Source organism: Phodopus roborovskii, unplaced genomic scaffold (assembly GCF_943737965.1).
Source record: "Phodopus roborovskii unplaced genomic scaffold, PHOROB, whole genome shotgun sequence".
NCBI classification, from domain to species: Eukaryota; Metazoa; Chordata; class Mammalia; order Rodentia; family Cricetidae; genus Phodopus; species Phodopus roborovskii.
Window position 1 is genome coordinate 23794892 of NW_026126416.1, and position 72089 is coordinate 23866980.

Here is a 72089-nt window from a genome sequence, read left to right on the forward strand (position 1 = left end):
CTCATTATCTGGGAATGACATTTAATGTAGCCTCTCCACTATTGCTTAGATTCTTAGTTGGGGGTTATCCTTGTAGATCTCTGGACATTTTCCTAGTGCCAGATTTTTCTTTAAACATGTAATGGCTCCCTCTATTAAGGTATCTCTTTTCTTGATCTTCTTCTCTATTCTTCCCCCAACTCAATCTTCCTGATCCCTCATGTTCTCCTCTCTCCCTCTTCCCTTCTCTTTATCCTCCCTCCCTCCCCACTCCCCTCCTACTCCTAGTTTTCTTAGGTAGACCAGTGGAATTTAATTGAAGACCCTGAAATTAATCCACACATCTATGAACACCTTATTTTTGACGAAAAAAGCTAAAATTACACAATGGGAAAAAGAAAACATCTTTAACAAATGGTGCTGGCATAACTGGATGATGACATGTAGAAGACTGCAGATAGATCCATATCTATCGTTATGCACAAATCTTAAGTCCAAATGGAACAAAGACCTTGACATAAATTCCCCTACACTGAACCTCTTAGAAGAGAAAGTGGGAAATACCCTTGAGCGGATTGGTATAGGAGACCACTTCCTGAACATTAACACCAGTAGCATAGACACTGAGATTGACAATAAATGGGATCTCCTGAAACTGAGAAGCTTCTCTAAGGCAAAGGATAGTCAACAAGACAAAATATGACAGCCCACAGAATGGGAAAAGATTTTTCACTAGCCCTACATCTGACTGAGGGCTGATCTCCAAGATACACAAAGAACTCAAGAAGCTAGTCACCCAAAATATCAAATAATCCAATCAAAAAGTGGGGTGCAGAATTCTCAATAGAGGAATTTAAAAAGGCTGAAAGACAAGAAATTGCTCAACCTCTTTAGCCATCAGGGAAATGCAAATAAAAACCAAACCAAACCAAACCAACCAACCAAACAAAAAACCCCAAAACCCCTGAGACACCATCTTACTCCTGTCAGAATGGCTAAAATCAGAAACACCAATGACAGTTTAAGCTGGAGAGGATGTGGAGAAAGGGGAACACTTCTCTATTGCTGGTGGGAGTGCAAACTTGTACAGCCACTTTGGAAATCAGTATGGCCATTTCTCAGGAAAATGAGAATCAGTTTACCTCAAGATCCAACAATTTCACGCTTGGGCATATACCCAAAGGATACCCAAATGTCATACAACAAGGACATTTGTTCAACTATGTTCATAGCAGCACTATTTGTAATAGCCAGAACCTGGAAACAACCTAGATGCCCCTCAACCGAAGAATGACAAAGAAATGTGGTACATTTACACAATGCAATACTACTCAGTGGAAAAGAAAAAAACCAATGAAATCTTGAAATTCGCAGGCAAATGGATAGAACTAGAAGAAACCATCCTGAGTGAGGTAACCCAGACACAGAAAGGCAAATATGGTATGTGCTTACTCATAAGTGGATATTAGACATAGAGCAAACCATTACCAGCCTACAATCCACAACTGCAGAGAAGCTGAGAAACAATGGAGGACCCTAAGAGAGACAAATATGGTCCCCTGGAGAAGGGTACAGTCATTCCTTTTGAGTCTAGTATTAGCTACATGTCAAATTCTTCAGGGTCATTGTAGTCTAGCTCTCCCTCTGCTGGCTATCATCCATATGACAGTGGGCTGTCCCCACTCCTTGTCATCCTTGTCCCTGGATACATTTTCTTGATGAATTGCTCTGTTTGTTGATAATGTAGTGACTTTCTTCATCTTTTGACTAATTTTGTTTTAAATATACTTTATCAGATCAGAATAGCTATACCAGCTTGTTCTTTTTTTGTTTCTATTTGCTTGATAGATTGTTTTACATGCTTTGACTCTTAGCCCCTGGGTATCTACGCCAGTAAGGTGTGTTTCTTGGTGAAAACAGAAAGTTGGATCCAGTTTTCTTTTTCAATCTGTTAAGGCAATCTGTGCCTCTTTATTAATGAGCTGAGGCATTTATATTTAAGAATGTTATTGAGAAAAATTTACTAATTCCTGTTATTTTATCTCATTTTTCTCTCTTTTGTTCTCTCTCTCTCTCTCTCTCTCTCTCTCTCTCTCTCTCTCTCTGTGTGTGTGTGTGTGTGTGTGTGTGTGTGTGTGCATGAATGTAAGAAGACCTCAAGAGCATTATGTTGAAGGCTGCAGGGCTGGAAGGGTGGAGCCATCTAGGCCTTCTGACAACAAATCCTATAGAGCTATAGGATTTGGAGTTGCTCTTCAGGGTTTTGGTCTTGCTTTGTTTCAGTGTTTTCTCACTGTGCCCTTAATGCTCCCTTTTGGAACAGTAATTTATGTTCTGAGCCATTGTGTGTTGGAAGTATGCAATTTACAGAGTGTTACAGTTCAGAGTTTGCCTTGAGTCTCAGAAGAGATTTTGAACTTTAGATTTTTAATCAGTGTTGAGGCTGAAAGACTATGGGGAGTTTTGGAGTTGAACTGAATGCATTTTGCATTATTATATGACCACAAGCCTAAGGGGCCCAGGGAGTGGAATGTGGTGGTTTAAATAAGAATGGCTCCCATAGGTTCATATGTTTAAATATTTGGTCCCCAGTCGGGGGAACTGTTAGGGAAGGATTAGGAGGTGCGGTTTTGTTGGAGGAGGTATGTCATTGGAGGTTGGTGTTTGAGGTTTCAAAAGACCGACTCATTCCCAGTGTGCCTCTCTGGCTCCTGCTTGGGGATCAAGATGTCAGCTCTTAGTTGTTCTTGCCACCATGCCTTTTCTTTGCCATCATGGACTCTGTCTTAGTTAGGCCTTTATTGCTATGAAGAGACACCATAACCACAGCAACTCTCATAAAGGAAAACATTTAATTGTGGCTAGCCTATAGTTCAGAAGTTTAGTCCATTATCATCATGACAGGAACATTGTGGCATGCAGGCAGGCATGGTGCTGGAGAGGTAACTGAAGGTCTACATCTGGATAGGCAGGCAGCAGGTGAGACAGTGAGCAGTTAGGCCTGGCTTGAGCTTCTGAGATCTCAAAACACACTCACTCCCAGTGACACACTTCCTCCAGCAGAACCACACCTATTTCAAGAAGGCCACACCTCCTAATAGTGCCACGCCCTAGGGACCTGTGAGGGCCATTTCAAGCCACCACAGACTCCGAAACTTTAAGCCCAATGCTTTCTTTTACAAGTTGTCTTAGTCATGGTGTTTGTCACAGCAATAAAAAAAGTAACAAGACCTCATCCAATTCCTTCCATGCCCCCCACTCCCTCTGAAATTCATGACCTCTTTTTCTGTAAATATTATTGTTACACACACACACACACACACACACACACACACACACACACACACACACAAGCCACCGAGTCTCTTTAGTGTTGCTTACATGTACATGTGCTTAGAGCTGACCACCTGGTATAGGATAACCTATCTTGGGGGGCTAATCCCTGAAGATTAATCCCCTCTTTGCAATTATTGATTTCCTGTAGTTACTTATCTGGGGGGAGGGCCTTGGGAAATTGACTGATGTTGTCATTATGCAGGTCTTCTTTGGGTGGTCGTGTTGTGGAGATTTCATGAAGTCAGCATTTCCACCCTGTCTAGACGACATCACTTAGCAGCAGGCACTCTGGTCTTCTGGTTCTTACAGTCTTTCTGTCCCGTCTTATACACTGTCCCCCGAGCCTTAGGTGTAGGGGTTGTATTGCAGAGTCCCAGTTGGAGCTGGGTACCCAGTTGTGGATCTTTGTAATGATCTCTGCTTCAAAAAGGAGGTTCTGATGCCTGATCTGGTTTCTGATTTTAGGGTTACTCCTAAGATGGGGGGGGATGTTAAAGAAACAGTAAAAGCCCATTAAGGAAAAAAAGAACTCTGGTCAAGGGAATAGACTCTTTATCCTGGATGGAAACCTAATGTTGCACTGAGGCCAGATCAGTCAAGAGATCACTCCTGGAAAGCTGGGCTCACCTTAAGCTAAAGGGATAGGGGGAGTAATGTTCCTCTAATGAGGTCATGTGTCTTTCCTAAATTCCCACCCGCTAGCAGTCTTAGAGAGCTCAGCCATGCTGCTCTGTGAGTCTGCCAACTTGCCTGAATTACTCAGAAAAGTGTAACCTTTCCCTTTCCGTTTCCACATGCCTTCTGCTTTCCCTAACCCTTGGGCTTCCCTAACATTTCAGACTTCCTTACTCCTTTTCTAAGGCTCCCTTTCCCACCATATGACTGCTGGGCTGCCATGTGTCTGACTTCTACGCTGGCTCAAATGGTATGGCCTTTTCCCTTATCTGAGAGAGGTAGCTTGCCTTGTTTGTTTCATTTAAGGTCCAACAAAATGTCCTCAAGCGTAAGAAAAAACAAAAACAAAAACAACAACAAAAAAAAAGAAAACAGAAAAAAAAAAGAGAGGCTTCTTTGATAAGAGGTGACAGCTACATTTATCTGTGAGTATATTTAGAATATAGTTAGAAACTACATTTGTTTAGAAAAATGACAGTAGCAGGTTCTGTTCTAGGGTCTGTGACTTTTCTAGCCACGGTTAGTTGGCTAGGTTTACAGTGCCAGGCATGAATTCCCTCCTGTTGAGTGGGCGTCTAGTCCTATTAGACATCTGTTGTATAACCTGAGATACTATCACGCTACCGGGGATCTCTTTCCTGGCTGGTCATTATTGTGGGTCACAGGCTTTGCAGCTGGATAGGAGTAAAGAAGTCTTTAATGTTAGGGAATTTAGGAGAGCTACACATTGTGTTCGCATACCCAATAGAGAGCCATGTGTTGTTTCTCTTTGAACTTATTCCGGTGATGGTCCATCCTCAAACTCGGCAAGTTTCCCTTAACACTTGACATAACCATCAAATGTTCACAATCCTCAATTCATTCACTCACAGTTTTATGCTACAACAGTACATAGTCCAAATTCCCACCTTTCACAGCGTGTTATCACAGTTGTTAGGAAAATGGACTACCATGATCAGAGATGTAACAGTTCTGACAGGGCAAGGATCGAGGAGCCGTTTTTAAGGAAACAGTTCTACTAGATATAACTGAAAATATTCCAGACACAAACGCACGACCAGACTCCAAAGTATCATTCTGTATGCTTTGTGTTGTAGGATATACAACTAGTCCCCTCTACGGAATGTTATGGTGACCCCCAGGACAGTATCCAAAAAATAAACAACCAGCAAATGATTTAACCTCTTCAAAATCTTAAAAAATAGAATGAGGTGGGATTTCCTCCCACCTTTTAAAAATGTTTCTGGAGCTACTAAAACTCTCACATTTACAAGACAGTTGATAAGGATATGCCTGTGGATGGAGGTGAGGACCACTGCCGTTAGTCGGACTTGGCTTCCTCTTCTGCTTCCCTGCCTCCCCATTTCCTACAGGCAGATCGGTAGTTTGCTGGTCAGCCACTTCAGCCTGTTCACCCTGCCCTTCTCTCCCCTCTGCCCTTTTGTTTGCACTTTTTTGTCTGATGATTTATCTCCACCCCCTCCCCCCTCCCCACCCCCCCATCCCCACCCCCCCGCCTTTTTCCGATTCGCAGCCACCTTGGCACAGACGGGCTTGACTGACAGCCTCGTGGAGCACTGTGTGGGCTCACCTTTACCGCTCCACCCACACTAACCTTCCTCTTGGGCATCGTGGTGGCGCTGGGTGGGAGGCACGTGCGGGAGATGCCAAACCTGTCACAGAGCTGCACTGCTTAGCTGCCACTGCATGAACTGACGTCCGACTTTTTAAGCCCTACTGTTTTTAGGGTTTCCACTGAAAAAATTGCTTTTATTTTCACGGGCCTGCCAACGTACATGACTCAACCCCTCACCCATCATTTTAATACATTTCCCTCTCTCTTTCTCTCTCTCTCACTGTAATATTGGGGGGGGGGTTCCTTTTCTACCTCTATTTGGTTTTCTTGTGCCCAGATGAACATTTCTTTTCACATATTTGGGGAAGTTTCTTCTATGATTTTATTGAAATTACTTTTATTGACTTTCCCATAGACTTTTCCTCCTCTGCCTATAATTTGCAGATATGACCTTTAAATGCTGTGGCAAAGATCTTGTATATTCCATTCATACCTTGAAATATTTGTCATTGACTGTGCGATCTAACTCATGTAAGCCGTCTCTGGGCCTTGATATTGTGCCCCAAGCCTCTCCAACTAGCCGCTTATTTGACTTCCAGAATCTCCAGTTCCATTTGAGCTTGGTTTTTCTTCAGTATTTCTGTCTCTGTTGAGTTCTATTTTCACATACCGAATTGATTCCCTTATTTAATTCAGCTGTCTGTGTTCCCTGGATCCCCTTCAGGAGATTATTCATATCATTTTCAAATCATCCACAAGTTTGTTCCTGTCCTTTTTGAATTCTTTGAATATGTCTGTATTAGTTCTTTGTCTGGAATTTCATCAAAGTCACTCTATTGGGCAGCGCTACTATGGGGTTAGGGGAAAAAAAAAAAAACTGTTTTCAGGGGACATCTTTAAAAAAGTTTTTATTTAAATTAAAAACAATCTTATTTTACATACCAATCCCAGTTCCCTCTCCTTCCCGTTCTCCTATTCCCCCACCATCTCCCCATCCACTCCTTGGAGAGGGTGAGGCCTCCCACGGAGGATCATCAAGGCTTCAGAGGGCATCTTACCTTGGCTTTTCATGTGGCCTGTGGTGTGCACCGAGCCTTGCCTGTCTCAGTGCGTTCGTTTGTTCACCAGGGCTCTCTGGCACACCTATGTTGAATGAGAGTTTGGCTTGGCACTTGGTATTTCCCTGCCTTTGTAGAGTCTGGTTCAGTTCCTGTTGCTTGAAGTTCAAAGCGGGTAGCTGAGGCGACCATGGCCACCCCAGGCAAGGGTGGAAGAGCCACCACTGACCTTTCTGCGTGTTGGAAGGAGGTGTTCCATACAATCCCCGATCTCGCAAGCCAGAGTGCACTCAGGATGGTGGTGGTGGTGGGGCTGTGTGCGTGCGTGCACACGTGCGTGAGTGTGTGCGTGTGTGTGCATATGGTGGGATGATGTCACAGATCCTCTGAGTTCATGAGTCTGGTGTACGTGGAGCACAGTGAATGTGCACTGGAGACAGGCAAGTTGTATGTCCTCTGACGTGCCCCATTGGGGTGTGGTAGGAGCAGAGGGAACCTCACGTTCTCAAACCTCACCAGCCTAGATGCACCCGGTGCTGTACTAGTGTGCACCAGGGTAAAGGGGTCTCACCCTTCTTACCTCAACACTGGGGCATGAGGGGTGCATACTGTAGGGACAGTGAGTTCTGAGACCTCTAACCTCAGCAGCCAGTCTGAACAGTGGGGCAGAACTGTATACTAGGTGCAGTGAAGGGGCCACATCCTCTGGCTTCCCCCGCTGGAATTTCCACAGGGTGACAGAGTGTTGCTTCAAAGAGTGCCAAGTCCTCTAGCCTCTCCTGCAGGGGCGAATGTGGGGTGATGAAAGTGTGTGTGGTGGGGGACAGGGACCTGGGGTCCTTTAATTCTTCAGCTGAGATAGACTCAGACTGGGGAAGGGGCAAGGCTTCTCTGCATGCTATTCATCTTTTTAATTAATAATTACAGTTGCTTTCATGTCTTATGTCTGTAGCCTTAAATACACTTTTTCTCACCAGTGGTCTAAGAGCAGTAAGCAACCACCTTTCACAGCCTGGATGAAGTTCTGCCATGCCTTACTGCCTTTGAATTTATCCTCACCCAAATTTTCTGGACATGGACAAAACGCAGCCAGATCCTTTGGGAGAGTGCAGCATGGATGGTCACTAGCCAGCTCCCAAGAGCGTCCTGGCTCTCCTCTGAAATGTCATTAACTAGACCCCTGCTGACTACACTTACTTGTAGCACTGAACTTCCACTAAATATCAGTTACTGTTCTCGTTGTGCTAACAAAAGCACTCCAAGAAGGACAAGTTTATTTTTGCTGTGCTTTGAGGGTACAGTCTATCAGGCCTGGGAAGGGGAGCAAAGGCGGTAAGGGCAGCTCTGCCTGTGACAGCAGGGCTGTGGGACAGCTGGCCCTGTATGTCCATCATGAGGAAGTAGAGTGGTGTGTGGTGTGCTCTGTGAGACTCCTTTTCTTTGGTCTGGGACCCCAGCCCATGGCACGGTGTTGTCCACACTCAGGGTGAGTCTGGACCCTTCAGCTAAACCTCTCTAGAAAGACTTTCATAGTCATGCTTCAGCTAAACCTCTCTAGAGGTTTCACAGACTTTCACAGACATGTTCCGAGGTGTGGTGTGTCTCCTAGGTGGTCCTAGGTCTGTCAAGTTGCAGAGACACGTAACCACCACATGCCCTTCCCGACTACTCCCCAGCAGTCATCAGGATTTGGGTTTGTGATCTAAGTACTTACAGCATCATCTATTTCCTACATCTCTCCCACCACCCTCAGGGCAGCTTCCCAATCAGCATGACCTCCAGCGAGCTTGTAGAAGGCAGGAAGCTTTGCTGCCCAAGCCTCAGACTCTGACCAGAAGCAGGGACTCACTAACCACTTATGATTCACTGAAATCTTGAACTGGTAACTTTATGGCCTGATGATACCAGAAGGTCACATCATGCATGCTAGAGTGTGCAGTTGTCACATTAAAAAAAAAAAAAAATCCAAATCCTTCTTTAGAGTTAAACCCTGGGCCCCACAGAATTCAAGCTGAAGCATGGGCCATCAGATTTATTTACAGATTTGTGTGATTCTCAAATAGACCACTAGGAGGTGTCCTGCTCCTATTTCTAAGGACTATAAAATATTGGAAAGAATGTACTCCTACATCCACTGGGAGGAGTGGGGAAATGTAATCATCTGCTTTGAAACAGTAGCAAATCCTCTTATATTTCTACATAGTTAAGCTGCTTTAATGTTGCTAACATGTTTGCATGGAATACTTTAATGTGTCTGCATGTGTTCAAATATTGAAATTTCATTAGAAAGGAAGATAATCGATTATAGATTAGCTATAAATGACCCAAACCAGGAGGTTGTTCTTCAGTGACAGGGTTACGAGAGAGAGGATCAGGAGATAGAAGATAAAGAAGATAGAAGATAGCGAAGATAAAACGTTTGGGACCAGGAGGTCTTGCATAAGCTATGGTTTATGCCAAGCAAGAGTATTAAGAAGTATAGCCTCTTGTATATTATTTTCAGGGGGGAAATGGGACAGAGACAGCACGAAGCTAATCAGACAGGGCTGCACATGGGAGCACAGGGCATCTCAAGAACATTGCAGATCGGACATGGTGGCTTGGGACTGATAACCATAGCCCTGTACGGAGGGGGTGGGAAAGAACAGAGAGGATTAAGAAAGCAGTGCTTGTCCTGGGGGAGGCCTCTTTAAGGGGACAGTTCCTCTTATGCAAGTTTGAAGCTTCCTTCTGCCCCACGCAGGGTCAGGGAATAGAGACTTGCCTGGTGGGGAATTTGGAAAGATTCTATTTTCTTTTGGTGCTCATGGCTTCTCTGGTGTTGGGGCATGGAGTTATGGTGGCTAGTGGTTACCTTTCTTTGCTATAGTGATAGAAACTGTGTGTATTAATTTAGTGAAAGTCCATCTAGCTAATGGCCACACTTCCTGTTGACCTGGTAGTTAACTGTGACCATGTTACTAAGTTCCAGCCAGTGGGATGTGAACAGACATACAAATGCATAATTTTAAATGTCAACTGTCATACTCTTTTTTTTTTTTTTATTTTATGTGTATGGATGTTTTGTTTCGTGTCTGTCCATGAACCACATGCGTGCCTGGTGTCTGTGGAGGCCAGAAGAGGACACGGGACCCCCTGGAGCTGGAGTTGCAGATGGTTTTGAGCTGTCATGTAGTGGCCTGAAATCAAACCCAGGTAGAAGAACAGCAATTAGTCCATCTCTCCAGCCCTCTTTTGTCCCTAAAATTGTTCAGAACCCAAGTAGGGCAAGAAGTTTATTAGATTCATTTCTCAAGATGCCTGTGCCTGAGTTGGATGGACACCTAGCATACATGTTTTTAAATGCTACATCTTAAGAATCTCCTTGAGGTGGGAAGTCCAAGGGAAATCATGGTGGTGCTGGATTTGATGTCTCTGACCCCTATACAGTACAGGGGCTGCCTTAAAGTGGGAAAATTGGAAAGCACAGATCACCTGGCACTTGAGGAATCAATCTAGACAAGCCTTCTATTAGTGGGAGGTAATGAAAATCTCTGGAGTTTTCTACCAGAGGCCTGAGCAGTTGTCTGTCCTACTTCAACCTTCAGTGGGGCTGAGGCGCAGTCCCTGAGGCAGAATGAACATCCCTGTCCCTAACTCAAGGCTAAGGCAGGCCCTAGGAGTCACTGGCAGAGAAAGAGACTGGGTTGTGAAGTTTGCAAATAGAGACTCAAACCTGCCCTCCACAGCTGGGGACCTGCTCTGCAGCTGTGGCCAGGGCTCTGCTGTCCTCACCCACCAGAGGCGTGGCCAGGTGGGAGTTCTGGGGAAAGTGTGGCATGGGGAGCAAGCATGGACACGGATTCTGTTGCTGGCCTTTCCCATGAGAACTGGGGTGTGGACACAGCTTGCCCAGCGGAGAGAGGGCCATGTGGCTGAGCATAGCCTGCTTGTTGATGCTTACTCACTGGTGGGGTAAAGGGATGTGACCCTCTTGGGACAGTGGACCTAGGCTGAAGCCATCAGAAGAGTGTTTCTGTACTCTTGTAGGGAAGTCAGAGACAGAAGGTGCACTCCCTGGACCAGAGCCACACTGCCTGTTATGGAGCATGCTGTAGATAAAACCTACACTTCAACACCAGCTCACAAACGAGCGTCATGGCTGCCTGGCATCAACGCCAGTGAAAGTGGACTTTTGTCATTTTTCTTGTAACTTCCTGCCTGCTATAACTCTGCAGGATCAAACAACAGGAAGGAAATGGGGGAAGGCGAGGATGGCCTTTCCTTCACATGCACAGGGGAAGCTCGAGCTCAGAGTAAAAGGGAGCGAGCTTTGAACTGGATGTGAAGTGGCAATGTCTGTCTAGAATGGACTGGTTCTTGAAGTTTGGAAAAATAAAACAGAATGGCCTGAATGGGGTTAGCCAGAACAATGATTGGAAAACAATGGGGTCTGCTTGAGGTTATTTTTGTTGTTTGAGATAGGGTTTCACTATATAGCCCAGGCTGGCCTTGAACTCATGACCCCCCTGTCACAACTTCCCAAGAGCTGGGAATGCAGGTATGTGCTTAGTTGCTGGGGGTTATTTCAATGGGCAAGTGCTGAGGAGTCATCTGAGTTTGTATAAGGGTTTGTCTAAGTCAGTCATCCGCGTGCTGGCGACACGGATTCCTGACTGCAGGCTAGCCCAGGGGAGTGCTACAGTTTTGATGCAGTTTGAGTTTTTACTGAAGGCTTAGGTACCAGAATCCGAGTCCTCAGTGTGGCTGTTAGGAGGTAATGGAGAGCTTTGGGAAGGAGCTACTGGGCAGCCATTAGGAGTGCTGCTTTCAGGAGGGATAGCCAGCTCTTATGAGACTCTGAGTTATGAGATGAATTGTTACAATGCCACTCTCTGACTTCCCTTCTTACTTATGTGACTTTTTCTTCTTGTATATATGTCTGCCATCTGCCATCAGATGCTACTACTCTGCTGTTTGGACTTTTAGCCCTCCGAACTGTGAGCAGAATAACCCTCTTATTTGGATGTTGTCCAGCCTCAGGCATTTTTGTTAAAGCAACAGGAAATGGACTAACACAGCAGGGAAGAGCCCAGTGTGAGCAGAGCCTGATCTGCCTTAAGTTTCCTGAGAATACTTACTTTGAAGTCCCTTCTCTCCCTGATGCATGTACAAAGGTCCTAAAGCACACACAGTGGTTAGAGCCTGCCATGAACAAGCAGCTTCCTTCCAAGGCAACCTCCTCAATTTGGACATGCTTGCAGTGTTTCTCTGACTTTTTTTTTTTTTTTTTTTTTTTTGCCCTTGAAACCACACAAAACAAACACACTCCCTATAGACACTGATACGCAGGGCCACCTTGTTCGGCCCTTCCCCTGGATGAGGTGACCCTGGCCCCTCTCCCTCCTTCACCACCAGAGGCAAAGAAGTCTGATGAAATTGGCATTTTTATGTGATTGCACTGGTTTAATGTTTCTTTTGATTGTAAGGATGGAATCAGTGTTGTATGATTGCACTGGTTTAACATTTATTTTGACTTTAAGGATGTGAGTGTTGTACTTTGTAACTAACTACTCCGTGCCCTCCATGGAGGCTGAGGGAAGAACAGATACCCCAAACGCAGGCTGGGGACCAGCAAACAGTCCAGGCTGGCTTCTTCCCAATATGCGTTGAGTTCCCAGGGTAGGTGCTGTTCCGTCTGCAGCGTTGATGGGCGTGAGAGATCAGCAGGGTCAAGGGCATCTCCAAGGGAAGCAATGAGGAAATGTGCAAACATGATCAAGTCCTAGGCCAGGGTGGACCCGCCTAGCTTGAGGTGAAGGGGGTTGGGTAGCGGCTTGCTAGAAGTCCATGTCTGGCAGCCATGGGGACTCAGAAGGCTTCTCAAACTGGACAGCATAGGCAGCAGTTTCGCTCTCCAGGAGAGCCCGGTTTCCTCTGTGTTACCCAAGTTTCCGGGAGTGCCGCTGAGTCCTTTACTCAGCCACCTCAATGGACAGCATGGCCTTGATTGCAGGGAATTTGTTGCAGGAAAAGTCGGCAACTAGTTGCTTGATACCACTCCGGGTGGGAAGAATCTCAAATCGGATCCGGGACTTCTCCTTGGGGCGCAGGGCTGGCACGCTAATGGGGAAGGACACAGGTTAGTGTTGGTGTGGCATCCAGAGGGCCCAGGCTACACGGGCCATATAGGACTCAAGTTCTGTTCCAGTGGTGTCAGGCAAAGCCACAACTTCACCTCCCTCTGGCTGCCTCTCTGATGACCTGGGTCCCTTCAGTTCTGTGACATCCAGTTGGGGAGGAGTTAGAGAATCTTACCATCTCCTAATTATGCCAAGCTCTAAAGATCAGATTGTAGCCCTGGCAGTTAGGACTTCAAGCTTGATGAACTCCAAACTAAATTGCAAATGCAGATCCTTGGGTACCAACCCCCAAAAGGATGAAGACTTGAGGTCAGAGGGTGCTCTGCCTGTCCTATCTAAAGGCTCAGGGCAGGCCCTCCTGCCCCACTTTTGGCCATCCCCACAAAGCTGCTTAGGCTTGGTACTCACTCGATTTTGAGATTGCCACGTAGCAGGCCACTGCCCTCCACCATCAGCACACAGTCCCTCACTGGCTCATCCAGGGGGTTGGAGAAAAGCATCTGCACAATCACAGGCTTCTGCACCTGAGCCTGCTCCAGCACCTGTAGGGAGGGTCCATGAGTCAGGATGTTAGCTAGCTGTGTGGCCCCTGCCTACTTCCTTGTGAGAGCTGAGCATGGTGATGGGGCGAGAGAAATGTTGCCCAGGATGTGAGAGGGAAGGGCAACTCATTCAGCCCTAAGTGTCAGGTGGTCTCCTAACCAAGGCATCACTGTTAACCCTGCACTGTATGTGGGAAACAGATTCAGCGGGAGTCCTGCACTGTCCTCTGTGTCTGGAGGCATAACGAGACATGCTCATAGCTCCAGCTTGGTTCATCCAGGATGGGCAGTGCCTGCTTCTAATGACAGCCCACTGCTAGCTGCTTTTCTTGAACCTCCTGCTTATTGGTTTTTGTTCCTTAAGAAAAATTGTATGTGTGTGTGTGTGCTCACATGTGTATGCTCATGTGTGTGTGTGCTCGTGTGTGTGTGTGTGTGTGTGTGTGTGTGTGTGTTAGTGACCTCCCAGGGGGCTACAAAAGGACCTCAGATCCATAGATCTGCAGTTAAAGGCCACTCTGACTGACATGGTGCTGGGAACCAAACACGGAGAAGAGCATATGCTTTTAACTGCTGTCTCTTCAGCCCCTTTATTGGTTGTTTCTCACCCCCCCCCCAAGCCATTCCTGAGAGATGCCACCGGAGCTGAGGATAGACTGAAGACTCCTGAGGTGGCTCGAGATACAGGCTGACCGCCACGGTCCCTTCTGTGCTTAATCACAAGGAATGGGGCAAACAGGCCATCTTTTCCTGTGGTAATACCTACGCTGCATTTCCTTCTCAGCTTTGGGAGCCCAGACAATTCCTGTGTGTCCTCCTGTGACCAGGACAGAGTCCCAGGGGATGATGGCATGATTTGGGGCCATACAAGCAACACAAACTACTTATTCACCCCAAAAGGTGGAGGTGTCATTTATCTGATAAGCATTAGCCTCAAACCTGGGCAGACACAGCTGTCAAAGAGGGATAATTACTTATCTCTCCCCTTCTAGCTAGGAACAAAATGACATCATGGAAAAAGGAAGGGAGGGTTTTGGAAATAGATGTTGAAGTTCTGTGACTGGCAGATGTCTCTCTTTTCTTCCTTTTAGAGCCACTGGAGATTGCTGGGTTTGTGAGTTTGTTGTTTTGTTTGTTTTTCTTGTCATCTGTGCTCATGGCTGCCATTGTATAGTGTCAGAGGCCAAGTTCAGACTGATTTGACAGCATGGGAAACTCACAAACTCACACACTGGGAAAAAGAAGGGCTTTCCCCTCACCCCAGACACTGCAACATGTAACAGTACATTGTGAGTAAGTGAAACATATTAAACACTATGATTACTGTAATTTCTTTCTTGGAACTCAAAGTATATGACAATAATTTTAAGAGAAAAGCATAGTTTTATGCTTTAGTATATGGCAATACATAAATTGTACCATATTCTTCTTGTTGACATTAAATTTACACATCTGTATATTGTTGTTTATTAACCAAGTCTATAAACATACTCATTTATATTTTCAAGTACCTGTTTCTTTATCTTTATGGTTCTACATTAACCCAGGTCTATAAATGCATCCGGCAGTCTGGATATGGAACACTAGCCATGAATTTGAAGGTTCTCATCCCTTTGGGAAAATATTCAGATTTTACTTCTGATCCCATGGTCTAAGGTCCGCATGTTAACCCATGTTAATTACTAATCAGTGTTAGATAAGACAACAGAATTTTACCCAGAACATTATCTTTTTTATAGATTTCTTTTATGAGTTTAAAACTCTGACACTGTTCTGCTTGAGTCACACATTGACTTGTTTAGTGGACAAAAAAGCCCCTGTTTTCTAGACACTCAACAGAGGGAAGGGCGTGTCTGAGAGAAGGAAAATTGGCTGTTTCTTATAAAGAGACCCAAGGAAATTCAGAGTGGCCTACTTCTTACTGCATGCGATGATAAAGATGTTATAGTGTCTTTAAAGATAAATTAGACATCACAGGGAAGTCTAAAAAATGTCCAGAAAATTGGAATATGATGTGTGAATAAAAGATGACTATAAGGATGTTTGAGGATTGGGGAGTAAAATGAGGAGAACTAACTTAATTTAACTGCTCATTGTTTAGGGGCAAAATGTGTTTATAGCTGAGCTGGTTGGTGACTTTCCAGCATTGTTTCTCAGCTTAGGGAGTTAGAGACAACACTGTCCATTGGATCAGCAGATGGACAGGGAGAGCTTCTTGGAAATGCCTTGCGAAGCAAGAGAGACTGCACCACGCAGGGGCCATGCAGGGGCTGGCAACAGCCTCTCTCTAGGAAGGGAGGAGCGGCAGGCCACTAGCTCTGCTGCAGGAGAGACCCATGGAAGATACTGCTTCTGTCTTATGAAGTTTATATGGTAAGGTGACCCCAAGAGCAGTAACACCTGCTCCACTGGCATTGACAATCAGAGAGGGAACAAATTATTACAGAAAGGTACGCTTTTAGCTGGGACAAATGTTTGGAATGTTCTGAGGCTGTGTTACTGGTGACGAGGCCTGACTGTAAAGACCTGTCAAAAGAGGTTACCCTGAGGAAGTGACACCCTGCTAGAGCTGTGTCTTCTCCCCCATCTGACAGAGTTGGAGCAGCAGACTTAGCTAAAGACTTTCTCATTTTCCATACTGGAGAGATCTAAGGCCAAATCTCTTTTGGTGCAAGGCCCAAGGTTGGAAATGCTGCCCCACAATGACTGGGGCCCTGAAGTGGGAACACCTCTGTTCTGAAGCACAGCTGGACCAAACAGGACAGCAGAAGTTAGCTGCCCAGGGAAATAGTGGCCAGCACCAATGTGGAAACCCTGGGTCTCCTGTCTTGACACCAGGAACCCTAGGAGCTATGGGCAGCTTAGAAAAGGTGGGACTGGGGCTGACACAGTTACCTGGATCCTATACAATGGGCATTTGGGAAGCCCACAGTGGGATTGTACAGGAACAGATAAACTCTATACAGAGATACAGGAGGTAAAGGGTTACTGACCCACAAGAGGCTCTTGTGTCCACCCCTAGAGAAACCCAGCCTTTTCTGTTCACTTCCTAGGGACTAGTGGTGTTCCTAGGACAGAGTTGTCTGGAGGGGGGGCACCCCTCCCTATCTCTTACCTCCAGGGTCAGGGTGGGGTTGTCTAGGATGACATCCCTCTCCACCAATACCTCAGCCTCATCTGTCACCTTGCATATGGCTGTGGTCCGGATCATGTTGTCTGCCTTCAGGTATCTATCGTACCGAGAGTATGGAATCTTCACAGGGTGCTGTATTTCTGAAAGGAGAATCGGGGAGCGGGTGGACCGAGGGTGAAGAGAAGCTCTAAGGTTGTCCTCAGAACTGAGTTGTGGTGGCCTGAGCTGCAGGAGGGTCTGAATGTGGTCAGTTTGCTTTCAAAGTCTTGCTCAGTTCTTGTGGGGTTTGTGTTTGTTTTTGTTGGTTTGGGTTTAGATTTTTAATAGTGTGTGTGTGTGTGTGTGTGTGTGTGTGTGTTCCAGAACAGGGCTCAAGGAGGTGCCAGAGTGCATGCCAACAGAAGACTCCAAAATGAGGGCTTGAAGGACTGGAGTACAGCTGCCCCTCCCAGACCTGGGAAATTCAAAGTGTGTTTCCTTCTAAGGGACGGAGGAAGAACAAGGATGCTAACCTATTGCCTAATGGCAGCAGCAATAAGGATGACACACAGTAATGACTAGGAAGGGAGGCCAACATGTTGGCCAAATAAATGCTTCAGCTCTCCCAGTCATCTAACAAGCTGCGATTTGGGTATGACAGTGTCTTTAGCTTCTCCCCTCTCTCTGGGCTCTCCCTTTTCAAAGCCGTCCATACACTAGGAATGCAGAGCTGTAAAGACTGCACTTGGTGTCTTCTAAAGCATGTCACTCCTCCACAACAAAAACCTCCCACGGTTTCTTGCTGCCTTAGGGATGAAGTTCAGGGCCTCAACTTGTCCCTGTCCCAACTGTGCAAATGGCACCTCTTCCTTTAAAAAACAAAACAACACCCCACGCTTTCTTATCATCCTATATATTAATCAGGCATGTCTCCACCACACTCTGACCTGTGGACTTTTCCCGCAACGGAACTTCCTCCTCTCTCTGGGCCTCAGAGACTCTTGTGGTCCTATTTTCTCACAATTGCAGATCATGGGGATTTCTCCATCAGGTGGTCTGGGCACTGCTCTCTTCCCACAGTTGCTCTTTTGGCCTTGGGGTGAGGTAGCTAACCAGGAGAAAGCTCCTTATGCTTTTACTCCGAAGGAACTGGCTACAGCTAGAGAAGGTATCCTTGGACCAGCTGATCCAACCTCAGTGGAACAACTCTAGAACTCAGAAAGGGGAGGAGACTTAGCTAGGTTTATCCAGAAAGTACTTGAGTATCAGGATCCCAGGACCACTTTACCTGCCTCCTCTCTGCTTTCCCTTCCTCTCTGCTGTCTTTTACAGAGGATTAAAATATTTTTTTCTTTCCTATGGAATATTTATGGCTTACCAAAACAGGTCTTCCTGGGCTAGAAGTGTAGAGTTCTTGCCCAGCGTTCAGGAGACCCTGAGTTCCATTTCTAGGTCTCCCCCCAAACAAAACAAAAAGGCTCCCTTGTTAAGTGTCAGAGGTAATAATAACAACAGTTACTTCTGATATTGAAATTTCTGCTGGAAGACAAACTGTGAAGGGATGTTGCCTTCCACCAGAGGTAACATAGCTCAATCTTTCTTGGAATTCTTTCAAGACGGGCTGTATAATTAATCAGTTTCTGTTAATTCTTGTTGTGAAGCAAATGGCCACCCCACCCTTGTTAATCTGCTTTGTCAGCCCAGACTTTTCACAACAGCTCAAGGATTTTGCCAATGTGGGCACACCTGCATCCCTAATCCCACAGCATCAACCTCCCTCTGTTCCACCTCGTGCCCGTCCCATCTCGGCTGCCCTAGAGCAACTTCCATCCTCCCAGTTTAGTTCTCCTAGAAAACCTGTTACTGTCATCAGGAGTCAAGAAGCTGCTCTCAGACTTGAACGCTTTGGGCAACACGGGTCAAGGGTTTAAGACCCTGGGACCTATCACAGGCCACCCAAGGCCAAACCTACAATAGACCTGGGGAGTGGGGATGTGAGCAGGGTGGCAACAACAAAACCTAGCAAACAGGAGATGACGCTGGGTTTAACATCAGGAAACCAAGGACCAAGACCTTAGCATTGGCCCATAATCACTATGGCACAAGCAAGCCACAAGTCTCTGAAGCCTTATGCCTGCCTCTGTAACAGAAACCCACAAGATTTGTAAGGTCAGATGAGGTTACATTCACTCTGAAAATCATGCAAGGTTGTGCAGACTTGTTCTGGACATTGTGCTGTGGCTATGAACTACCAAAGCCTCCCTTCTTCCCTTGCTAGGGTGTAATAAATATGCAATTAGCACCATAATGGCTAGCCTTGCTCTTAGGATGGCAACTTCTAGAGCATCAGAACTAAGGCTTACCCACAGAGGCCATTTCCTACTCTTCCCATAGTCATCTGGCTCACCCAAAAGTCAGCAGGAACCCTTCAGTGATCAGCTCCTTATGTTTACTGAGTCCCACAAACCACAGGATGAGTTACCTTCCTCGGGGTCCAAGGTTATTGTGGCGGAGTCCTTCCATACTTCGTGGACAAGGGTGCCATTGTAGACGATGGTCCAGGCTGTCATGTTCACTGTCACTGTCTTCCTATCACTAGTCAGGTTTTTGAGGATCAGGGCCAGACTGACTTCTTTGCCCACTGCCAGAACACCAGTGACCTTGAACCTCCCAGAAATGCTGGGCGCTCCCTCCTCCCCTGCCAAATCTCTCACAGATGTTGGACCAAAAGTTGCATTAGGCTTAAGTTTGCTCAAAGCCTTTTGGTGCACTTGTCTTTCCTCACTGGAACCTGTGTGTTGGTAAAAGAAACAAAAATGAAACAATAATACTTCAGGGATGTAATTGCAGTTCAGACAATGAACAGCATGACACTCCTGGAAAGTGATCTAGAACTAACACTGATACCACGTCTATGTGTCCAAGTTGCTCCCAGCAAATGTCTGATCTTGTAAGGTCTCCATCAGTTCTTAGTATAAGGCTTCTAGACCAGCCAGTCTCTGGGCCTTTTCCAATCAAGTCTACACTGTCAGGAAGCTACAGGGAAAGCTGGGTCAGGTTCTGCAAACGGGTACAATGGGGTTTCGTTGTTTCTTTAAGTTTGAGTTATTTCATTTTCTCTCTCCCTCCTCCTTCCCTCTCTCGCTACCTCCCTCCCTCCCTTCCTCTCCTCCTCCTTCCTTCCATCTCCTTCTCACTTCTCTTTCTTTGGATGAAAGGTCTTTTGTGAGACTTGAAGACCAAACCCATCATTTATAAACAAATGGTAAAACAGAGACGAAGAGATTTAGAATGGATCCATAAGCAGAACCAAAGTTACGAGAAAGAACTTCAAAACATTTCCCATGCTCCCCTGTCTAAAGGCACTTTGGGAGTCAGGAGGTGACATTTTTGTCTGTGCAAGTCAACAAGAACTTCCTATGGTTGATAAGGTTCCACGTCATGACTAGTAAGAGTTGCAAAGAAATGTGGCATCTCCAAACGGCCAGGGCTAATATAAGAGGGTGCATCTCCTGACTGGGACCCAGGCTGTAGGCACTGCTGACTGTGACAGTAGGGGCAGTGCAGGGGGAGCACCGGTGACACCCTAAAGGCTTGTGGCACACCGAGAACAGAACAAACAACCTCAAGCCCAGGTTGACTAAGCAGTTCACCTCTGGCTCCCCGCCTTGACCTGCAGACACACAGCAGAAGGTCCAGGCTTCCCAAGAAGACGAAAGAGTTGTGGGCCGTGTTGGTGGCCCCTAGGCTTTCCCCCAACCAACTCGTGAAAATTTCAAGGTAAACCAGAAATCTTAAGATGGGTGCTCTCCAAGTTATTGCGTCCTTTCCATGAGTTATGTAAATTTCCTGGCAGGGACATCAGAGGCTCATGCATCTAAGAGAAGCTACTGGCCTGGATTACTCTGGGAGTTCGGATGAAGAAAGGGAGGGACTTACTTCCAGGGATCTGGAGCCTGGTCTAAGGATCCTCCCCTGTGCCCTGCTGCAAGAAGGTAGCTGGATTACCAGGCTTGAGAGATTTTGGAGGGTCAGGTTTCTCTGGATGCCCTTCCATTCTCTAGCTGAGTTGTCAGTCCACACCCACGGCTGAAAGCTGTGCGGAGCTTCTGAGCCTCTGTACCTGAGACCTGGAAGCAGGCGTTTGCACAGGGAGGTTCCAGAGCCTATATAGGTCACTGGCTGGGCTTACTCAAGACTATGCTTCCTGCTGCTGTTTTCCCACCAGGTATTGTGTAAATGCTTAGCAACCCATTTTATGAGCTTTTCCTGCCTGGGGCCTCTGAGACCAACTGGCATCATTAGGCAAGAAGATCTATCTGGGTAGCATCAGACAACTGCTCCATCCTGCTCTCATGCACCAGCCAAGGTACTTCCAGGAGTTCCATAGGGAGCTTCCAGCAGGCTCCTCTCCGCTGCTTAGCAGGTTGCTAGAACTCCAGAGAAGCAGCATCAGAGTGTGCGAGTAATAGGGAATCTCCTAGCAGGCTCATACAGTCAGGTAAACAGCACCTGAACAGAATAGTCTGTGGGAAGGCATTATTCCAGGGAGAGTACAGACATCCAAATGATCGAAGATTCCCCATCCTAGTCATTAAATCCTCACTATGTGCCCAACACTGTACTTTCCACTTGGTGTGCATTTTTTTGGCACTGAAATCCAACCCAAGAGAGGCACTGCTGTTCTCATTTTACAGGCAAAGGGATGAGAGAATCAGAGATCCTACAAAGCTTGTTCTAAGTGGCAGGTAGGACAGAGAGTCACCTTCTGTCCTGGCTTATTTGTTTGCCGTTCTCTATTCTTGTTTTACACCATGACATAGAAAATACCGGTCTGGTACCTTCCTCTCCAGTGACACCATCTGCTGTGTTGTATCTACAGGGTACCTGGAGTAGGCATTCCGAAATTTGTGAGAATCAAAATAGAGTCACTTGTGTAGATAGTAACAAAAGTAAATGGATACATGCAGCTGGGGGTTACAAAGGAAGAGTCCTTTTGCTTAATTGCCTGATGGTTGCTTTGGCAAAAGACTGTCAGAGCCCTGAGCTTCTACAGAGGCCACAAATGCGACCCATCACAAAAAGAACCCCAAGGACATCTTCCCAGAGACTGTCTGCTCAAACTTGCAGCCCAAAAGTACCGTCTCAAAACATCTGATGTCATCTTCTTCCCTTCTGCCTCCGAAAGCATCTGCTTTATGTCAACCCCTCTGACTAGACTGATGGTTTTCCACGGCGGGTGTGTCTTCCCGGTGTTCTACCATTCTCAAGGAAGTGTGTTTCCTTTGTAGAAAATCTCACTGATGTTTTTGTTTGTTTGTTTGTTTGATATTGACAGACTCAGCAGTGTTTATTGACTGAGGACAAGCTGTAAAATGTCCACCCTCCAGTATGTGTCTGTACATGTGAATGTGGACGGATGCCCCTGGCCTTGGAGCCAGACTCCACCTCCTGGAGTTAGTTCTCTCCTTCTGTGAACTCTGGCCAACACCCACAGCTACTAGGTGTCAGAGAGTTGGTCTTATCTTAGGAGCACTGTGGCACATTTAGAAGGGCACTTTTTGGTCACCACCCCCCCATCCCCAGCCTTGACTGTGAGGATCAACTGACTCAACTATTTCCAAGTATTTTGGAAAGAGTGAAGTATCGACTGGAGTGCCTGTGGCCTGCTAGAGCAACTGCTAAATTAGTTTGAATTAGTCTCCGAAGTTGAACCACACCTTCAGATGGAAAGTCTTAGTTGTCATTGAGAACTACTACGCTCCTGGTTCCCAAAGCAACTTCTGAGAAACAAATCTGGTAGAGATGAAGCAGCCTCATACATGGCCATCCAAGGCGACAGTAGGAGACCCAGTAGTACAGATGGTATAGATTTCAGGGACCATGGCATCAGCCTCCTCCTCATGTAATCATACCTCTGGGCTTCTCAGGGGATGGGGAGTGTGAATGCATATGACACAAGCCTGCATTCCTGAGTTGCTTTGTCTATTTCTTTGTTGAAATGGCATTTTCTGTCTAGGTTCTGGGCGATGAGGGAAAGAGACCGATAGATAGAGAAATGTGTCTCAGAGCCCTGAGAACCATGCCTCTCCCTGTGATGTTCAATCATAGTGACATCAGCTCAGTTGTGCAATTGAGAGAGGAACACATCTGGAGGTGGGCTGGGCTCACAGCTAGCTGTCTGTGCTCTGAAGCTAACTGTCCTTGTATTTTAGCTACCCTTGGTGTTTCTGTCCCCACTGAAAAAAGTAGGTGAGTACTCAATGATAGAGAGATGCCCTACCATTTGTGCAGAACTAACTGAGATACAGGAGTGCTGTTTTTTTTTTTTTTTTTTCTTCACTTTCAAAGCTGTCCACCCATCACTGAGATCCATGTGACGTCACTCCACCTATCACATGCACCCCAATCCTACCTTCTGGATACTTATACTTGTCTGTGACATCCAAGCGAGAGTTGCTGCCCACGGCCTTGGTACTGATGTATTTGCCAATGGAGTAAGTGTCCAAAGAATTCTGCTTCTGGCTGCCGTTCCTACTATTATAGATCCAAGTGATCCGATCGGCATTAACCTCCGCAAAGATGAAGATCATGTCAAAATTCTTGTCCACATCACCCTCCCGGATTGCGTTAACTGAAGCAGGACCACATTGGAACACACCTGGTAGCCAAAATACAGAGTTTGGTTGTGTGCAAACCACGGTTAAGCCATCCATGCCAGCCTGCCTAGGAACAGACTCTGAGGGCCTTCTGCCAACATGTTAGTCTCTGCCTTTACTCCATTCAAGCCTCAGCCCTGACTGTGACCCATCAGTCTGGCATAGAGCTACCCATCACCATCATTATGTTCCAAGCTCCTGGGCCAACTCCACTTAACACAGGCTGAACTGTATATCCTGCACGTGTGTCACCTGGCTGACCCTGAAGTCAGCCTGATTTTGCTGTGAAGTGCTGCCTCTCTGCCCCGGGAATCACTCCAGCCCAGAGGAGCACAGACCTTCTGTTTCCAGAAGTCTTTCCTGAACATCTGTCTAGTGCATGGGATCCCTGGCTCCTCTGAGTCCTAACCCAACCCTCACTTCTCCCCTCCAGAATTCAGCACAGGTAGATTATTTGACTAGACAAAGATAGACATATATAGAAACACACACTCACACACACACCATATGCATATATAAATATATATGTATATCCACATGTTTATAAAACTAATAAAAAGGCGCACATATAACTTTTTATACACAGGGAAGAGAGTGACCCAGATTCTTTTTAAAACCATAAATCACAGAAAGTAAATTTGATATCTTGGCATACTTGAGACATTTAATGGGTTGATATTTATTTTACTGATATTTTACTTTATTCTCCTTTCTATTCTGTTTTATTTTCACATCTTGGTATGGTCACAATTCATTAAGTTGATTGTATAACCACTCATGAGTTGTACTGAAAAGTTTACAAAACAGTGGCTAGAAAATATCCAAAAGTGAAATTTCCCTCCAGCCCCAAATTTACAATACACCATGTTTCTGTTAGAAAGGTCAGGTGTTACAGGGTAAGGTAGGGACATTAGAGTAACAGTAAGACTTAATTTTTATTCTAAGTCTTTTGATAACTCTCTGAGTTACTCTTATACTTTCAATTATATATGTGTGTATTATTTATATAAGCAGTGTGTGTGTGTGTGTGTGTGTGTGTGTGTGTGTGTGTGTGTGTGTGTTTGAAAGAAACAACTCAAAATAAAGGTAACAGACAAGACAGGCTTCTCTAGAGATTAGAGGCAGAAGAAAAACCCCAGAGAGCCTGAGATCCATCTTTGATGGAAGAGGAAGTAAGAGCCAGAAGAGAGGGCAAAACCCCAGAAGAGCCTGAAGAAGAGTAAGGCAGGCAGTCCAAAGGGGAGCGTAGCCTGCCCAAAGGCATACAGGAGTGGATGCAGCAGCAGCCATTGCCTTGGGCCTGTCACAGAAAGAATAAGAGGACTGAATCCACAGGGCTTCTACCCTGGGAGGGCCGTGCTGCATAGACAGTGGTAGGAAGTAATTATTGACAAGAGAGGGCATCTTTTCCTTGTTGCCTGACAGATGCTAGCACTCTTCATGGGGTAGCAGCAGCCAGAGGGGCTGCACGAGGTAGTATCCCTTTAAACAGCAGCATGAACACACAAAAAAGGAGAACTGTATTAATAAAAAAAATCTTATCCCACTGTGCATTGTGGAGCTAGAGAGGCTTTGGGTTACTTCCTCCTGCAAATAACAGAGCCAAGCTCCAGCAGCTCCAGCAAGATTACCTTGGCTTCTCTCCTGGGGAGTGGCATCCAGCACCTGCCATCCATTGTATGAGGGTCCTAGGTCAGTGCGCACGAACCAGCCTTCATTCCAGACATGGAAATTCCTGCAGACAGAAAGCCACATAACAAGTGAGTGGCAATGCCACGTCTCCAACCAAGCAATGCAGCTCCCAGGTCCTCCCTGGAGGTGTGCATCCTGATAGACATGGTGGCATCATATCCCTGAAATCCTCCAGGAGAAGCTTCCAGACACAGGAACCAGAGTGTGGATCAACCAAGGAGCATGAGGGGTCTGCTCTGAAAAGTAAGAATCGAGGGAAAGGAACCCATTTCATCTATAAACTGCTCACATGTCTGAACCATCATGCTTGAGGCAGACCAAGTAGCCCGGCAAGAGTGATGGAACTGAACTGAGGCAGTTTGCAGTCTGGGTCTTCCGGGGGTTTGCTAGTAGGCAGTAAGAGGATAAAGCTATCTATCACACCTAGGGTAAAACCAAAGTAACACAACATTCAAAGGGCTGGCAATTACATTAGTTTAGCCTCAAGAGAAAAGACAATCACATGTTGGAGTTGTCAGGCAAGGGCTTCAAAGCAGCTACTGAAACCAGAATCAATGACATAAAGGGAAATAGATTCACACAGAACAAAAAGACAGGGACTTCTGACAGATAAATAAGAATATTTTAGAAGAACCAAATGGAACATTTTAACTGCAACCTCCCTGATATCTGAAACCAAACAATTCAATGGGTGAGCTTATTAGGAGAATAGCCATAACAGAGGAAGGATAAATATACTTGAAGAGAGTTCTGCAGATCACTTGGATTATCTAGTTTGGAAATGGGAGAGGAAAAAAGATGACAAAACAAAACAAAACAATAAAGTAGAAAAATAGGTACAACAGAGACTTACCATATTAATGTTATAAAATAGTTATACATTAATAAAAACAAAAATAGAAGAAAAACATGAGTGATGAACAGATAGTTTTTATAAGCAGTGTAAACGATGACTGGACTTATGATAATTGTTTTAACCGCCATATTATTGAAAGAAGATTAAAATGACAAACAGAAATTGTGACAGCCAGGAAGATTCAGCCTGGTAGCCTAGCAGAGATTAAAATCCAAGCTGGAGCCCTGTTCACTTTCAGTTAAGAAAACAAGTGTCACCACATACTACTGGTGGGTATTTAAGTCGGTATGACCTGACCTTTGCAGAGGGCAATTTGGCAAGGAGTATAAAAGTTTCTAAAATTTTGCATACTCACTAAGCCAGTATTTCCACCATGAGGGATTTCTCCAGTGGGAAAACTTTTATGAATATGCACAGTCGTCCAAGCTAAGGTACCCACTCCAGCAAGAATGCTGGAGGAAAAATTTGCCAATAAAAGAATAACCAGATAAACGGTTGCACAGCTTAATAGAATATTACACAGCAGTCAAATAAGTGACAAGCAAAATGAAGCTAGTATTACCAAGGAGAGGTTGCCTAAAGTACAGCATAAAGGAAGAAAATCATGTGAAAGCTTTGTGTGTGGTACCCAGAGATGCCAAAGCAAGAGACCTAGAACTCCAGGCCAGACTGGGCTATATAGGGATACACATCTCAAAACCAAAACAAACCCCAAACAAACAAACAAACAAACAAACAAACAAAACAAACAACCTGCACCCCCCAAACCAGACTAAACCAAACCAACCAACCAAACAAACAAAAGTCCAAACTAATCAACTGGGAATTAGATTTTCCAAAATAAAACAAAAGCAGAAAAATTCATTACAAAATCAAGTCAGAAAATTGTGCACATTTACAAATGTATGTGCATGTATGAATGGGGCTGGCCAGATATCTCAGTGGGCAAAGGTAGTTGCCAGGCAACCCCGTGGACCCAAGCTGGAGCTTTGGAGGAGTGTAAAAGTAATGGAGAAAGACAGAGTCAGCTCTACAAGGTACTTCACTGACCTGCACATGTGCTCAAAGCTACACCCCCCTCCAAACGCATAGAGTAATAATAAAATTACTAAAATAGTTATAGAGGAGGTAAAGACTTAGCTCAGAGTAGAGCCCTTGCCTAACAAGTTTGAGGTCTAGGTTTGGTCCCCATCATTGGGAAAAATTGAATCTAGTTAGTTGCTAATGTTTATATTGTGTTTATGATATATACAATGCATATAAAACAAATTTGACATAATTTTTGTAGTGTTTCATTTTTTAATTAGGAAAACTTCATTATTTGCATGATTGGAAAATAAATGAATATTTAAAAGGTTATATATACTATAAAAACAGGCAAGATGGCCTTAGGGCTGGAAAGATGGCTCAGTGGGTGAAGGTAATTGCTGTCAAGCCTGATGACTCGGGTTCCATCCTTGGAAGCCACATAGTGAAAGATCAGATTCCCACAGGTTGTCCTGTGACTTTCACATGTTCACTGTGGCATACATATACATACACAGACACATGCTGTTTAGACAAATAATAAATGTAAAAATATTTAAAGAGCCTAGGTTCAGTCTCCATCCTATGATTGAAACAATGAAGTGATTGACTTCTAACTATGAGAAATAATAGAAGGCATCTATCACATGTTCTATCTTGTTCTTGAACTTTGCAAAATGTATCACCTTAATTCTATAATCAATAAAAAGGCACTAAGGGATGGATAGGAAACTATCAATGTTAAAATGTATGAACAATATAGTCATAGAAGAGTTTTGCTTCTCTTAGATTTTGAAAATTCCAATAACGAGAGAAATAAGTTATAAAAATTATCTCCAGAAAGTCAGCCAGGCGGTGGTGGCACACACCTTTAATCTCAGCACTTGGGAGGCAGAGGCAGGTGGATTTCTGAGTTTGAGGCCAGTCTGGTCTGCGGAACTAGTTCCAGGACAGGCTGTAATAGCGACATAGAGAAATTCAGTCTCAACAAACAAAACAGTACAAAACAAACACACAGAAACCCAAGAAAGATCCAGAAAGTCCATTTTCAAATGGGGCCATGAGACTGACTAGTATTCATCAAGAAGGAGGCACAGGAAGTGTGTGACAATGAACATACATGAACACAAGAAGCACAGGAGGGATGTGGAGGTGGCGAGGATGGCAAGCCTGACATCGTTTTTGGTTTTGGCAAACCCTAGGGGAAGGAGAAGCTGGCTTAAAAATGATACCTATACAGTAGCTGTTTTTAGTACTTATCTGTAAGGTGGGAATTTCAAAGACAGCAGATAACAAATGCATCCTGATTCCTCCCTCTGGCAAAACCATCTACTTTAGTCACATGCTGGGGATGTTCATCATCAAGGAAGTTCTTGTTTTGTGTGATTGTGGGTACTCTCTCCTTACTACCCGATTTTCCATTCTGTTTCTATCATGAAGGTTTCAGGACTGAGCTCTGGAAAGACAGGCTTCCTGCCTCAAAGCTACTGCAGTGCTGGCTAACAGTTTCACAGAAGTCTGCTCCTCCATTAGGTGTGATGCAGACTTGAAGTTCACAGGCCACTGGTCTGGAGGTCACCTCGAATTCTGCTCACTTTGTCTGCAGGAAAACTCTCTGAGACATCTTGGCAGATCTCGGGAGTGTGCTGAGCAGAGTTCAGTGCTACCTGTGAGTCTTGTGCATCAGCCAGGAGTCCATTTTTACCCCACAATCACTGCTCTTTGTGTGCGGTTATAACTGCTCTAGTACAGTACCTGCTTTTGACCTCTTGGCACCCAGTGTCCCAGTGCAAGTGCTGAGTCAAGCTTGATGATTTGAACTGCTTCAGGGACAAGGCCACTCTACCAGCCTTGGTGACCTCTTTGCAGTCAAGTGGTTAAGGGCTATTAGGGCGGGAATCCAAAGGCAGAGCTCTGTGTGGGAAGATGGGATGGGCCACTGCAAATAGTGACCCACAGCACTTCTTTGAACACTCCACTCCCTAGGCAAGGCAAGGCAGAGCAGAGCAGAGCAGAGCAGTCCCCACCCACCTCCTACCTTGGAGCGCTGCAAAATCTACAGGTAGGGGGCCTTGTCTGTGGCTACAGAGGGAGAGTGAATAGAGGAAGGAGCTAGAAGTCTCCAGAGCCCTCCCCTTCACAAAACAAACAATTCACCAACGTTACTTCCCCTGAAAGCATCCTGCCCCTGAAGAAAGCAAAGGCTCTGGAGAGACAAGAAAGCTTATCTCTCTTAGGCCAAACCTTCAACATCAGTGGAATGGCCTGGGGAAAGGGTGTACTCCATGGGAGGTTGTGAGGATGATTAAAAGGAAGCCCTGGAAGAAATTGCAGAGGATTCCTAACCCAGCCCTTCAATTTATAGGTGGGAAATTAAGCACAAATAAATAAATAAATAAAAGCCCAAGACAATAAAAACAACAAAAAGTAATTAAGCAACTTGTGGTCAGTGAGAATGTCTGTCTCTATCTGCTCATCTTTAGGTAAGTTACAGGCCACAAGGGGCTGGTTCCCCTTGGGTACCAAACTCTGCAGTGCTCAAATCCCTTACATAAAGAGATAGGATATTTTAATAAATAGATGTATCATTATATTCTTTATATCATCTCTAGGTGACTTGTAATGCCTATTACAATGCAAATGTAATATACAGCTATATGATATCATTTAGAGAATAATGAAAAGAAAAGGTCTATCATGTTCAGACAAACAGAATCATGGTAGGCCTAACTACACTTCCAGTTCAGTCGTTGAGCCTGTGAATGTTGGACTCATTAACACAGAAGGCTGTAATCTTGGTGGGAATCTCTTCTCCCCTCTGTAAGATGGAGAATGCTCCCTTAGATTCTAGTACTAATGTTCTTTGAGTTAATAGAAATCTATTCCAACTTTAACTTAGTCACAAATTTACAGTGTGACTTTGGGCAAGTCATTTTTCTTTGTGGCATCCCTGAGACGTGTTTGGTCTTATTAGGAAGTGTCATTTACTGGCTAATGTGAGCCAAGGAACCCAACTTTTCCATCCAAGTGGGTCAGGCAACACCCAACCTAAGCAGACCCCACTCCCCACACCACGATGTCCTGCCAACCTCCTTTGGAAAATACCCAGATAGGAGTGCTGGATTTTGCAAACTTAAGTCAGGGATAATAACAATAACATTTGTAGTTTTCAAATCTGCCTGAGTTCAAATCCCACCTCTACTTCCTAGTTATGTCTTTTGGGAAAATTATTTAACCCCTCTGTACCTCAACCCCTCAACTGTAAGTTGGGCCTGAAAATAATAAAATAATAGCACCTATCTCATGATTTGTAAAGTATAAATGTCAGCAACGAAAGCACTAGTTGGCACACCGCCATGAGTCAGCTGTCGTTACTGTTGCTAAGCAACTCAAATTGATCCTGGTCTTCTGCAACTTTATGCTCATATGGATAGGTGTTGAAATTTAAAGTTTCCAACATCCATGACACAAAGATTCAGACCCAAGACTTTTTGCCTAAAATTAAGAGGTGCTTATTATAACAGGAAAGTCACTCTGCTCTCCTTGGTATGCTTGATGTGTAGGTCTCTGGAGGGAGCAGCTAGATCTCATAGCAAACACATGATCTGACAATAAGAACTGGGTTGAGACCTAGAAGAGCTGGCAAGAGATTTGGATGATAATCAAGTCCTAGATCAACTCTTATGCTTCACTGGTGGAGAAACTTGGGGAACGAAGGGCAAGGGGGCTTGCACACATTCATGCAGGTGGGTAGCAGAGCTGCAAGCAGGGTTTGGGACTCCCTGTTCTAGTACCATCAAGGCCCAGTTCTCCACACAGGGAGTGATATAGGTGGGAAGTGGTTGTCATTCCCATTGGCTCCTGAGAGGGGGTCCATGAAAGGAGTGGGAGAGTGTGGGTGACAGGAGCCATCTAATTCTAGATCCGGAGCCCCCCCCTTACAGCAAACAGGATGACAGTGGAGCCCCCAGGTATGTCTCCATCAGACAATAAATGCGATTTAAAAGCCCCACCTTTCTGTTTTGTTGAAGGCTTCACTTTAGGATTCCTTCCCTGGGCTCTCACAGGGCTTACTCTTAATCACTGGCTTGGACGTCTTAGGCCATGCTGTGTTGCTAAGCAACCACACCTAATGCCCCAGTCCCTCCTGTCTCCAACCCTGCTGTGAATGCAATAGAGGAACCCAGTACTAAGCTCTCTGGCTTCTTTGCAGTTGCTGGTGTGCAGGGCCATCGTTAAAACAAAAGGGAACTTCCCCCAAAATAAGTCAGGCTGCCTTTGTTTAGCAAGTTGTCTTCCTCCTGTAGTGGAGTGATGTTCCCCCAATAATTAGAACCGACTGTGAGAAGATTTCAGACACAATAACAAAACAAAATTTGGGGAAGAAGAAAAGCTATTGTTTTGTGGGAAGCTGGAAAGCAGAACTCTTGTCATAAGTATTGATATCTCTAGAGAGAATGCTGTATATCTGCAAAACAAGGAAAAAACATCCTAAAACAGGCCCATGGGAAACATCCTCAAGTCATGTGACTATGGGTGAACTATTTGAGCTCACCCTCCTGTAGAGGGGAGGGGATATTTTTATTAGTTCAGTTGATGATACGGGATTGTTTATTTGTGTTAACAACTTTCTCCACTTTTTTCTATATTTATTTCATTTTATTCTATCATACTAAACACAGTTTGGAAAAGCTGAACCTTCTTATTCTGGGAATAATAAATAATATGTTACATAAACAATCTCAAAGCTGAGCAAAATGATATCAGCTATAAAGTTCATCTAGTCATGTAGATACTTATGATCAATTATGCATGTGTGTCCTTTGAAACTGATTTAAGTCATGGATTCATGACTATGTGTGTGGTATCTTATATAGGGAGACTCACAGATATCTGTGCATATACACCATTTTCAGTTGATAATAACCCATCATATGGTATATCCTTAAATGGTTGTAGTAATATGCATATATTATACACACACTGCTATAAGTAGTTATACATTTTAAGTTTTACATTACCTATTTCTAGCCAGCATCTTTATAAATTATATATCTTATGTGCATATGGCTGCATGTGACAATGGCATATTTATGATTAGAAATATAAGATGTCTGAACATATAAGTTTTCTTATATTCACCTGCAACCCAGAATAAATGTTTTCATTCCATCATCTAAAATGCATAATTAATGAATATAATCTATGAGAAAATGTATTGCCTTGTTTTCTTTTTTGGCCATCCATGTTTAAGAAAATAAGCTGGGCATGGTGTGCACATCTGTAACCTCAGCACTCAGAAGCTAAGGCAGGAAGGTCTTGAGTTGAGGTTATCCTGGTCTACAGAGTGATTCCTTGTCTCAAAAAAAAAAAAAAAAAAAAAAAAAAAGAAAAAAGGAAAAAATTATAATGAACAAATAGCACTAACAGCAACAAAACAAAGAAACCCTTGAGAAGGGAAAAAATTCTCAAGTCATATATGGGTTGCTAGAATTGAGATAATTTTTTTTTTTTAAATCAGTAGCTACAAGTTTTAAACTCCTCTAGTGGGATCAGGAGGGACAGATGCTATTAAGCCAGGATGATCTCCTGGAATTTCTGGCTCCCTTCTTTGCTGGCATCAGACCCTTCCAAGGGCTGCCATGCAGGTCCTCAAGGTACATGATCAGCATCAACAGCTTTTCTGCTCTCACCCGTGCCCTGGCTCACATGTCACCTTCCCTCCATCTCCAGCGTGGAGCTGAGTTCCAGGGGAAGGTGGGAGAGATGCTCTACTGTGGTGCTCTATGCCCAGGGAAATGGTTGATTACTCACCACACGCTGTCACTGCCTTTCTCCAGCGGATTTCCCATGGGGTCGTAGTACACATCTACACTGAGGTTTCGGTCTGTGTCGTGAGCTGAGTTGAAGTTGGTGATCACCCGAGAGGGAACCCCCAAGCACCGCAGCACTACAAACCAAGGTCAGTATGAGGATGCTGGTTGTGGTGAAGGTGGTACATTAACACACCCCGTTAGTATACATAAAGGAACGCCACACGCATATACCTGTGTTGAGGGTCCCAGCAAAGACCCAGCACTGGCCGTATCGGACTGGCTTGAAGCCAGATTTTTTCCAGTTCTTGAGGATCTCCACACTGCCATTCCAGGTCCTTGGGTCCAGGCCGCCAGTATAATTGCCGCTCCAGTTCCCAGAAAGAACACCGCTGTCATCATTGCCATTGATCTGTGCAGAAACAGCCCCCACATCCAAATGAATCAATACCATGTCTTTCCTACAAGAATGACTTACAGGGTTCAGAACACTTGGTGGAAGATGCGGAAGCCATGGAGCACTTTTCTGCCATGTAAACTGTGACAAATCTCTTATGGGGAGTGGGGTTTGTGAGTTGTGAGCTGTACTTTGTTTAGTGGGTCATGGGTGATTGCTCTTGGATGCCATTAGTTCTATACTGCAAGGTGACACAGAAGTCAGAGACTCCATAGTTTATCAGCAGAAAGACTGGGCCCAGTGATGGGAAATGTCATTCTGTAAATATGTTTCTCTTACTGGTTAATGAATAAAGCACTGTTGGTCAATAGGAAAGCAAGATAGGTGGGACTAGAAGACAAGGAGGATCCGAGGAGGAGTCAACATGGAGAGACAGGAGAGAGCAAATGCCAGCCCATTCTCTGGTAAGATGAGACCACATGGAAACACTTAGATTAATAGAAATTGGTTAATATTTAAGACAGAGCTAACCAGTAAGAAACTAGTAACTGGCAACAGCATTATATCTAATACAGAGTTTCTGTATGTTATTTGGGGCTGGAGTGGCAGTGGGTCCAGGCCGGCAGGGAAACCTTACTCCTTATAGCCCAGAAGTCCTGTCTGCGGAAGACAATGGCTGTCTGCTTGGGATATGGGTGGTGTTTATGGTTTGAAGTGTGTGTGTGTGTGTGTGTGTGTGTGTGTGTGTGTGTGTGTATGAACCTGTCTTCTAAAAATTACTTTAGAATTACTTTAGAATTTTAACATATAACTTCTTAGAAGAAATAAAGACAGAGAATATTGTCATTCCTTTCTTCTTCATTCATTCATTGATTTGTCCATTTATCCATTCAACTTAAGCATGGTTCTAGTATAAGGAACACGAATGTGATACGGCATTAAAAGAACAATGGATGAGGACTCAGAGGGCCTGAGTTCTCTTTTTCCATTTCTTTTAGAGACACACACAAAGTACTTATAGATGAAATGATATCAAAGGATGCAACGCTGGGATTCATCAAGTCATCTGTGGAGAAGGGGTCTGAGACGAAGTGAGACCAGCCTTCAGCTGTTGAAACTGATGACAGATGTGTTTGGACTTGTATATTCCTCTCTACTTTTGTATAGGCCTCTTCAAAATAAAAGTTATAAAACAGAGCTGGGGATGTAGCTCAGTAGTAGAGTACTTGCCTAGTACGTGTGCAGCTGTGGGTTCAATCCCCAGCACTGCACATTCTCACATGCACCTTAATACACTGCCAGGTGAGAGAGGAGAACGAGCTCATGAGCACTACCTGTCACTTGGGTCCTGGGTGATCTGGGAGTCGGTTTGTCTCCCTGACTATTAGGCCTTCCCATTCCAATACAGGGAAAGTGAAAACTAGATTCCCCAGAGGTACCTCTCCATCTGTTCAGTTTTCAGAGTCCATTAAAGTTTGCCATTTATCTCAACTACACAGAGCGAAGCTAGACTGAGACCTTACAGATTACTGAACCCATCAGATCTGTGCCTCCTCTTTGGACCATATGAGTATGCCAAGGCTTATGAAAGTGGACAGTGGACACAGAAGATCCAAGACAGCCACCATCCTTCCAAGAGGTGAGCTGTCTCACTTCTAGTGGTACCATACGAGCTAGGGTGTCCTTGGCTGTGGAAGCTGGGCAGCTCACCAGCTCCTGGGTCACAGGTACTTTGGGGTAAGGTCACTGCTGGCTCAAAGCCAAGGACTTCAAAGCTCTGCATAAGCCATAATTAGCTCCTGGCCTGACCCAGCCCAACAGGAGGGTCTGGAGAGAGAGCATTGGGGAGGCATGTCTGAGGAAATGGGCTCTGAGATAGAGTGGCTTGGCCCCAGGCTGAAAGTGAGTCAGCAGCTGCAGGAGCCAGCTGCTTTCAAGGCTGGACTCACGTACTCTATTTGCTGGCAGGAAATCTGGCTTCTTAAGTGGCCCTGAACTCCAGTTTACTTGGCCTCCGCCTCCATCGACTACCCCTTTATCCAAGCTACTTGCTTTGCAAGGTTCAGCCCAGTGAGCCTTTACTCCATTCTCTGTCTTTGCTATTCTAGGCCTTGTGGATCTGATTCTAAGCATCTCTGGGTCCATCTCACGTCTTTCCTGCAAGTCTTTGCTTTAGGTCCCATTCTTTTTAGAAGTTCTTCCTAATTAGGCTAAGGCATTAGCATGCTGCCCAAAGCCTGTTCAGATTCTAACAAAGTAACTGGGCAGCTTGGAAATAGTCCAAGATTTGCCTAAACCATGAGCCAACAACAACAACAACAACAAGACACTAAGCACATTTCTGGATGATTATTTAGTTCAAGAAAGTTAGAATGAAAGAACTCACTTTGACTGTCAGCCTTTTTTTGGAGACAGGGGCCCACTGTGAAGCTCCAGCTGACTGGGAACTTGTGATCCTCTGGCCTCCTCAGGCTCCCAAGTGCCACCACATCTGGTGACCTTTACATTTTTAAGCATGTAGAACCTCTGTCTTGTGTGTGTGTGTGTGTGTGTGTGTGTGTGTGTGTGTGTGTGTGTGTAGGTGTGTGCTGTGGAGGGATAGTATTCTCATGTGCAGGTCCATAAGAATGGAAAGAGGCCCTGAGCAGACAGCTCAAACCCATGATTGACTCACAAGGGCACACTGCGAACAGGTCCCATTGACCCCTTGAGCCTCTCTCTGTCTAGACAATCCTCTTGTGAACACTTGAGGGTTCCATGCTGCCAAGGAGGTGCACATTCTAGTCTCACTGGGCACATACTTCCCTTCTTAGGAGGCCTCATGATGGAGCAGGGGCCTAACTTTTCATCACAGTCTGGTGAACACCTAATAGGTGTGTTCCCATCCCATCTAAAATAGACCTTGCCATATGGCAGAAAGAGCTTTGGAGCTAGCCAGGCTTGGGTCTGGTTCTGTCTTTGCTTCTCAGTCAGTACATGTCAGGCAAGCTCTTTAACTTGCAGGAGTTCCATGGTCTCTATTAGCAAAACAGGCAAGGTCATAGCTACCAATCACCTTTGGCAAGGTTCACACGAAACATGGAGTTCAAGGGTCTGATATGCAGTTAAATGGCAGCATGGTAGAGGTACTTACTGTCATTTCCTGTTACTTACCATGGCACTAAGCACCCGGCAAACATATTTGGGGTCATTTCTGCGGGCCACATCAGTAGCAGGGTCACGACGGAAATTCAGACTCCTATCCAAAATGGAGAGGCTGATGCTCAGAATATCTTCTTCAAACTGTTTATAAGGGGACCACATGGTGAGATGAAAGAAATGATGCATTTTTGTAGTTGTTGTTGTTTATTAAGGGAACAGGAAGCACAATGGTGAGGAACACAGGGCCTACTTTCACTCTGTGGCCTTCAGAGCTAACAGCTATGGAGGAGCAGCCACTGCGCCAGCCTTTACCCAGCAAGCTCAACACCAGGTCTCTCACTCCACATGAGCCAGGACCCATCCCACTAACGTGAATGGGCAACAACACGCACAGTCTACTCCCAGCATGACCGGGAAACAAGTTGGCCTTTCTAGCCTTGGGTTTTCAATTTGTTTAATGATGGACCAAGCCAAGCACATCCCAAGGTTCCTTTGTGGCTCTGACAGTGATCTTGAGTTTGTCATTTAGATTCCTGGCAAACTAGGTATAAAGAGAAAATGTGTGGCTGAAGTCATATCTAAAGCTATGTAAGACACACTACTTGTTTCACATGCTAGCTCTTGTTGCCTTAAGTCTTCTTCACACTTGTTTCTCCTTCTCCCTGGAATGTTCTTCAAGATAGCTAGCAGCCTTTCTTACCTTGTCAGGTAAGAAGCTCCTTCCTACGAAAGGTTTTCACAAACCATCCCACCAAAAATAACCCTGCTCCCACCGTTCCTTCCTTGTACTGAAGTTGCCTTAGAAATTTGCTGGTGTTAGTTATGTAATAGAACTGGGAATGGGCAAGAGTGTACTTCCCCAGCAGTTTCTGGGCATCTAGTTACCCTGGCTGCCCAAGGTACCTCATTCTAATTCCTTTACTTACTACCTGGAAAAAAATTAAAAATGAAAAGGCACCCCTAAACATTTTCTAAGCCGAGAAAATCTGGGAGCTCCCTGAACTCAGGTGGTAATGCCAAAGGCTGTAACTTTGAAATGCCCAGTACACATGACAAACAGAAGCTGTGTTACTGTCCTGAGGTTCTTTGCTGGCCTTTTACTTATTTATATGTCATGCCATCAGAACAATTCCACTGCATCAATTCAGTAATGAGTCTATCTTCCCTACTAGATTGTGACGCCTTCGAAGCAGAAAATTTATTCATCTGTATCCTTAGTGTTCAGCATAGGGTCTAGGACAGAGTATATGATCAACGAATGTGTTCCAAATGAATGAACAGGAAATGGAGGGCAGGAAAATGAACAAATCTGCTATCAGCCCTGAGTGTCTTGTGTACTAAGGAGGTAACCCTAGCCTTTTTTTACCTGGCCAAAGTTCCAGCCAACCATGCCAATTCGATTTGTACTGCCCACGTAGATGATGCCAGAGTCTTCCTCAACATACTCTTCTCTTTCAGCATTATTACTCATAAAAACATCATCCGCTGTTTGATACACATACACACATATACACACATAAGGAAAAAGAACAAAAACAAAAAGTAGATACTGTAATGAACCAATGGGATATGTTTTCCTCCCACTCCCAAAGACTGGTGTTGGGGTCAGAGCAAGAGTCTCTCTGGGTCCAGCCCCCATCTGTATTGCAGAATGAAGTCTTGAGCTATGACGCTTGTGGCTCTCACTGTGGAAACTCAGGCTGGAAAGAGAAGCCAAGCTGACCTAAGAGTCTAAAACTTGGACCCAATGATGCAATATTTGTTCCTTCAGTTAGAAGGGTACTGCCTCATTGCAGCATTTTACTGTATCCATTGTACTATATCCATAGTTCACTATGTTATAAAGTGTATAAAAGCTCACACAATCCCCAATGGGAGTCCCAGAAAAGTAACAATACTATGTACACTTAATAATGAGGTAATGTAACTGCCTAGAATCGCATAGCTGGGTAAGTGCAGACCTTCTGAACAGTAGCTTTTCTGCTCCTCCCATAGCCCGCAAACTTCCTCCAATCAGATCTAAGCCCGTAAGGAGCACATCTCAACTATCTCTTCCTTTCCACACTCTTTGGTCTATCAGGGCTCTGTGTGTGTGTGTGTGTGTGTGTGTGTGTGTGTGTGTGTGTGTGTGTGTGTTGGGGGGATGCGTATTTAGAGGCTTACCCTGTAGCCATGGGTTGAAAAGCAGTATGAATGTTCCAAGTTTCTGAGAGGAGACCCTGCCGTTGGAGGATATCTCAATATTCATTGTGTACCATCCGATGGGAGCATTGACAGGACTGGCGATAGCAACAATCAGATTATTGTCATTGTTGGCTTTAAGTGTTGCATTCCAGCCACCTGTACTTCTCCCAGAGACTGGAAAGACAGCCTTTGTCCTGGCTGACTCTGAGGGTTGGGGACCTGTCAAGGAGATAGAAAATGAAAGAGAAATCAGGCTCTGATGACACTGCAAATTCATCTAAGTCTGTGGTTCTCAACCTGTGGGTTGTAGGTCACCTAAGAGCATCAGAAAACACAGATATTTACATTATGGTTCATAACGGGAGCAAAACTACAGTTCTGAAGTAGCAATGAAAATGATTTTATGGTTGATGATCACCACAACATGAGAAAGTGTATTAAAGATCACAGCATCAAGGTTGAGAACCATGGATCTAGGACTTCATCCAGTAAAGCATCCCATTACAGTACTTGAAGGAACATGCAGGCCACATCCTTCTTGATTTGAAGGTTAAGTCTCATGCTCAGAGATACATAGTCACCAAAGTCAACCAGTCAATGATATAACCCAAAACCCAGTGGCCCCTTGAGGGCAATTCAGCTGTATGCATGTGTGGGCAGATCAAGTACCTGTGGAAACAATGAAGTTCAGATCATCGTCAGACTCAAGACTTCGATTGCAGAATATTACCATCTCCCAAGGTTGTCCTCTCCGGACAATGAAATCTTGGCTGGAGAACTTGTCTGTGTGATGTGCCCTCCGATTCACAGGCATCTGCCAGTTGACATTTTGGACCTGTAAAGCTGTAGACAGAAATCAGAACCTGAAGTCTTGAGGGGTAGAGGAGAATTGTGCAACGTACCAAAAGACTATCCATAGGTGAGGGGGCAGCGTAGAGCTGAACTTCTAGAAAGAGTCACTTAAAACACAAAAGCTGCTGGGAGGTGGTGGCACATGCCTTTAATCCCAGCACTTGGGAGGCAGAGGCAGGAGGATCTTTGTGAGTTCAAGGCCAGTCTGATCTACATAGAGAATTCCTGTCTTGAAAAACTAAAACAAAACAAAGGCTGTGATTCTACACAGCAGAATGATCACCACTTGTTCCCATTCAATCTTTCTGTATTCAAATACTCCAATGCCCATTACCCAAGATCACATGCATACTCTGCCTTTCAGATGACCAGGCCACTCCATACACTATTCTCTCTGTTCAGAATCTCTCCATCTACTGGGTGACTTATCATCTGGCCTTGAGGAGTAGGTCAAACACTCAGGGAAATATCACCCAGCCAGCCAGCTAGAAGAACAGTGTCAGGAGAGACTGAGAAGACAGCATGTTGGGTGAAGTCCTCGCTATGGAAGTATGAGGACATAGGTCCAGATCTCAGCACCTACAGAAACAGCCAGGTATGTTGGTGTGCAGAATGGAAACAGGCAGATTGTCTGACAAGATAATCTAGACAAAAAGCCAACTCCAGGTTCAGGGAAAGACCTTCCTTGGGGAATATGGGAGGGAGGGAGCATTGGGAAAGGCATCTCCACATCAACTTCTGGTGTCCATAGACAATATTTTCTGAGCACAATCCCAAACACAGTGTACTCTCTGGCATGTACAGGAAAGAAAGAGAAGGAAAGAAAATAGAGGTGATTTCTCCAACACTCAGTTGCATTTTACCACTCTCATACCCAGCCAGCACTGATTTTTATATGCTTTACCCCTATATTTGTTCAACCCTTGGTGTTGACCTTGGATGCTAGAAAGACCAATCATTACTTTAAGCAGCACTGATAGGTCTGGAGACTTGCAAGTGTACCCTGGAAAAAGTGCTCCCTAGGACAAATATCTCAAAAGCCACCCTCCAGTTCTTTTCAGATGAGCGTGAAGGTAATGGAGTGAAACTACATTAGGTTAATGGGAGATAACATGATACATGAGGCATTTAACTCAGACAAATCTTATTCTTTTGAGTTGTGACTGGGATGTTACATCACTCATTCCCTTGTAAACCAAACTGGTTTCTGTTTTCATGATGAAATATACTTTTGATGAGCATATGATGGCATATCCCAATGTCAGAGCTCATTCTAATTTATATGTGTTGACAGGCTGTCCATTAGGATACATATTCTTGATTTTTCTAGGCTGATGCTTAGCACCACTTGAATGATTAGGCACACAAATGAATGAAATACTATGTAAACAAACAAAGAAAAACTAACACCAAAAATAACTATTTTGGGCCCTGGAGAGATGGCTCAGTGGTCAACAGCATTGGCTATTCTTTCAGAAGACCCAGGTTTGAGTCCTAGAATCCACATGGAGGCTAAGAACTGTCTGTAATTCTAGTTCCAAGGGATCCTACACCCTTCTCTGGCTTCTGTAGCCACTGAGCACACAGGTGATTCATAGACATGCATACAGACAAACCATCCACACACACATAAAATAAAAACAAACCCCAAACAAACCCAACAATCTTGTTTTGAGTACAGCTTAAAATGTAATCCATACAACAAGGTAAATTTGGGGTATTCAAAGAATGTGTGTGTGTGTGTGTGTGTGTGTGTGTGTGTGTGTGTGACCTCTTGTTTGTAAAACACTGTGTTAGACACATTGAGGTGGAAGCATGTGAAATGTAGTTTGTCCTTTCAAAGGTCTTCTTTAGTAGTAGAGAAGTAAGACAAGAGAAAGCTGTTGTGAACGATGGCATGGGAAGAATCCATTCTCTTTTAGCTAAAGGTGCACGGGAAGTGCAATGCAGTCAAGAGAGGAGTTTTTTTTTTTTTTTTTTTTTTTTTTTTTTTTGTTTTGTTTTGTTTTTGTTTTTGTTTTTTTTTCTCTTCTTCTGTTTTTAGGTCTATGGAGAGCAGAAAAGGCCTTACTGAAAATGCCTGACCTTAAAAGAAAACATGAAAATGGCAGGAAGGAATGTGAAGGTATATGGTACTCAGCATATCCAATCACTAGGGCATGTTAATCAAAACCACAACTAGATGCTATCTTACTCCAGTAAGAACTGCTACTACTACCGAAAAGACAAAGGAAGCAGTATGAGGTGACAGAGCACTGCTGGTGTCGCACATCTTTAACCCAAAGCACTTGGGATGCAGAGGCAGAGGATCTCTGAGTTTGAGGCCAGAGCTATACAAAGAAACCCTGTCTTGAAAAACTAAAACATGAAGAAGAAATTATTACAGTTCAGCCATTATGAAAGACAACATGGAGGTCCTTCAAAAAATTAAAAGTTGAATTGCCTTATAATTGATCAATCCCACAGTGAGTATTCATCAAAGGAAATGAAATCAGCAAAAAGAAATTACTTCCATGTTTATTTTAGCTTTGGGGTATAGAGGGATCATGATCTTGCTCTGTAGTTCAACTGGTTTGGGGCTTGCTATATATCCCAGGCTAACCTTTTACTCTTGACCTTCTTACCTCAGCTTTCTGGGGGCTGAGGGTACAGGCTTTCCTCTATCATACCCAGCTTATTTTTAGCATTATTCACAATAGTCGAGAAATAAAAACAACCTAAACACAAATCAGTTCCTGAATGGATAAAGAAAATGTGGTTAAAAAAAAAAAAGAAAAGAAAAAGAAAAGAAAAGAAAGAAAGAAAAATGAAAAAGAAAGAAGAAGAAGAAGAAAAAAAAGAAATCTCATTCTCTGGGACAAACATGTGCAGGACTAGAGGACATCATGTTAAATGCCACAAGCAAGGCACACTATGGTCTCATTCACTTGTGGAGCATGAAAAGGTTGGTTTCATAGAAGATGAGGGTAGAATGGTACTTCCCAGAGTCCGGAGACTGTGAAGGGATGGATAGCTGGGCAAATGCTGACCAATAGGTACTGGACTCTAGGACAAACGGGGAAGACACGGTGACAGCAGAGCACATAACTGTTAGTAGAGCAAAGAAGGAATAGACCTGCTGGAGCAGAGCAGTCACTGTCTTCCTCATTCATCCTAGAGTCCAGTGCCTTGTGTTTGGAAGGTATGATGCTGAGACTGAGCTTTGGGGTTGCTAGGCAGTTAGGACCCTAGCTTTCCACCACGGATGCAGCAGATGGGTCAGATCCAGGGTGATTGATGAGAGCACTAGCTAAAGCTTACTGGACTTTGATGTGCTTGCCATCATCCATAGTCTTTACAAGCCTTAGCCCATTAATGCTGTGAGTTGCATTTGGAGTCACTTGTTTTACAGATGAAAGAGTCAAGATGTGGGGAAGCCTTGGTCATAGTTATCCCGTTCCTGAGTGAGGTACACAGTCATGGGAGTCATCCTCTCTGACTCTTAACACCAAGTATCTGACTCTTAACCCCGTGGAGGGGGGGCGGGTGTTGTGAGACTGCCAGGCTCCCCTGAGCTGAAGGAAAGGTGGGCTCATGTTTGTCACCAGCATGAGGTGTGTCAACTGTTGACAGCATACAGAACCCATGATATATACTATTGACAAAGCCTGACAACTGAAAACAAGCTCAGGAGACAAGTGTCTTTCTTACCCTGTACTTAGAAGTCAGCAGAACCTGGGCTCTGATGTGTGATACAGATTTGGTCTCTGCCTCACCCCCCCACTTAAGTTGTCTAAAACATTTGGAATCTTGGAAAGGGTGGATGTCTTTTTAAACTAATAAAATGATTGGGAGCTTCCGACAGCCTCAGGATAGTGGCTGGTTGCCTAGGAAACCAATGATATGGTGAGAGGGCTAGAGCTTTCAATCCCATCACCCTGTTCTTTAGGGAGGGGAAACTTATTTAATCATCAATGACTATGAACATCATTAATCATTAGTTAAGTCTGTAATCAGTCAAGGATGCATATGTACTGAAACCTTCATAAAACAAGAAAAGGGATCTTGGAGACCATCTACACTGGACAGAATCAAGAGCTGCTGGCGGGGATGGGAGGGGGTAAGGACATATCTTGCTTGGTCCTGAGTTCTGTCCTTTGATGATAAACTGGTAATCTAATAAATACACTGTTTTCCTAAGTTCTATGAGATATTCTAGCATATCTTTGATCATGAGTGAACAATCCCCTTCCCAATTTTGTAGATGGTTAGTCAAATGCAAGGTAGTAGGGGCAGCTGAGAAACCAGTCTCCATTTTGTTCCTGGGAGCCATTTGGAGTCTGTATCCAGGTTAAGTTTCTGTTCCTCAGAGCTGGGCTGCACCGTACCTGATATCCATGAAATGTTCTGTAACAAACTCTCCAGGAAGATTTCCTAACCTGCTTTGTAAAATCCTAACTGCCTGGTCTCTCCTCTGTAACCATGCTTAAGTGCAAAATCTCCCACCTTTCGGGTTTGCCTTATAAAAGGGGCTTGGGAAATTGGCTCTGGGCTGGTCTCATGAACCCTACCTTATGGGGAGACAGCCGCTGATTCAGCTCTGATATGTACATGAGTAAAGCTTTCTTTAATTTGGCCATAATTTGGGTCGGTGGTCACTTTCCTTGAGTCTGAGGGGTTAACACAGCCCTGTGAAGTGAGCCCTTAACCCATAGAATCTGTGCTAACTGCAAACAGTGTCAGGATTGAGTCCAGCCATAGGGCACCTAGGTGGTGCTGTGAGACAGCTTGCCGGTGTGGAAACTTCATCCATTTGGTAACTAGAAGCGCAGTAAGCAGTCTAGAAGTTTCTTTTCCACCAGATCTTACTGGCTTTACTCTGTCACTGTGTCCTCCCTGGGTTCTTCCCATGTGAGACTCAGAATCCAAAAGCAACCGTGGGGGTGGGGTGGGGCGTAAGAGGTCCTCAGGATGCACTGTCTACTCTGACATTGTATCCTCACACATAGGGGGCAGTGGGTATCTGCAGGGAAAGAAACATGTTGTTAAGGGTCAATCTTCGGGGGGAGTGAGTGAACAGGAGTGGTCTGCCTTGCTGTCCTTGAGGGAGCTGCACAGGAAGGCTGTGTCCATAAATCCTCCTCCCACTGGCTGCCTCTCTCAGACTCTGTCTCTGAATCACGGGTGCCAGGGGCCTTTGGCTATGCCCATCTCATTGCTCTTGACAGAGCACTTAGTCTAGTTTTCGAGAAGAGCAGGGAGGCAAAGTGGAGATGTCAGCCATCTCAGGTCTCCTCAAGCTGGAAGCTCATGAATATATTTTAATCTCAGGGCTGTTTTCCACACCAGTTTCTGTAAAGGGAAGAGATGAAGGGAGAGTCTCGGCCTGAAATTGATACATCAAATCACACACTTAAAAATCACTGCAGGCAAAAGGAAGGCTGGGGGTATAGCTTGGTTCAGGGCACTGGACTAGAATGCACAAAGCTCCGGGTTTGAGTCCCAGCACCAGAAAACAGAGGGAGATGAGCCATGAAACAACTCACAAGCTTCCAAGCTGCACGAAGATGGGGAGGGCTGGAGGAAGTAGCTGCCTCCAAGCAAATGCCTCTGGGGTTCCACTCTAGGCCACTTCACAATCTGTACTAAGCCGAGTTACTGCTTGGCTACAGTGTCAGGCTGAAGACAAGTCCCAGCTCTCCCCCAACTCCCTGAAACATCAGTGTCACCAGTACACAAATGGGGGGGCTGCTGAATTCCTATCCCAATGTTCACTGGTTCCCCCTTTCCTATAACAAAACCCCCATTTTAATAGGCCATGCATTTCACAGGTCACCTTGGCTGGATGCCTATGAGTCATGTCTGGCCAGTGACTCAAGGCCAGAAGTTCTGAAGTCCTTAACATTTCTGAATTGTAGTAATAGCATATAACATGAAAACTAACATTTTAAGCATTTTAAGGTACATTTCAGTGGGTTTGAGTATATTTGTATGTTGTGTGAACTCTAGCTAGCTTCCAAAAAGAGGCCTGTGGATCATGATAGTCACTCATCACTCCCCACCGTCTCCTGACCGCTAGTCTGTTTCCCTGGCTAGGGTTTTGTCTATTCTGGACATCTGATATAAATGGACCCACACAGTACGTGGCAGTCTGCCTTCTCTCGTTTGTTACAATGCTTTAAAGGCTCATTCATGCTGTAGGGTGTATGGATAGCTTATTCTCTTATGGCTGAACCATATCCCATTATCCGAATACAGCACATTTTGTTTGTCAGCTGTTGGACACAGGTTGTGTCTACATTTTGGCTATTGTGAAAAGTGCTATTATGAAGCGATGTCTTCAATTCTCTCTCGAAGAGTTTGGGTCTGAGGTAGTCTCACTATATAGCCCAGGAAGGCCTTGAAGGTATGACTCTATTTTATGTTCATAGCACTTTGAACACGCCCAATCTCATCTGAACTTTTGATCCCCCTGCCTCAGCCTCCCAGGACTGAGATGACATCACCCCACCATTACCACCATCACACTCAGCCACAAAACCTCTTTAACAGTAGTTGGCAAATGTGCTTGGCCTATTTTCCTCTCCTTTCTTCCACCCTGCTGTGTAGGGTGTGGAGTGATGTGGATGGGACTTGCAATAGCCATCTCAGATTACACAGGGCCACACATGAGGGATAGTAAGGTGTGAGGCCGGGCAGAGCCTGCACTCTGAGAACTGTGCAGTTCCTATCCCTTCCCGGGTCTGCCTACCCTCAGATCTCCTGGAACGAGGAAATGGACTTGTTTCTTTTGCTTTTGGGGGCACTAACTATCATTTACAAGTAAGCTAACCCTGTGACCCTGTGATTAGATCCCTTGCCCATCTATTCTGTGGCTCGCACTGGCAGGGAAGCATGAGATGATGCCAGACTGTGGAAAGAGATTCCTATCAAGCGAACCCACCCTTATCAGCCCAGCTCTAAAGGAATTGCTGGCAGCAGACAGGTGAGAATACCTTGGTTGCTAAGTGTTGGGCCGAGAAAGGCAGCTGGCAGGGCGCCAACATGGCAGGACTGAGAGTTATGGGCTGAGCTCCCACGCACACTTGTCTGGACTCCACTTCCTCTTGTCTTCTTCAGAGAAAGGTGGACTTTTTGTTATACATTTCTAGAGTTAATGGGAATTATATTTTGCTTTTTTTATTTTTTACGTGTATGGGTGATTTGCCTGTGTATATGTCTGTGTACCACTTGTATGCCGGGTGCCCTCAGATGCCAGAAGAGGTCATTGTGCCCCCTGCAACTGGAGTTATGGATGGTTGGGACACCGTGTGAGTGCTAGGACCCTGGGTTCTCTGCAAGAACAAGTACTCTCGACTGAGCCAGCTCTGCAGCCCCAGCTAATGGAAATTCTAAAAGTCATTCAGCTGAGTAGATTTCAGTATAGAGACTGTACTAAGAAGTATATTTTAGTGTTCTCTTACATTTATGTGTAACTGAATACCATAGCATACTCTACTATTTTCTCTATTATTCTACCTTTCAAAATTATGCTGACCACAATCCACTAAACTGATGTCACAACCTGAAATGGACTGCAGTGGACAACTTGGAAAATAGTGACATAATTCAATATAATTTCCATATATTACATTTCAGAAAACGAAGTCCTCAACCCTTATCCCAAGATAGCAGGAGTGACCTTCTCAAGAAGTCAGAGTAGTTTAGGAGCAGGGCCAGGTCTGCAAGCCTGAGTCATTGCAGGTGCCACTCCCCCAGGCCCCAGCTCCTGGCAGCCACACCTCTGGCTCCTAGGACTCCCTACCCAGCTACACTTTCCTCCTTTCTTCCCAGTCTGCGTCAATTACTTTCAGCATCTCGCAGCGTTCAGATAAACTTCAAGTCCCGTGCAGCACACATGGTGACATTTCCTGGCACCCAAGGCCAGGCTCTGTTAGACGAGGAAGGAGCTGGTAAAGTTCCCTGGGGTGAAAAGGAATAAACCCTGGACAGGCCAAGAGGCCTTGGGTAAGGACCTCAATGTCTCTGAATTGTGCCTCAACAGTACAGAAGGAACAGTGAGCCCCAACACCCTATCTTCTACGGCTACCTCTAAAGGTTGGAGAGCACACGTGCCTTAGGACTTCACTTATAACAGCAAAACAGCGGGGCTTCAGCTTTCTCTGTGCCAAGCACTGAGCTCCGTGCTCACATCTTTTAACACTCACAAAAGCCTGCGGCGTTGTACCAATTTACAGATGAAGGATTTGTAAATTCAGATGGGTGAACTCATTTCTCCCATCTCACAAGCTCAGACAGAACCTAGACCCAAGTTCAAGCTGGAATCCAATTTTGCTTGACAAAAATCTGACTTGGAGCTGCTAGCTGCAGCCAACCACCGTGGTGCTGGGGAAGCTTGCGGAGAAAAAGCAAGGCCCACTCTGTGCCCAGACATCATGCTGATAGGTAAGAGGTGAAGGACTCCTCAATCTTTCTTCCCAAAGACTGAGCTTGCAATCTTTCCTGACAGGGATGTCAAGCCTCAACACACGGAAGTCACCAGGAGAATGGTGTCTGCAACCCATCAAGTCAGGCTCTCGGTATTAGAAGCATCCCTGGCATTCCAAGCAGCCTTCTTGCTGATTCTGAATGTGTAGCCGGGGCTGAGAATAGTTACCTTAGGCTTACGCATCACTTCATACTTGTCAAAGCTCCTCCACACTAATGAGTGGTACAGCTGCTCCATGAGGGAGGCAGGAGAGGAGCTACTATGTCTCCCAAGGGAGGGAGGCTCAGCAAGGGGAACACAGTCTCGTTGGAGCCCATCTCTCAGCCCAAGAGACCTAGCCTTGTTTCCTTTCTTCCAAAGTGGTAGAGAAAGAATTTCTGAACTCTAGCATACACCCCAGCCTGGCATGTGGGCCCCGGGGAGGAGGATGACTGCCTCATACCCAGCCAGGCAGGGTAGAGGCAACATAGAGAAATCACTACAGGTGAAGGAGAAGAGTGCATGGAGCCGAGGATACCTGGGGTCATGGACAAGGAGCTGAGGAGGAGCCTGGAGTGACATGTGCTAGGGAGACACCTAACAGAATGGTCCTCTGGAAGTATTTCATCTCGTGGGGTAGTCCCCCTTTTAAAACACAGAACATCCTTTATCTATTCTTTGATGATTCCATACAGGGAAACAACGTGTCTTTGTCATATGCACACCCAGTACTCCCCTCCCTCTCTCCCTAGGCACCTCCAACATGTCTCCCTTTCTCATAAGGTTTTCTGAAGATTCCAGAGCAGGGAGGAAAGAGGCTCACTAAAAAAACTCCAAAGTACTAGTAAGTTGTGCTAATGAACGCTCCCTGGGTAAGGATAATCTATTTTAGAGGTGAGGAAAGAGACTCGAGGGGGTCCAGCTGTCCAAGATTCCTAGAAGGGTCAGGGCTGAAAGCCAATCCTTTCAATAGCCTTACTCCTGAATATTATCTGAAATGGCAGCTGCAGTTGAGCAGCCCTGGGGCCAAGCGAGCTCTGCCTCTGATGAGTGGGGAGCAGATGCTGAGAGAGGGTAGCCAAGGCAGGGGAGGCAGCTGGTCTTCAGCGCAAACACTGGGTGGGCTGGGGTCTGCAGACAGGGACCCAAGAGAGGCGGTCTGCTTTTCAGGGAGTATAGATCGTTCTCTGGTCCAAGTAACTGAAAGAAGGGTACGGAGAGGAAAGTCTTGGGAGGTTGTGGATATCCAAAGAAGTCAGGAGCCCTGGAGGAAACCCTGACTCTTCCCTGGAAAAAGGTGACCTAAGTACTACTTCAAGGAAAAGGTCTGGGGTTCCCCGGCTGAGAACCACATATGAGCTCAGATCTGGACACAGGCATGGTAGAAAGCACCATGGTGCTGGGGGTTTGATTCATTTTTGCTGCTTGACCTTAGTAAGGCTCTACCCATTCCCAGGTCTCAATCTCTTCCTGGCAGAAGATCCGTGTACTAGATGGCAACTACCATTCCCTGTTAGTGGAGTTTCTAGTTCCCAGAGCTCCTTGGATTAGCCTTGCAGCCATGCCTGTATCCATGGTGCTAAGAAGCGAACCGTCTCTGTTCCATCTGGAGGTATTCTCAAGGGGATATAGCCGCCTTCCACATCTGGATTGGTACTTTCCTGTGCTCCTAGCCGCCATTCACCATATTTTTACAGGTTTGACTCATGCCTTGTTTGGGTTTGGCATTGCTGCTGTCAAGGTCCAAGGCCGATCACCATGACAGGCAGTAATTAACAGGGCCCAGATCCTCGACAGTATCCAGGGAGTCAAAAAACCTGCACTTCCTGTTCCTTTGTAGTCGCCTTCCCTGGTGCTGTTGTAGGGACAGCCAGGATCTTGCCATGTGTTTGCCGTGTCTGCTACTGGGCTTCCGCATGGCAAGTCAAGCCAGTGAGTCTGCCGGTATTACAGGACCGGTAGTTTACTTAGGAGCATTCCAGCTGATGGTTTCTTAATGCTCAGTTTCCACGTGTGCCTCTTGCCCTATGTCTCTGTGAAATTTGCTTTTCTTTGTCCCTGCTACTGACAGCTGGTAAAAGAGTACTGAGAAATACAGGATGCTATCTGGCTCAAATTTATAAGTAACAACCAACGTGTGAAAGCAGTACTAATAAGACAAAACTTGTCCTCCAAGGGAATGTGACCCCCAGCTGTGTAGGTCATCCTACCCATCACTCCATACATTCTGGTCATGTTCCACCACTGGGATATGCTGGAGGAACCCAGCAGGTACTCTAGAAAAAAATCACCTCTGAACAGAACCCTAAAACACTGAAGCCCAGCTTCCAGAGTCCCCATGACAGACAGCTGTTCCAGCTGTCTTTTCTGCCAGACCCAGAGGGCCGTATGGGTTTCCTACAAGGACCTGCTGGAGAGACACCACACTCACCACTCATGTTCGGCTTCTTCTGCCTTTCCTGGGGCTCCTCTGGGAATGACAGAGATGGTGTGGGGAGACAGGCGCCGTGGATTGCCTTACCATTTATAGGAGCCTCTCCTACACACCCCAATTAGAATTCTAATGAGGTGGGCGAGGCACCAGGTCATTCCTGTGGTGCCTGTAAACGTTTCACTTACAACATACCTGTCACCCAATGGAAGGTCATCATGCTTATGCAAGACTGGCTTGGAAAGAAGAAAGGAGATGAAAGAAAGTCAAATGGTTTGCTCTTAAGATTCTTTATTTCATTCACAAAGGTGAGTGATTTCCTGGACCACAGTTTTTTTAGGAAACTTGTCTGGAACTGGTGCAAGGAAGTCTTATGTGTTAAGGTCATGTCTAGAACATAGCAACGTCCCTTCCCACTGTTTGCGTATACTATTAGGGCTGTCTGCTTCCACAAGCCACGGTTCATGTGTTCATGATAGAAAGTACATGGCGGGGCTGAAAGCTCGCAGTTCCATTGCTGTCTGGGCCTGGGTCATCCTTCAGATTTGAAATGTGGAAGCTTTGTTTAGAGTTGAGGATAATCATACCCATGCTCTAAACACACAGGGATGAAGGATTAATTCAACAAGATTATTCAAGTGGAAAGTGAATGTAGGTGTCTCACCATGAACTAAATCAAAGGTCTTTTGGAATCAGATGACAGTTAGAATCAGGTTAGGGGGACCACAGTCTTTTATCGTGAAGGACCAGAAACAGCTGCTGACTTGCCAGTTCTGCCACATGCTCTTTAGGACTGTAGGAGGAGTCACTGGTCTGTCTTTTGGCCCCAGCTCACACATCATTTTTAAAACCCAGATTAAGTGCTGGAGGGATGACTTAGTGGTTAAGAGCTTTTGCTGTTCTTCCAGAAGACCAGAGTTTTGTTCCCATCACCCACATCATGTGGCTCATAATCACCTCCAGATGTAGCTGGCTGTGTTGGAGCACAGCTGTAATCACAGTTCTTGGGAAGCTGAGGCAGGAGGATCACAAGTAATAGACTAGCTGAGAGAAAGGTGTGTGTGTGGGGGGGGAGTAAAGCTCATAGATCAGGCATCAGCACAAAGCCTGGGTTCAATTCCTAGCAAAGCAAGAGAGATGGGGGGGAGGAAGGAGGAAAGAAAGAAAGGAAGGAAAGAAGGAAGGAGAAAATAAGAAAGGAAGGAAGAGAGAGATAAAGAGGAAGGAGGGAAGAAAGGAGGAAAGAAAAAAGGAAGGTAGGAAGAAAGGAAGGAAGGAAGGAAGGAAAGAAGGAGGGAAGAAAAGAGAGAGAAAAGAAAGAAAGGAAGGCTGGACATTGATGGCACGCTTTTAATCCCAGCACTCGGGAGGCAGAGGCAGGTGGATCTCTGTGAGTTTGGGGGCAGCCTGGTTCCAGGACAAGCTCCAAAGCTACACAGAGGAACTCTGAAACAAACAAACAAAAAAGAAAGAAAGAAAGAAAGAAACAAAAAGGAAAAAGAAAGGAAGGAAGAAGAAAGTATTGAGGGTTTAAGATATGACCGTTACACATGTCCTGTCCTTTAACTATCTTCTTAATATATCTCCACCCCTAGACTGCAGTCACAGGCTGTATATTATTAATCTTCTCCTTAAAACCTAGATGAGTACTTGACACGTGGTGAGAGCACATACTGGTTTCAATAGAAACACAATATATTATTTTTATTAGTGTGTGTGCCATGCACATGTGTGCGTGCGTGTATGTGCAGGCATATATGGGGATCAGAAAACAACTTTAGGGTGTCTGTTCTCTTCTGCCTTGCTGAAGCAGGGCCTCTCTTGTTTCTGCTGTACTGCCATTCTAGGCTATCTGGCCCTCCAGGCTCTGGGCAATTCTCTGGCCTCTGCCTCCCATCTCCCTGGGATTGCTGCTATGGGCCTCCATGCCCAGCCTTTTGGGTTCCAGGGATCTATTTGGCTGTCAGGCTGGTGTGTCAAGTACTCTTATCTACTGAGCCATCTCACTGGCCCCTGTTTGACTACACCAACCAATCAAATCAATCCACTAGTCACTAAAAGGATGAAAACAAGTACCATCCTTGTAGCTTTACCTTTTTCCATCTTCACTTAAATACCCAACATATGTTTAATTATTTTGCCATAGTAGAGATGGACAAACAGCCGAACTGAAGGATTTGCAGCTGTAGGACTGGGACCCACATTAAGTGCCTCCAGATCTTGTTTGATCAGCTTGACCTTTTTAGGGTTCTGATGGTTTTGGAGAGGTAGCTTGGCACCTATTCCTGGTAGACGGCCAAGAAGAGAGCAGAGGTTCCAGATCTATCTGCCAAAGAGCCTTGAAGCCCATGTGGAGGTTTGAGGGTGGTCTCGGCCTCTGGGGGAGGCTTCACTTACTCAGGATCCATTCTACCAGGAGCCCCCAAAGTTGCTGTGTGCCCCAATGTGATACACAGGTGTGAAAGTAACCCATGCACTCTTGAGTGTGGTACCAGGAGAAGGGAGACTTTACACATTAGTACTAGGCATTTTGTTGACCGTGAGAACCAGGGGGAATTGGACTCCAGGTATTCCTTTGAATAAGATGACAAAGGAACCTACAGAGATGATAAGCAGGTGGCACTGCCCCTCGGGAATAGCCAGAGGTCATGCAGACCTGGGTCCATATTCTGGTTTTGTCAAGTCACCTCGTCATTCAGAGCTTCCATTTCCTTGTCTGTAAAACGGAGGCAGAATTGTTAGGAGAATTAAAGGAGCCATAAAGAACTTAATTAGCATGTCCTCTGGCACAGCCCAGCGCAAGAAGCCAGTGGTGAGATTATTAGCATTATTACTATCCTGAAAGAATTGCACAGTTCCGAGTGCCACAAGCTTTGCAAGGGGACCCACAAGTGTCTATTCTGACGTCTGGCCATGAGGGCTTCCCTTGGATCAGCCTTTACTGCCGTGTGGTAAATGAGTAGACACTGGACTCAGAAATCAAGCTGTAAACCCAGGCTCCAGAACGTCCCTGTTGTGTGGCCTTGGAATACTTTCACACTGACCACTGCAGCCAGACCACACAGCCTGCCGAGGTGCAGTGGAACCCAGAACCAACACCGTTTAGCCACTTCTAGGAATCTTCCCCGAGACATTGTCTGGGCCAGTTCCTCTTGTCCTCTTTGCTGTTGTCCACCTAGGCTGGCCAGCAGCAGGTTCCCTGACCGGCAGCAGGCTACAGCAGGGAGTCTGCCTGAACCTACTGCCAGCTGTTGGAGGATTGCATCATAGCCAGTGCCACAGCCCCAACCTGCAGGCAAACTATAATTGCTAGCTGTGTCACAATTTCAGCTAAATGATTTTCAATTCAATTCAACTCATCCTGTGAGTCAGCCAGCTATACACAGGATGAAATTCCTGCTTGCCCACCCTCGGCAGCTCAGACACCAGGTAAGATGGAGCATGCAAATGGAGGCTTTTAAAGGCAGGCTCATTGATCATTTGCCTTTTTTCTCCCTCTAATTAAGGGATTTAGGGTGCTGAAGATTTCACAACACACAAAGCACAGGCTCTGAGAAGTTGTCCAGCCCAGATACATTTTCAACACAAACCCCACACCTAAGGCTCAGAGAACAACAGCACAGTGGACAGCAAGACTTGAACAGCCAGAAGACCTGGACATGTGCTGTGTATCTTCTCTATGAGATAGGGGAGCTGCACCCACGAAATCTCAGTGATATGGCTGCCCAAACAAGACCTGAACCGAAACAACATCAGTCAACATGCTGACATGGATGGGGGAATTTTCACGGGCTCACCCCCCAGAGGAAGAGCTATGGGCAATTTATGACTGATGAGAGAGAGATGGATGAGTTTTCCCTAGGGATGAACCTCCTAATTGATTATCCAATACAGGTGGTCAAAACTAAACATACACACACACAACACACACACTGAATAAATATATAAATTCTACTTGCTGAGTTTATTTAGTTCTCTCTCTCTCTCTCTGAGTGTGTGTGTAAATATAAGAATATAAAAGAGGAAGAGAAGAATGGTATAAATACAATATACGTTTATAAAATTTTTGAAAAGAAATTAAGAAAATGAAAAATAATTTTTTTAAAAAGGAAAGCTTCAGGAGAACATTATTATTAGTCATTACCCATGCTACCAAACTCCTTTCATGTTGAGCTTGGCTGCTTCCCTGCTGGGACTTGGTGCCTGGGCTGACGTGCCTCTATAGTCTATAGCCCTGTTAGTTCCCTGCGGGTCCGTTTCCACATCCGGGTGCTGGCCACAGACACACACGTGGGAATGCACAGTACAGGAAGAGCAGTCATTCACAAGTCTTGGGGATAATATGGGGCGACTAGTAAGAACAGGGTGAGGACGACAGTGGCTTCCCCTATGGCTGCATGTGTTCTGCCACCATGGTACTATGGTGGGGTCCTGAAAATCAAGGGAAAGCAAAACAGCAAGCAAGTGCACACGCATATCTGCGATCTCTAGTGAATGACATTCTACCACATCTCTCCCGCAGCCTCTTCCTTTTCCCCTCCGAATTAGAATCCTACCCTGTGGTGTAAAATAGCCAGTGAAGTCATATATTACCATGTATGGGAGACAAAGACTCAAAACTCTAATTGGCTCCGTCTCTCTATATTTAGGGCTCGGTTCTTTGAAACGGAAGTTTAGCTGAACCTGCTAGCACAATTAAAAGCTGTTTTCTTGAAGAAGCTCGTGGCCCAGACTTATTGATGGGAATCCCATGTTGGATGCTGAAACAGATGCAGATTAAAGTTGTTCTGGTGACATTTCATGGTGAAAGTTATGGTCAAATAAATAGTGCCCATTCGAACAATGGTAATAGAGATCACACAAAGTCACTGGATTTAACCTTTATTTTAGTTGCCTAAGCAACTCAATTGAGATAAGATTTATATAAGGGCTGCGGAGTTCAGTCATCACACAGCATAAACCTGTCTTCTTTCTTCAAATATAAAGCATGAGGATTCTTTGAGATTGAACTTTGACAAACAACAACAAAAAGAAGCTGTCTGGCTCAGACGGTCCCGCACACAGACGGTCCCGCACACAGATGGTCCTGCAGCACAGATGGTCCCGCCCTGCCCTGCTGTACATCTCATGGCAACTCTAGTCCTGTCCTCACACCTTTGCAAGCAGTCTATGTGAAGTCTCTGGAGTAGTTTCAGGGCTGACCCGACGTCTTTTAGGAGCTGGCTCCCCGAGAGTGCATGACTATACCAGCACGGATCCTCAGCAGTGTGTGAGGTATGCTACTGCTGAACTGGAGTTCCAGTGCATTGAAAGGAGCAGGGGTCGTGGCCCACAGGTTGAGAACCACTGCCTCAGCTTCGGCCTCAGGTCTCAATGCTTCCCCCCACTCCTCGACTGCTCAGGAAGACATCGATGAGACGAGGATGCATTTTCTGACTCCCCATGGCCTAATGTCTGAATTCCACAGTTTGGAAGCCAGGCCTTCTAGAATATGTTCAGACTAATCCCTTCACTTCCTGATATTCTTCTCACCTTCACAGTATGACGTGGAATCAGATGACTTATAACACGGTCCTTGTGAATGTCAAGGACCATTACCTCACTCTCTTCTTTTAGGAGATGCCCTGTGTCATGTCAGGTACCCAAGAATACATACTTTAAATCTGTTAGTGCTATTTCTGGGAGAATGATCTGCATACAAGATGCTTCAGGAGAGGGACAACACACACACACACACACACACACACACACACACACATGCACGCACACGCACATATGCACACACACACGCACACACGCACGCACACACATCACTATTCCTGATGTCAAGTTTTGTGTTAAGAGTTCCATATTTGTTAAGTTCCAGTGCTCCCTGGGAAGCATAGATCCATTTCACAGCTAAGAAAACAAAGGCTTACAGAAGCTAACCGCTTTGATAAGGTGATGTGGGTTCACCAAGATCTGTCTGTCCTGGCTCCTCTAATTCAGCAAAACCTGAACCTTAGGAAGACTCCTGCCTGATCCTCCACCCCAGAGACTGATGCTACTGATCTTGGTGACAACATTAATCCAGAGATGAAGAGGAAGGCAGGGATCCTTGAAATCTGGACCCAAAACCTCAACTTTAATGCTTGTACCCCAATTTTCCACTTCTCCCCAAACAAATTCAACTAAACAAAATGTGTAGGAAGAGTAGGTCTCTAGTAATGCCTTCTTGTGTCTATGCACCATGAATTCTAAACATCTTTACTTGAAAAGTCAGGCAAGAAGCAGCAGAAAAAATTGAAGATGATAAACTAATAACCAAAAGAAAGCATGTATCACTTGTAGTGTACTTCGAGAACAAGTGATAGAAACTGGTTATGGAGATAAAGGAGGGTTCACTTATTAACGAGGATGCATTAGAGACAAACCACGGAGGAGGAGATCACGGAGAGGCACCCATGCCAGAACAGCGAGGAAAAGTCTGCATTCCACAGGCTGCACATGACTTTGTGTGGAGTACACAGTGCTTGGGGTCAGCACATGGCTTTGTGGGGGTCAGCGGGGAAGGCTGGAAAGGCTTGGCTCCACCTTTAGTCCCAAACGTCACCCTAAGTTCTTAGACCTAGAGGGGAAAGCAGGGTATGGGTCTCAGCTCACCGAAGTCTCTGTCAGAAAGACTGGCTTCTCTACCAAACTGTATGCTGGCCATTTGTGAGCATGGGCAGGAAAAACCACAGAAAAGAAACTGCAACCCCCCACTTGGTTGCTGATACCACAACTAGAGGACCAGGTTGTATCTTAAGAGCACACCAGAAAAGCCAGGCAGTGGTGGCACATGCCTTTAATCCCAGCACTCGGGAGGCAGAGGCAAGAGGACCTCTGAGTTCCGGGACAGCCAGGGCTACACAGTGAAACTCTGTCTCTAAAAACCAAACTAAGGATCCCTCCCCCCTGCACCAAAAGGAAAGAACAGAAAAAGAGTGCACCATAAAATGCTGATGACAAGGGGCAGTTCACTGGCTTATGTCAATTTTCAGGAAGAAAATGCCCAGAGGCCGTCAAATTTAGCCTGACACTTTTCTGATAAAGGACCAAGGCCTGCAGATAAAAGATTTGCCTAAGATCACAGAATGGTGACTTCGACTGGCAGAACCAAAGAGAGTGCAGGCCTTGAATCCTTTGATGACCTTTCACTTCAGCCACGAAGGAATGCTAAGAAGTTCCAGTGCACCTGGAACTTCCAACTGTGAGAACTGTTTCTGATATGCCCATTCAGTCACTTCCTGCTTCCGTCCAGAAACTCCCTTGACACCTTCATATATGTAGTATGATAGGAGACATGCTTTTATTAAATTTATTATTTGACAGCTTCGCGCATGTAGATAAAGTAATGATTCTCATTCCCCCTTCATTTCTCCGTCCTTCCCACTCCCTCCTCCCTCCTCTCTCTTAGTTCTTCGTTTCTTCCTCCCACTGACCTCCCATATTTGTGTCCCCTGGTTCTGTTCCATAAGCCATTGACTTTAACTAAGACAGTCTGTGTGACCATGGATTTGGAGTGATCCTATTTTGACATATTTTTAACAAACAGAAAAAAAATTAGAACCTAGAATTTGTGTAACAAGATACAAATATTTTATGTCCTCTGTTGTTTTGCTGTGTCTACAATGCTTCTAGTGTCTACAAGAAATACACATATATTATGTACATGAGGGAAAAGTAAGGTTTTATTCTTCTTTTCTAAGGAATGATGAATGAAATCAGGTCCCGCTTTTACTGAAATGATGACCCATACGAGGAGAGGTGAGCAGAATGCATAGAACACAAACATACAACAGGTCTCAGTAAGGTTTGACTATTGAATATAGTAGATCCACAGGGAAGAGAACAGTTCACCATGACATAAAAGATACAAGCTAACAGAAACAGGAAGAAAACATTCTCGTTAGCATAAAGGTAGGAAGACAAGTCTGAGGGCGTCATGGAACGACATACGTATGGAAGGGGTCCAGCATTGCGTGGCCAGCTCTTCTGTCAGCCACTTTCTAGACTTGGCACACCATAATACTTCATCTTCAGGAGCTTTTGAAATAAGCCACGATGATCAAGAACAAAAGGCGCAATGTCTGTTCTCACTTGATCTCATCACACACTGGATGAGTTAAATAAAAGTCAGTTCCTCGCCTGCGCCACTCTTGGGTATGCAGCTGAAGAAATCAAAGTTGATACACAGTAAAAACACTTGCCAACTCAGGTTCACTCAGTGCTATTCCCCAGAGCCACTCAGTGCCTATTTCTAGGTATGAGTGAAGCAAAGGTGATACACGTCATACATATGAATTTTAGTTAGCCATACAACATGAGATTATGTTATTTGTAAGAGAATGGATGGAATACATCAGAGTCCAAAAGGCAAATACAGCTTATTTTTCTCTTATGTAGAATCTAGATTATTTTTTAACAACTACAAAAAAGTAGAAGGGGGCTATTTGGGAGTAAGGACAGAGAAGTGGGAGGGAGACAGAGAGAGCAAAAGGGAATATTATCAAAGTACATTGTGTGCATATACAAATGTTATGGAAGGGCCCATTATTTTATATAATATCCGCTATTAATACTCTCTAAAGATTTTAGCCCTAAAGTTTCAGCAGTGGATTTGGTGCTAGGAACTGCACTTGCCTCGATAGACAGGTTCTCCACCACTGACCTGACTTGCCAGATAGTGCATTATTTTATGGTTGGGAAATCTATTGTCTGCTGGATGCATTTAACTGAGAGTCTTCGTCTTCATCGGATTAACCCAACACTAAAGATGCATTACTCCTCAGCAGCAGCGCGGAGATTCCCAGGCTCATTAGGTCTTAGTTTCATGCATTGGTAAAGAAAGTCATAAAATAGGAGAGTCATAAAATTTAGGGGGCTGAAGCTTGTTCTGGCACAACATGGATCTTCATGGCAGAATGCTAATAACTTTAACCCAGAGAAGTGATGTGTGAATGAGGCTACAACCTTGTCTATCAGACTAGACTGCAGGAAGTAAGGACATTTTTGGAGGAATAGCTTTGTCCACTTCTCTGACATAAAAAAAAGGGTCTAGAAAATCAGAACAAGGTTTTCTCCTCACAGTATGGCAATATTCTCGATTCTCGGGGGCCTTTGCTGAGGGAAAAGAGAGGAAATAGAGTTATTAATTTAGGTCAATTACCACTCATAACAAATAATCTACTCTCTTTTCCCAGAAAGCCCCCAGCACCCAGCTTTTCTTAACTTTCCCAGTATGCTTTCTGGCTCAGTTTTGTGTCCCCAACATTTGAGGAACACAGAGCATTAGTTACCTGGGGATTTGGGGTCTAGTCAAGGTTTGTCTCGAACACACCTGGGGACCATGGGAGATGCAAGGTTCATTTTAAATTGGGAGGTGTCAACCTTTACCTCTGCCATTATGTTATCTCATCTACAAACCCACAGCAGCCTCTCTCATCAGACTCAGGGATCGTCCGTAGACATGGCCACACTTCTACTCATTCCCAATTCTCAGTGAGAATCTCTAAACTGGAGGATTATAAGGTTTTTTTGTATCCCCACCCCACTCCTGAGTTTTAGGATTCTACATTTAAAAAGGAGCCTTGAAAAAACTAGACAAATGTAGTTATTCTTGTATACAATTTGTTAATACCTGGAAAGACTTAAAAGAAGATGCTAACAGTAGTTTCCTCTGAAGAGAGGATATAGGAACCTGATGATGAAGAAAACTACAGCATTGGTTTTGTTGTTCATTTTTTGTGGTACTGGGGACTGAGCCCAGGACTTTGCACATGCTAGGCAAGTACTCTAATGCTGAGATACATTGCTAATTCTCCACTATTTGAAGCAGAGTTTCACCATGTGGCCCAAGCTGGAATGGGACTTTTGATCTGCTTGCCTCAGCTTTACAAGAGCTGAGAGTATAGGTATGGGCCCCCATGCCAGGGTCCTTGGGGAATTTCATTTGACTGCATGTCACAGAGTCACAAAGGATGGGTCTTAAACATGTAAGCATTTCTCTCTCTCTCTCTCTCTCTCTCTCTCTCTCTCTCTCTCTCTCTCTCTCTCTCTTTTCCTCTCTTTCTTTCTGTTTTCTAAATGAAACATTTAGACAGGCTACCCAGGGCTGGTACATGGTTATGAGGATTGCTTTCAGTTGTATCTGGCTTTACCTGGCCTCCAGCTCATGGTTAGCCCATGTCTAGGTGACACCCTGTGTTTCTGGCAGGAAAGCAGAAGGGCAGAGTAGTGCCAGCTGGTTATGTAATGAGCTGTCCTGGATGGATGCCTCAGCCACCGCTGGTGAAGTCACAGCTCTGTTGCAGCTGAGGGCTGCTGCTCCCCCTCCTCTGTGAGGGGCTGGGAAAGACAGTTGTCTTGCTAGATTGCTACCACTCATGCTATGCATGCCCAATGCAAAACTAGGGTTTTATTGGTACTATTGGAGAGATGGGTCTGCCTATCTATCTATCTATCTATCTATCTATCTATCTATCTATCTATCTTACATACTTTGTCTTTTCAAAGAATAATGTGGATAGAAGAAAGCCTCAGAAACAAAAGTCGCAACATGGGAAGTGACTATGGAAACGTTGAAGTGGAAAACTCAATAGGTTCCCAGCAGAGCCACCAAGAAATAACCTGAAATGTCTTCTAATCCATACAGAGGATGAGAACAAAACTCATGTATCTAAGGATCTAAGGGAATCTGCTAAGCCTTGGAGGGAAAGGCAAGAGCTGTACCTTTTAGTCATGTCCTGTCCTGTTCTCCCTCTGCTCATGCAGCAAAGCTCCAGGCAGCAGGCTCCCTCTGCTGTTCCTTGCTCTGTACCATGTGAAGGCTAACAGGGTCTGGGGTTTTAGAGCTCTTTGGGTCCTGACTTTTGCTTTAGTTCCATTCTTACAGAAGAACCCATTTTAAAGGCGATCTGCTTGGTCCTTCTAGGGCTGGGAATCCCGGCGTCAACAGAAACCAGAACGGGAGGGATGAATGAGACACAGGAGTTTAGGGACTCTGTTTTCTGGGGGAAGTCGCAGCCCCTCTCTGGATATCATTCCTCCACAGGGAGTAGGAGAGGACAGAGACAGAGAAACAGAAGACAGAATCTGAGCAAATAAAGATGACATCTCACACTGTGCTGAGACCCGCTGTCCCTAGACCCCTCTTCTGTCTTGTTCTCATATTCCCTTTCTCCCCTTTCTCTTGTTCTCTCTAGCTCTCTCCTCCTCTCCCTCCCTTTTCCTGTGAAGAGTATTTACCACCTGAAACTCTCCGGAAGACATGGAGGGTGTCATTTGGTACAAGTGGTTAGAGCTCACAATGCCCCCCGTTAAGGCAAGAGGATGTGGGCAAGAACATACTGATGGGGCCTAAGTAATACTTATACTGGGAGCAAATGGAGGCAGTGGGGTGACTTATACACAAGAGAGCTTTAGCCAGAAGAGCAAGGGCTTGCACACTGAAAACGGAAGCTCTTTTGTTTCCTTCCCAGCTTCTCTCCCTTTCATGGGTATGGAAGCACAGTAGGAGACTTGACCTGCCATGCACCAGCTCCCACTTGCCTTCCCTGATTTCTGGCTTTCCCAGACTTAGGCCGTCTGCCTGAGTGAGTGTCCCCTCAAGTGCACAACTTCTGTGCCCTTATTTATTAAACAGTTTTCTTCAAATATTTCTCTTTTCAACTTGCGTGTCCACCCTAAACCCATACTAATTACTGACCCACGAGAGTTTGTTTTGTTAGTTATTCGCTAAGGCATATGAAAACAAATATGTTTGGAAGAGTATTCCCACCCGAAAGCTCAATCTGGGGACCCGTCAGTGAGGATTCCTCTAGTCCCTGCAACTGTTCGCTGAGGTGGGGATCATTATTATCACCTCACACAGGATGAAACCAAGTTTCTTTGAGAGGTTACATAACTTGCCCAGGAATACAAAGGCATCAAAGACAGAGGAAGACTCAAAACCACTATTGTCCTCCAGACCTGTGCTTTTGTTCAGTTTGCCCTGTAATGGGGAGGGAGAGCAAGAAGAGGCCTACAAAAGCAAGATCAGTCTGCAAGGCCTTGTTTAGTACTCACCAAGACCCAAGCTCCGTCTGTCCTTCCCTCCCTTGTAGATGCCTTGTGTCTGTCCCCTCAGTAGTCATGATGCTAGCGAGCTCAGGCTTTGATGTGTGTTTGTCAAGCAGTGGCTTTGTTTCCCAGCATCCCCCACTACAACTATGGTCTGTTCAGAATTGCTTGAAGCCTTCTTAATCCCACCTTTTCAGAGCCCTAAACCAGCTTCTCCTGAATGGTTGCTTCTTGCCTGGGCAAACACAAAACTCTGTCTTACATGGGGCCTTGAGAATCAGCTTGCTATCACAGTAGTAGGTTGTGGGCATTATTCTGGAACAAATGGAAAGCATTCTTGCAACTTCTCTTAATCCTCGACAGGACCTAGTTGCCTAGCACAGGTGACTCACTTGGTTGATAAACAAAAGCAGGGTTCTCTGTCACCTACCCTTTGGCCCATCACCTAGATATCCCTACCAAGCACCTGGTCCATGAAATCAAAAGAACATCAAAGGGTCAAGCGAGGGCCTGACTTTGGCTTACCTCTTCTAGAGTGCCAGGAGTTCACTATGGGCCTTGAGCCTGTCAACCGCTGTCACGGATACTTGAGTCTGTTTGTTACCTTATTTAGTACCATCAATAGTTTGCAATCCCAGAAGGTAGATATCACATGCCCACCTTACAGATAAAATCCTGGGGAGGAACTTTAAGGGCCATGCCCAAGACCACACAGTTATTAAAAAGCAGAGTGAAGATTTGAAGCTGGGTCCATCTAACTCTAAACTTCACAGTCTTCATGACCTCCACTTGAGAGAGAATGGTTTACAAAAAGCATTTCAGGGTTATCTAATCCAGTGCCTCCAAAATTGTATGCTCTAGAACACAAGTTTCTTAGATCTGGAGAGGGAGAGGCTAACAATTGTTGGAGGAAATTGGTTAAATGCAATCAGATGTTTCCACTGTAGGATTTCAGAGTCTTTATGAAGTCCATGTGAGTCTCCAAAGGTGTAGCATGTCTCATGGTCTATATCACCCAAGAAGATTATTTATATGTGAAACAATGCACACACACACACACACACACACACACACACACACACACACACAGTGTTTTACAGAACAGTTTGGAAAATGCTCTCCCTTCACATCCCTTTGGGCATAAGGAAGAAGGAAGAGGTGTGCCCAAGTAACAAGATAACCCAAAGTGAGGTGTTTCACATACTTCACAACCTCATATCTGTTCTGCTTGCCTGTTTCCATAGATGATGCTCAGTTTGTTGGCCATTAAGAAGAAGGTACACCTGCCAGTCACCATGGTAAACAAGACATGATAGCAACCTCACAGCAGTGTGTAGTTGGCATTGACAAGGCCATGGCCTAGAGTTAGGAAAGCCCTCTATGGGCATGATTAGGTAGATGTCTTCTGGCCTTGCAATGTGCCAACATGCCTTTTGAGGATCTGAGATAGCTCCTGTGTTAGTGTTACTAATTCATCCATCACAAATAGCAAGCCATTGTCTGGTTCCAATCCCATCCTCCAAATTCTTTCTCGTGCAAGAAGCAGCTGGCATGAGTGTACATTACTTTGATTTCTGTTGATACCGGATAAAACCCTACTGCAGTGTGTGTGTGTATGTGTGTGTGTGTGTGTGTGTGTGTGTGTGGTACAGCACAATTCCTAGAATGTCTAACCTCAGAACCATCACAGAATGTCAGGTAGAACGAGCTCTTGGTGACTCAGTAATCCAAACCCAGGCTGTGAATGAACAAAAATGGAGGACAGAGCTTGCTGAGATCTCCTGGTCTGGGAGGACCAGGCTGGTTGGTGTTCCTGCTGTACTCACTAGCCTGCCATTTATGTTCAGTGTGACTCCTGAGCCATTTGAGGTGGAAAGTCAAAATCCTTCTCTATATACATACATAACATACATACATACATACATACATATCTGCACTTTTGGGTAGGTCAGTCTCCATCTCTGGGTCTGTTTCCTTACTATGAGAAGCAGGAAGTTGGATCTGAGCTTTCCCCTGGCTCCATATTTCTATGTGTCTTCTACTGGAGAGACCATTTTGCCAGACTGTCAATCTACAGATGCTTCTCGGTGCCCCCATCTTGTCCACTTACTGACCATATGTTCAGCACTCTGAGGTCTCAGATGGGTGGGACTTGTTGCTGGGAAAGCACGAATTAAAGCTAACATGCTGGGGCAGGAGTGCAGTGATGGCACAGCCTCATTAGCTTCTACAAGGTTTTGCAGTGTCTGTTGACACTTCTGAGTCTTGACTCAGAAAGGGGTTAACTACTTTTTCTTCTTTTTTGTCTCTTTCAGATGCTAGATGGAGCCTAAGTGTGCTTTTTCTGGTACTTTAGGCATCTACAGTCTCTCTCTAAAACTCGCCTCCCTGCCATATGGCTGCGTGCTCACAATGTAGCTGGTCTCCATGCCCACTCAACTCAAACAGGCACACTTGTTTTTTTCTTCTCCTTCTCGTCTCCATCTCCTCCTCCAGGCAATGTTGAGATTTGCAGCTTGCCTGCTCTGGAATTTTTCTTTTAAACTCTGATAAGATTGTTTGCTTTGAATAAACTTTGAGTTTGCCTAGCTTAACAAATTAAAAGGGAGGGGTGGCTTGGTGGGGTTGCTGTGCAGCCTGCAAGGAGGAAGGGAGAGTCAGCTGCGCCCGGAAGTTTCCTAGGGGTGGGGGAATCCCTTTCTCTGCAGTTCCTAAAGTTGCAGGGTAGAACAAGACAGTCAGTGACAACACTGAAGATGCTGAAGTCATGCTACCAGTTGGCTTGACAACCTAGCACTGGCCATGGCAGTCCCTTCGTTCTTCCCGACTTGTGAACAATATTGTAAAGGGATGGTTCCAGAGGAAGTATCTCTTCAGATCAGAACATCCCTGGGGGCCAGCCTTCAAGTCTCATCTGTGCCCACAAAGATGGTCCTGGTGTTGGTAGGTCTGGAGTCCTAGCTGGTTTTCACAGGTATTTTCTCCCAGGACAGAAGCATCATGATTAGTCATTGACCAACTGGTGTCCCGAAGGACTTAGCCTTGGTTGGAATGAGCTCTAGTCTGGGCTTAGCATAAAGCAGCACTTTGTAGAAGTCAGAAAAAGGAAATGGTGTTTCAGATGATGGATTTGCTAGCACTGAAGACAGATGCAGGTTCAGTTACAAGAGCATCATCTTCATCCTCATCAGAAGCAACAGCAATATTATAAAGACGTTGGCTATCCTGTCATTTTACGTTCTTTAATCTGAGGAATTGAGTCCTGGGCAATGTCTAATAAAATTTCCTTGGCCTCTGGTAGAGACCATCCATTAGTACCTGAATCCTTCCTGAAAGAAAAACAATGTGAACACCTCTCCCAAAACAGTTGCATTAATGATAACCACATTCTCCCCTGACTCCATCATCCATTCTTCCTGGGAGGTTTGGTAATTAACACCTTTGCAGCCATGACTTTGAAAGAGAGCAAGGGGGTATATGGGAGGGTTTGGAGGGAGGACAGGGAAGCGAGAAATGATGTAAGTTTATTATAATCTCAAAAACTTCACATTAACATACAAAATGAAGCAATTTCTTATTTCTGTCTTCAATACTGAAACTCCTGGAGAATAAATAAACGCTCTTTGTGGGGCCATCTGGCTCTCCCATCTGGGAGAGACATTCGTACCAGGTGCTACTTGAGGGATTTCCCACATGTTTATTTTCTACTTTCTCCACCAAGCAGTTATTATTTTACATTTGTGATTGGTGGCTCATGGATTAGCTCTTCTGCTTTGATTTCTTGATGAGATAATTGGAAAGTTGGCTACTGTTCCCTACCATTTTTCACTCTGCCTTGGGCTACTTTGGAAGCCAATGCTAATTTGATATTTTTATGCAGCCATGCTAGTGATTATGAATGACTACAGAGGCCTTTGGTACTCCTGAATCCCCGTTTCATGAAAAATCATACAGGAAAAGTGTGGCTACATCCCCTTGTTATATTCCATAGAACAGATTTTTCAAGAGAGAGATTAAACAGGATGCTGATAAGACTTGAATTTAGAAAATACAGATCTTAGTCATGGTTTCCTCACTGAGACAAACCACACAGCCCCTTTGAACCTCAGTTTTATTATCTGTAAAATGGGAGTTGATTTGTTTACTCACTCAACAGACATTTCATTGCTGTCAATGCACAAATCATTGTGTGCAAGACCCTCCTTCACCTACAGAACTGCCGCATTCATAGACCTGTGTGTCTGTGGTAAGGCTTTTCTAAAAAATAAGTAATGTTTTAAGTGAGCACAGAGAGTAATGGGTTCACTGTGGTATATTCACGCATTGTTCTTTTTATCGCCTCCCCCTCCCCTCCTCTCCTCCTCCATTCCTCCCCACTTTTTCTGACCCCCTCCCTGGCAACTCTTCTCTGCCTCCATGTCACACAGATATTACCCTCTCCTCCCTTAAGATTGCTTCTTCTCTTTTCATTGTCCACTACTGATTTACACACACACACACACACACACACACACACACACGGGGAGGGGGGTACAAGTGTGTGTATAAATAAATCTAAGTTAAATCTAGGCTCTAATTTAAGATTTGTCCTGAGTTTGGCTTAATTTGCTGAACATAGGATGTTTAATTCCATCCATTTTCCTACAAAGGCTGTTATTTCATTTTTTTTTTTTTTACAGCTGAGTAAAATTTTGTTGTGTTTATATATATTTTATTTACCCACTCATCTAAGCTAGTTCCATATCCTAGACAGTATGAGTGATGCAACAATAAACAAAGGACCTTTGTAGAGTGTTGAGTTCTTTGGGTATAAACTCAATGGTATCAGTGGTCCACATGGCAATTTTATTTTATTTTTTAGAAAAATCTCTGTTTTGGTTTCCATAGTGGCTATACCAATTTACATCCCCAGTAGGATTTTTCTTTCTCTTTGCTCCTGCCAGCAATCATTTTCTTGATGCTAGTCATTCGGACTAGGGTGAAACAGAATCTCAAAACAGGTTTCTCTTAAAGGTTTATTTTACTTTTAATTATGTGTATACACATGTGTCTGTGTGCAGGCATGTGCAGAGGCTAAAGATACTGGATTCCACCCCTGGAACTGGAGTTACAGGGAACTGTGAGCTTATGACATGGGCACTTGGGACTGGAACTCCAGGCCTTTGGACTAACAGCATTATCAGACATAGCTCTCAATCACTGAGCAGTCTCTAGTGCCCAAGGCAGTTTTAACTTGACTTTCTCTGATGGCTAAAGATGTTGAACATTTCCAAATATTCACTGGCCACCTGTGTGCTTTCTTTTGAGAACTGTCTATTCCGTTCATTAGCCCATTGCTGTGGGGAAAAAAAATTGTGTCCACTTTTTCAGTGTTTTATATCTTTGAGATAATTAACCTCTGATACACATAGCTGGCAAAGATCTTACCCTATTCTGTAAGCTTCTACTTTGCTCTGGTGATTATTTCATTCATTGTGCAGAAGGTTATTAATGCCATGCCATTTGTCAATTATTTGAGTTATTTCCTGTGCTACCGGAAAAGGAACTGAAGTTCTCTCTCATAAGTTTTTACATGTGCCTCCATTTTAAAGTGCTTTCCCCTGGAGTTTCAAAGCTTCAGACCACATATGTGCATTTTTCTTTTCTTTTTTTAATGTGTATGAGAGTTCTACTGCTCTGTGCACCACTTGCAGAGGCCAGAGGAGAGCATCAGATTCCCTACAACTGCACTTACAGACAGCTGTAAGCCACCACCTGGGTGCTGGCGATCAAACCTGGGTCCTCTGCAAAAGCAGCAAGTGCTCTTAACCATGGAGCCATCGTCCCCAAGCCTTTTATTTTTGATTCATTGTGAATATTTGTTCAAAAGGTAGGAGTTTAGTTTCAGTCTTCTGAGTGTGGATGTAGATTTTGCCCAGTATCAGTTGTTGAAGAAGCTGTTTTTTTTTTTTTTTTTTTTCACTTTTGTCAAAAATTAGGTGACTGTATCTGTGTGGTTTTATTTCTGGATCCACTATTCAGTTCCACTGGTCTGCATATCTGTTTCGTGCCAGTATGTAGGGCGTTTGTTAAACTATTAAGAGTGTTATGAAAAGAAGGGTGTGTCTCACATAGGTGCAATCTAGAATACATTTTTCTTTTAAATTAAATTCATTATGTTCACTCCCAGGAAAATGTTTCTCAGTGATGGCCTTTTGTGGCCAGTAGCACTGGAAAAACAGATGACCTCTGGTTTAAGATGAGATTATGTACCAATAAAGCCAGCATAATTGAAAATATAAGGGGTCAGATAGTTCAAAGGTTAAGAACACTTATTGCTCTTGCAGAGGATCCAGGTTCAATTTCCAGCACCATTCATAACTCCAGTTCCAGGGGATCCAACACTCTTCTCTAACTTTCTTGGGTACCAGACACACATATAGTGCACAGGCCAAATACTCATACACATAAAGATAAAATAAATGTATCCTTATTTATAAAAAGAAAAAAACATGACAAAGGCATTGACTATACCTAATCTACTGAGCATTAAAGCTTAGCAACAGCTGGCATTATAGGTATCAGCTGTCTTCCCACATGATTTTAGGACCAATAGATACCTTTGTTTTACAGCTAATGCCCAATGTTGAAAGAGGATTATGCCCTGGGAACAGATGAAATTCAAAAATCCAGCCATTGTTTCGCTTTGTCATCACTGGAAGCCAAACCATTGCAAACATGCCTGTGTCTATAGAAAAAAAAGAGCAGCCATTGTCCTTTCTTTTTTCTTGCCTATAGAGAAATAAAAAATAATGTGCAAAAGGATAGAGCCAGTCCCCCTGCTATTATAGAACACTGCTCAGCAGCCAAGCCCTCTCTGTATACACTCTAAGCTCCATAGCTTCTTCAAGTTGGAAAAGCATTGGGGCTATTTTTCTTTTCCTTTTTTTTTTTTTTCTTACTTCTTCCTTTCTTTCTTTTTCGTTTTCTTTCTTTCTTTCTTTCTTTCTTTTTTTTTTTTTTTTTGAAAAATAGCAAAATGTGGAAAGGACAAACAAAAGCAAAAAGTTGTGGTGCCTACAGATGGTTTTGCCATTTACCAGTTCCATAACGTTCACCATCTCATTTTCTATAAATTGAGCATCATAACACACAGGCTACCATTCATGCTAAGCAGCTCCAGTGTTGAGAAAGCACTTTGCTAAGGTAAAGGCCATGGGCTAAAGTCAGGGATTATTTTCAGTGCTCATCACCTGAACTTTTTATTAGCAATTGTCATGCCTTGTCATCCCTCTGCGTGACAATTACCATGCCCGTTTGCCTGCAATCCAAGTTGATTTTCTGATCGTTATCTATTTAATAAGTTTCTAACACTTCTACTTTCTGAGTCCTTCTCCCTCCTAAATATTTGTGTAGAATAATTTTCCCAGCAGAGAAACAGAAACCTGGATAGCCCACCTTTTGGGAGTGGTGAATGCTACTTGTTTCCTGGGTGGGGAGAGTAGGGGTACAGATCTATTTCCCTTTTCTCCCTAAGCTGAAGTCATACCCAAGTCATGGACTCCTATAAGCTAACAGGGTGACTATATTTCCAAGCCCAGTGGCAGTAAATATAGTCACCTTGTTAGCAACACCTAGACATCTTCCCAGAGTTAAGTAGACTGATAGGTGGTGATGACTACATGGCATGTTTGCAGCCCTTGGAATTTATGACTTGTTTTATTAGCTCTTCTTTAGAACCTCCCAAAAGGATGGCCAGTAACACTGTGATGAAATCAAGGTCTCAGTGACACCATGAATATGACAGCTCATTGCTTCCCTGGATGAAGTTGGGTGGTTTTGACATTAATAATAAAGAGATTGTGAGTACTCCATGTACCAAGTCAATGGAAGGGACTAGTGCCAATGACCTTTGAAGACCTCTTCATTAAACAAATAATTTTCTGATGTACTTTTTCCTCTGATTGCTGCACATTTCATCCCAGATATCTTAATTTTCTCAAAAGTTGAAACAGGAAGTCTGAGGCCTTGAGAATGGAAGAATCTTGCTCTGAGTTACTAAGTGAGCTGACTGTAAGGCCTAGACCACAGCACTTGGCACAAAGGAGGTGCTCAATAAACAGTGAATGAATTCAAATATACATTTCTCTCCTTATCATGCTCTACAAGATACAATATTCCTAACATGGATTCTGCTCTTCTGAATTGAAGTGACTGTGTCCACTCTAATAGATGCAAATGGTTATGTGGTTACAAAGCACTCACAATGAGGTTGATCCATTCTGACATGAGTTGTAAATCAATCTCAATATATTTTTAATAAGTCCCCTTGGTGAGGCCCAGGCTGTACTCAAACTGGGATTCCTTCTGGCCCTATATGTTTGAGTTGCTAGGACTAACCTTTAATCTAAAAATTGAACACTTGCTATGACAAAATGGAAAATATCTCAATAATCTTTATAATGATCACACAGCAAAGTAGCAATAGTTTTTATATTGGGTTAAGTCAAAATATAACATCGTGAAAGTTAATTGCTGTTTCTTCACTTTTTCAAGAGGTAAACGCACTTACAGTGAAAGCATGAGGAGGAGTTCAACCCCTGGAACCCATGGGGACAAACCAGATGTGCTAGCACATGTCTGAAATAAGAGCCAGATGTGCTAGCACACATCTGTAATAAGAACCAGATGTGCTAGCACGTGTCTGAAATAGCGGGGCTTCTAGGGGAAGAGCAGAAGCAAGGATGGGGAATATCCTGGAAGCTCCAAGGCCAGTCTGACTGGAATACACACTGCAGGAGAAAAGAGACTGTGTTTCCACAAAGTTGAAAGATGAAACAGACTCACAAAGAGTCTCCTGACCTCTACACAAGCACTGTGGCATTTACATAGCTGTACACTCACACACATGGAGAAACATGCATGTGCATGTGCATGTCCATGGATTTGGAGAGTCAATGTTGTGAAGAAGGTCATAGAATCAAAAGAAATCTGCAGATTTCAAGGAAATCAAAATTACAATACTATTTTCCCCAGGAATAGAAACAATTTTAAAATATATGCAGTGACACAAAAGACCCCCAGATCACCAAATCAGTTCTAAGTAATAAAAATAATGCTGGAGATATCAGGTTATCTGATTTAAAAATACTATAGAGCCCAATAAAAACAACATATCAGCATAGAAACAGGCATATGGATTATTGGAATAGACTAGAGGACATATGAATAAAGTTCCACCCTTAGCTAAAGAGCTATTAGCAATTGATAGCTCCTGGGACAGGGACAGTAATTTTCTTTAAGGGTGCGACCCTTTGTAGGCCCAAGATGTTCTAAATCAGCACATTATATTTTATGAGTTAAAAAATATAGGATGTAAAGTTGGGTGAATGGATCTTGAAAGACTTTGTGAAGGAGGGTAAAAATGACAGGATAAGGATAGGCCCCATTTTGTGAAAGTCTTGTGTAGTAGATACCTACATTTGCTGGGAGAGCAATGGCCATGCCATATCAAAACACATTGTATGTGGGAAATAGAGGCCTAAATAGAAAATGCTGCTGAAGAGCTTCCCTGCTCAAAAACAATTGCCTGGCCATACAGAGGCCACCAAAGCTTTAGTGATGAGTCATCTTGAGTTGGCAGCAAAACTTGGCAGTGTTGTCCACCTAAGTTCTTCAAGAATAAAAGATACAGCAGAGTCTCCACCAAGGGCCTACACAGCTGCCACACTCAACAAATTAGAACTACTTTGAGATTTTATCTCCCCCCCCCAATCAGAATGGCCAAGATTAATAAAACAAATGACAGTAGATGCTGGAGAGGATGCAGATAAAAGGGAACAATATTTATTCCTGGTGGGAGTGCAAACTGTAGAGCCCCTATGGAAATCAGTGTGACTGCATCTCAAAAAGATAAAAAATGGATCTACCACAGGAACCAGTTATACCACTCTTGGCAAATCTTACTACAAGAGATACACATTCATATATGTTCATTGCTACCCATCCACAATAGACAGAAGTTGGAAATAGCCTAGATGTTCATCAGGTGATGAATGGATTTTGAAAATGTAGTACTTTGATTATTTATTATTCATCTGTTAAGAAAAAATAAAACTATGAAATTTGCAAG

At 44.6% G+C, this 72089-nt stretch overlaps 1 protein-coding gene across 1 annotated transcript; it reads right to left on the reverse strand.

Moving 5' to 3' along the window:
• Positions 1 to 12345: 12345 nt before the first annotated feature.
• Tgm3 (transglutaminase 3) lies at positions 12346 to 49999 on the reverse strand. The gene is made up of 13 exons (XM_051183404.1): positions 49898 to 49999; positions 38838 to 39011; positions 38148 to 38387; positions 37351 to 37469; positions 35997 to 36125; positions 32681 to 32858; positions 32448 to 32583; positions 24691 to 24794; positions 22816 to 23061; positions 18883 to 19191; positions 16404 to 16561; positions 13155 to 13288; positions 12346 to 12726 (listed from the first exon to the last, which is right to left on the reverse strand). The coding sequence occupies exons 1-13, from the start codon at positions 49902 to 49904 to the stop codon at positions 12579 to 12581; spliced, it is 2082 nt and encodes a 693-aa protein (XP_051039361.1). The 5' UTR covers positions 49905 to 49999; the 3' UTR covers positions 12346 to 12578.
• Between the last annotated feature and the right edge of the window lie 22090 nt (positions 50000 to 72089).

What these genes read in the sequence shown, in the direction of transcription:
- Tgm3 (XM_051183404.1), bottom strand. An exon ending in TCCCCAGGAGAGAAGCCAAG is followed by an intron (nt 23,062 to 24,690) that starts GTAATCTTGCTG and finishes TTTGGCTACCAG; the next exon opens with GTGTGTTCCAATGTGGTCCT. An exon ending in AACCTTGGACCCCGAGGAAG is followed by an intron (nt 16,562 to 18,882) that starts GTAACTCATCCT and finishes TTCTCCTTTCAG; the next exon opens with AAATACAGCACCCTGTGAAG.